We start from the raw sequence: 72089 nt of genomic DNA on the forward strand, positions 1-72089 counted from the left end.
ATGACACTAAGAAATGGATTCATTGCTGTGAGTCTTACAAATTACAATAATTTGGTTGATTTTAGTATATTTTTATTGTTCTTGCTGAATCTCTATGTTGTTGGTTTGTACAGGTTCATCTAGCTCCAGGGAGTCAGTTCAACTTCCAGAAGTATATCAAAAGATCCTTAGAGGATGATTTCAAGCTGGTGGTCGGAGTCAGGTAACGTAACTTCTCTTAGAACACTTAAGCTACGTAGAATATATTATTCTTCTTATGTAGTAGTAACACTGCATGATTTACTCTTCTTGCAGCCCGGTCTTGTGGGCATCTTTTGTCCTTTTCCTTCTCCTAAACGTTGAAGGTTAGAATCCTATGTGTATATTACGTTACTGAGTGAGTGGATTGTGTTTTTAATCTCTTGAATTGGTACCTTCAGGCTTCAAGATATTGTATGTCGGAACTGCATTGCCGGTTATCGTAAGATATATTTTTGTCTTTAAGCTTACATACATACTTCTTCTATTCACAGTGTTTTGATCAACTTGTTCTTGTTTGTGCAGATAATATTAGCTGTGGGGACAAAGCTTCAAGCGATCATGACAAAGATGGCTCTCGGGATCACTGATAAACATGCGGTCGTTCAAGGAATGCCACTTGTAAAAGGTAACGATGAGTACTTCTGGTTCGGTCGTCCACAGTTGATTCTGCATCTCATCCATTTCGCTTTGTTTCAGGTACATACTTATTAGAAAAATGAGTAAAGTAATCACACAACAAGACAACCACATGTTCTGTCCTCACTGATTATATTGAATGTTTTTTTCTTTTGCAGAACGCTTTTCAGATCACATATTTCTTCTGGATATGGGTAAAATTTTTGCTATGTCTTTGCTTTGGAGTTTCATTTGTTACAAGATTGACTAATCCTCTGTTTTTGTCCATTAGTATTCCTTTGGAAACGACTCTTGCTACCATCCTGACTTCAAAATTGCCCTTGTAAAAGTAACCATAGCGTAAGAATCTAACTTCATAGACACAAACATATGATCATACTACGAATCTTGATTTTTTTTTTGTTTTTCTCCCGTAGTTTAGGAGTGTTATGCCTTTGCAGCTACATCACACTCCCTCTTTACTCACTCGTTACTCAGGTAACTTTCCTCTGTTCATAAACCTAGAAAAATTAAGCATTTCTATTCAACCTTTTTAACCAAGCAATCTGCATATACAGATGGGTTCACGGATGAAGAAATCAGTATTCGATGAGCAAACATCAAAGGCGCTAAAGAAATGGAGAATGGCCGTGAAGAAAAAGAAAGGCGGGATAGGTAGTACCACCAAGAGACTAGGTGGAGATGGAAGCGTGAGTCCTACGGCATCAACGGTTAGGTCTTCTCTGTCTCTACGGTCATTGCAGCGTTATAAAACTACAGGGCATTCGATGAAATACGAAGGACTGGAACCCGAAACATCGGATCCCGATACAGAGAACGAAGCTTTCGCTCCTCCCATGCCTCCAAGCATGCCAACGTCTCAAGGCACTGAGCTTGCCACTGAACTAGAGACCAAGACCGGTGGGACTAGCTGTGACAGTGAAAATGGTTCTAAGGAGTTCTCTTTTGTCAAGCCTGCACCGAATAAAGAACCATCGCAAGACCGGTCAGACTAGCCCTGACGGTGAAACTGATTCGGTATATAGATATATTTTGTCATGACTCGCGCGGAGTTGAGAGCCATTTTAGTAAAATATAGTTACTACAGATAGTTAAGTTACTGTTTTGTCTTTTCCATTGAATTATAATTTGGGCTTCTCGTATGACTGGACTATTAAGCAGTAGCAAAGCCGGGCCTGCAAAAATTGGGGCCCATTCAAAATTTTTTTGACAATCAAATAAATACATTTAAACAAAAACAATCATACATATCTTATATAATTTCACACTATATTGATTTATAACTAATTTAATCTTTTAAAAATTATGTGTATATATATAAGTTATGTTTTGATGTGTATTATATCACAAAATTATTTTAGAAAAATTAATATATAGAATTTTTTTAGTGAGGACCCTTAAAGTGTTGGGTCTCATTCAAATGTTTCATAACATGGAAGGATGTTTTAGAAACGTTGAATAGTTCAAAGTGTTCTGTGCATCCAAATCGAGCCTTTATGTAAGAATAAAAAAACAGATTCGGACCACTTAACATTTTTGTGAACTTTGTGTAGTCTCACAATTATTTTAAAGGTCATTTCAAGTTTGATAAAAGGCTTCTTAGTCATTTTCGAGGGATATTTTTCGCACCCTTTTAAGTGGAGATTCAGTTTTTTTTTTTAAACTGACATTTTTCCAATCGCGGTAAGGAAATCCAGAGGACTTAAAACTATAATTCACAACACATAATACATCAGATTCACTGTCACTTAAAGGTCGGGAAATTATCAAATTATTATGGGATGCAACGAGTTAATGATTTTAAAAGGAACTAATTCTTTCATGGACAAAATAGAGAGATGGTTGAAAGAATGAGACATAAATACCAATTATATCAAGTCTCAATTGATAAGATGATAACTTTCCTCTGGTTTGTGGCTCAAAATGCACTACTCCTTGGAGTAAACCTGCAATGAAGAGGGGTGAATTCAGATGTAAGCTGTCCAGATGTAAGGAACCTGAAACAGCAATTCATATTTTTTCTCTGCCTTTTTGCAAACAGAGTTTGAGAGAATATACCTTGCTTAAAAACAGTTTATATAGCTGTTGGTGAGACGCATTTCAAAAACATCATAAGGAGATTCGACAACATGTCTATCTCCAACAGGAACCATAAGCTCTATCTTCCCATGGATCTGTTGGGTGATTTGGAAATCTTGAAACCTCCTAATTTTATAAGAAAAAGACTCGACACCATAAAAACTGCAATCAAAGGAATTGTGAGCGCACGAGAACGGATCCAAGCACAAAATCAAAACATACATAAACCGCAGTCCTTACCGAACGATGGGCTGAACCGACGACAAGCAACATCATCAAGAAAAGGACAAGTTCTCTGTAAAACGGATGTGGCATGGAAAAAGGAACAGCAAAGGGCAAGAGTTGAGTATTTGGGACATTTCATTCAAGCTTCATGTGTTTCTACTGATCCAGCAAAGATTAAAGCAGTAGCAGAGTGGCCAACACCAAGTAATCTGAAGAAGTTGAGAGGATTCTTGGGTTTGGCTGGATACTATAGAAGGTTTGTGAAGGATTTTGGAATCATCGCAAGACCATTAACGGTGTTGACCAAAAAGGATGCTTTTAAATGGTCTCCAGATGCGCAGAGTTCTTTAGAATGGTTGAAGGGAGCTTTGTGCGCTGCACCAGTATTGGCTCTTCCACGGTTTGATAAACCGTTGGTAGTGGAAACGGACGCTTGCAGTAATGGTATCGGTGCAGTGTTGATTCAAGATGGTCATCCATTGGCGTTTATCAGTAGAACTTTGAAAGGTAAACAGCTGAGTCTATCGATATATGAGAAGGAGCTGCTTGCGGTTGTCTTTGCAGTACAAAAATGGAGACATTACTTGTTGACTAACCATTTTGTAATCAAGACGGATCAACACAGTCTCAAGTATCTCTTGGAAAAACGTCTCAACACACCAATACAACAACAATGGTTACCCAAATTGCTTGAGTTTGATTATGAGATCCAGTATAAGCAGGGTAAAGACAACGTTGTAGCAGATACGCTATCAAGAGTTGAGGGATCTGAAATATTGCACATGGCAATGACAGTGATTGAGTGTGATTTACTGAAGCAGATACAGGAAGCTTATGAGAGGGATGCAGTGTTAAAGAATATCATTGAGGAGTTGAAACAAAAGTTGAGGAGTAAGAAGCACTACTCGTGGTATCAAGACATCTTGCGGAGAAAAAATAAAATTGTAGTCCCTGCAGAAACAGAGTTAAGAGAGATGATTATGAGTTGGTTACACGGCTCGAGCCATGCGGGTCATTCGGGATGAGATGTGACAGTACAGAGGTTGAAGAGTCTGTTTTACTGGAAGGGGATGCCCAAGGATATACAAGCTTACATTAGAGCTTGCACTGTCTGTCAGAGATGTAATTATGATACAGCAGCACCTCCTGGATTGTTGCAGCCTTTACCGATACCAGAAGGTATTTGGATGGATGTGTCAATGGACTTTATAGATGGGTTACCGTTGTCTGATGGGAAATCAGTGATTCTTGTGGTAGTAGATCGCTTGAGTAAAGCTGCACATTTCATTGCGTTGAAGCATCTTTACTCTGCAATCAGCGTGGCTCGGGCATTTCTTGATAATATATTCAAGCTCCATGGAATGCCTAGGTCTATTGTGAGTGATCGAGATGTAGTTTTCACGAGTGAAGTATGGCAAGAGTTGTTTAAGTTGCAGGGTTGTACACTGAACTTGTCAACTGCTTATCATCCACAGAGTAACGGCCAAACGGAAATGGTGAATCGATGCTTGGAAACATACCTAAGATGTATGACGAGTGATAAACCAAAACTATGGAGATAGATGGTTAGCTTTGGCTGAGTATTGGTACAATACCAGTTATCACTCAGCTACACAATCGACACCTTATGAGATTGTGTACGGTCAGCCACCACCAATTCACCTACCATACTTACCGGGAGAGGCTAGAGTTCAAGTGGTAGCCAAAAGCTTGCAGGAGAGGGAAGATATGTTGTTGATTCTCAAGTTTCATATACTTCGAGCACAACATCGCATGAAGCAGGTTGCTGGTAGACACAGAAGTGAGAGGTCGTTTGAGATAGGAGACTGGGTGTTCGTGAAGTTACAGCCGTATAGGCAACAGTCGGTGGTTTCTCGCTCATCTCAGAAGATCTCACCGAAGTACTACGGGCCTTATAATATTTTGGATGAAGTGGGAGTAGTTCCTTATAAACTGCAGTTACCAGCATCATCTCAGATTCGGTGGGTACTGCGTCTACTGCTAATCAGTTACCGTCAGTGTTGTATGACGTGACGCTTAAGGAACCTGAGTTTTGTTTGACACGCAAGATGGTTCAACGTCAAGGTCAAGCTGCAACAATGGTACTCGTTTAATGGAATAATCAAACAGCTGAGGAAGCAACGTGGGAGTTTCTGTTTGATATGAAGAAGCGTTTCCCCTGTTTGAGTTTTAAACCTTGTGGTCAAGGTTGTCGAAGGAGGGAAGTTGTGTTACAGGGAATAAGAAGAGTAGTATTTGGACACGTGTTGGATGTAGAGAGGAGGAAGCCGTTAACCGTTAGTCGAAGTAACGAGAAGAAGGAGTCAACTATTGAGTGACACGCGTTCCATTTAGAGTGGTTTAGTCAGTTTGTTCTGTTACGAGTATAAACAGAGTCTTCATCTCTTTCATTTGGATTATTCAGAAATTGAGATTGTATTTTCTTGAACCCTAAAACAATTCTGTAATTCTTTTGAGTTCTAATTGGAAAAGATCGTTCTTATCTCGGGATCTTTTGCAACTTAACTACGATTTGGTGTTTCTCGGAACGGCGAATCGATCTATCATAACGATAATAGAGTTTATCGTTATCATAGAACATAGGAATCATTAGCGATATCCTCCACATCTCATCAGTCTTTGTAGAAATCTCTTTCTCGCACCTCTCTCTTGATCTGAATCGGGAAACCGATCATTTAGCAAAGTCTACCCTACTGGGCTCTATCATTTCTTTGTAATGGACCCAAGTTTTTGGGCCTTAGCCCTTTAATAAAATTTCGTGAAAAAAAAGAACGATAAATGTTTTTATGATTATGATGGATGAAAACGGAATTTAGCAACTCCAGAAATATCAAAAAACTAAATTGTTGATCATTCACGCTACAAATTATCTTTCACTTCTAAGACATCTGTGATGAATTATATTTTATTTATTAGGTATTCTAGTGCTCGGGAGCCGATGCGGGACTTTTCTCATCAATCATCATTGGGAGAAGTGCGTAGACATTTAACATAGGAAGTGTAAAAATTCTTCAAGAATATGACATTTCCATCTGAACAGAACTGTACACATATTTGCCTTAAGAGGTTAACTGTCTCTTATGTATTCTACCTATTGTTTCTTCCTCTACAAACTTATCTCAAAATATTTTTCAAAAGGCAAGAGTTACTCCTACTGATTATGGTGTCACCAATAATATACCATCCCGAGTTGTGATATATGAAAGTTTTAAGATGATTGATTTCACTATCTATGTCACCTAAGTTGACTTACCTTTTTCGTCACACATCCTTTTAAAACTCTAAAATTAAGTGTGCTTGAGTTGGAGTAGTGGAAGGATGGGTGACCTATCGGAAAGTAATTCGCAATACCTTGTGAATGAGGCCAAAGCACGGGGAAAGGTCATGTGGTGATTGCATGTTCAGTAAAAAAGTTTTTTGGGCCTTGGAAAATTAATTTACCTCCCCCCCCCCTCCTCCGTTTAATGGGATCGGGGCCAAGTGAGCGGGCGTGGGTGGCTCATTAGTTGTAGGTGGTCGGGCCGTTACAAGTGGTATCAGAGCTGATTAGCCATCTAGGTTCTGATCCGAGAGGCGTCTTGAGACCTACAGTGGGGCGCAAAAATGACGTTGTGTTCTTTGAGAGATGATGAATTGTAACATCATGAGTAGTGATATATGGAAAGGCTTAAGATGATTGATTTGGCTACCTATGTAACCAAACTTGGCTTACTTTTTCCGTCACACATCCGTTTAGAATTACAGAGTTAAGTGTGTTTGAGCTGGAGCCGTGGAAGGATGGGTGACCTATCAGAAAGTGATTCGCGATAACGTGTGAGTGATGCCAAAACACAGGAAAATGTTATGTGGTGATTCTAAGGTCAGTTCCTCTAAGAAAACACTAAGACAGTTTCTATGAGATGAGCTTTGTGGGATCATGTTAGGATGAGCAATACGGAACATGTCAAATTGGACAGAGTGTTATACAATCCATATTCGCAACATAGACTTGAAATTCAGAACAAATCAAATTTAAAAACACTACAAGAAAACATGTCTGTTGCAAGGGAAGAAATCCTCGCAATTCCGTTGCAAATCGTCATTTGCAAGCGAATTGCGACGGAAACATGTTCCTCGCAAATCCTTACTCGCAAATTAAAAATGCTCGCAGTTCCATTGCAAATTTGCGATGAACCTCATTTCGTTGCAAATTTGCGATAAACCTCATTTCGTTGCAAATTCGCAACAAACCTCGTTTCGTTGCAAATTAGCGAGAAATTCGCAAGAAAATAATTCCATTGCAAATTGTTTTAAAGATATTAAAAGACAAATAAAAATACAAATAAATATATACAATATATATATTGAAACCAGTACATACATATACATACAAATACATATTTAAACACATGAATGAATATATTAAAAATCCTGAAAAATAAAATAATAAACTGGTTTAGTTAATTTAACCGGTTTAACTAAACCTAAAACTAAGCCTAAACAAGCCTAATTGTAAAAAAAACTCTTAACCCTAGAAGATAGTCAGCCGTCTCCACCGCACCACCACCACTGCGACCGCCGCACAACCACGCCCACTGCGACAATGGCTGGCCTTGTCTCCTTAACCATCAAGCTTCTTCTCCATCCTTCACCTCCCTTTACCAAAACGAAAATAAAAATCAGATATAAACACAGAGAGATAGACAAAGAGAGAGAGGTTAAACCGTGGTGGTGTGGTTCCGGCCTCCTCTTGCCTTGCCTCCTCCAACCCTAAAACAAAAAAAAAATCAGTTCACAACAGAGAAACAGAGAGACAGAGAGATAGAAAGAGAGAGGTCGAACCATGGTGGTGGTGGTGATGGTGTAGCGAGCGTGGCCGGGAGATAAATAGATCCGTCAGTGAGAGAGAGAGAGGAGAGCTTGCGGTGAGGGTTCCGGCGCATCGTCAGGAGCTCCGGCGAAAGGAGATATGGAGGCAAGGAGGAGGACAAGGAAGGAGAGAAAAGAAAAAAACATTTGTGTTTTTGTAGTTTAGGACTTAGGTTTGGGTTAGGAATAACACAACTTGATTTAATATAATTTTATAAATTTATTTAATCAGTGTATTATGATATAAGGTTGTTTTTTATGTAAGGTTAATTTGGAGTATTAGGTTTGGGGTTTAGAGTTAAATTTAAGAATATTTTTTTAATAATTTAGATTATTAATTTATGTTAAATTTTGGTGATTAAATTTGAAAATGTTAAATTTGGTGTTTGGATTTTATGATTTGGGGTATAAGGTTTAGGTTATAAGTGTATGGTTTGTAATATAGTGTTTGAGGTATAAATTTAAGTTTTGGAACTAAATTCTAAGAGATTAAATTTTAAAGTTAAGTTTTAGATTTGTTGTTTAAATTTGAAAATATAGTTTTTTGTTTAGATTAGTGATTTGGGGTATAAAGTTTATATGTAGATTTTAGGGTTTTAGATATAGTGTTTGACTTTACAGTAGTGATTTTGTTTTTGATTTAGTGTTTTTGTTTTTGAAATGTATTATAGTTTGAGATATTATATATATATATACAGTATTATGTTATAAAAAGTTAGATTTTATTTAAAGTTGGAGTTGGGAAAATAAATTTGCAAGTAAAATGCAATGGATCCCTCACAATTCTCTCGCAAATTTGCAAGGGAATTGCGAGGAGCCCTTTGCAAAATCATTGCAAATTCATAAATAGTGTATTTTAGGGTTTCATTTAGAATTTTGTTACGTTTTCTGTAAACTATATGTATTTTGTGATTCGGTTCAAAACAAATAATTAATATAAAAATATGTTTTACATTTTCCGGAAATTTAGTTGACGTATATGAGTTATATAAGTTATAAGGGTTTGATGTTAACGTACATATACATTAACTAGAGTATAGAGATACATGAAGCTATAAAAATCTTAGATAAATAATCTTACCACTAAGAGGAAATGTGAGAAACAGCCAATGTTTAATTACACCAAAATCATTGATGAAAACCCAAATCTTTAAAGTGTTTGAAACAATGGATTTGCAAAGAAATTGTAAGCGGTCCTCGCAAATCCCTTGCAAATTTGCGAGGGATTCTGTTTTCCTCGCAAATTTTCAAGGGATTTGTGACGGATCTATTGCAATTCCCTTGCAAATTTGCGACCGTTTTGATTCTCTCGCAAATTTGCAAGAGAATTGCGAGAGATTTCTTGCAAATTCCTTGCAAATTCATAAGTCAATGATTTTAGGGTTTCGTTTGGGGTTTTGTTATATTTATTGTGGACTAATATTATTTTTTTGTTCTTTTTGAAAATAATAGTTAAATTGAAAATTTGTTTCATTTTTTAGAAATTTATTTGATGTGTATTTATTGTATAAATTATAGAGTTTTGATGTTTAGTACTTCGTGATATTAGTTAAACTATCGGAAAATATTAATCCCGTGAATATTAGTTGACTGATATTGTAATTTTCCAAAAATATATTTCGATATACTTGTTAAATACTAAATATTTAAGTTTAATATTTTATTTATTAAATTTATTTGATTTTGTGAGAGAAATGTAATAAAATTTATAAATATCACATATATTCTTGCAAATCCCTCGCAAATTTGCGACAGCTTTGCAACAGAATTGTAAGAGAAAATAAAATCCTCGCAAATCTCTCGCAAATTTTGCAAGGAAAAAATAGCCCTCGCAAATGTGCGAGAGATTTGCAAGGACTCTGTAACTTCTCTCGCAAATCGCTTGCAAATTTACGAGGACTAGTTTTCCCTTGCAAATTTGCGAGAGATTTGCGAAGGTTTTATTTTCTCTTGTAATTCCGTTGCAAATCTGTCGCATATTTGCAAGGAAAACTTTCACTCGCAAATTTTTCTTGCAATAGACCTGTTTTCTTGTAGTGAAAGAGCTCAAACCAAATCTATACAAACTTTGCTTATGCGGTTAAAATAGATAATATCGTAGTAATCTGACAATAAAATAGATCTGAACTTGGAAAAAAATCTAATAAATTATGATATATAGACATGATATCTCATTTAAAATGTAACAATATAGCAATTTTATATTTTTTTATTGTTCTATTACGATTTATCTTCCCAAACTACTTGATGTTTGAGCAATAGAATGGTCTTTTCAATATCAAAAGTTAAATATTTGTTGTCTTTTCCATTTCACAAAATCATAACTAGAGAAAACTAAAATACTCATTTCCGCCAAACCCAAACGAACTGTTTTTCAAAACATAGGGAAAACGACAAGTTGGATGGTTCCCTTGACCTTTGAAGAATGGTGAGCAAGCGGTAGATGCAACGCCTTTCAAAATGTCACACTCACACTCACGAGTCACCAGACCTTTGAAGAATGGTGAGCAAGCGGTAGATGCAACGCCTTTCAAAATGTCACACTCACACTCACGAGTCACCAGACCATGAAACTGCTCCTTTTGATATTTTTCAAACTGTCTTTACGTGAATATAAGACACGTACGCATTTAATCACCACATTGTTATTGGTCCACTCACAGGTCCACAAACTCCGTTTTCTTCCATTCTTTATTATACGAAAGGGAACAACAAATGTAAATACAATAACTTGAAATTAGAAGGCATGCATTAATAGGAAAGAAAGTAAATGCAACGTACATACAAGTTAATCCCTCTTTGGCTCTTTGTATTTAAAAGACAATGAGGTTCTCTTTAATATGGAGAAAATAGCAGGCAATATGGCGTCATGTCCAGATCAAAGCAGAGAGGGGCTTCTCTCTCGGAAAGGATACTCAGGTTTCGGATTTAATGACTCAAGCCGACGCTTCTGCGGGATCGGTAACTTATGGCATTCTGATCGTCGGAAGCTCTTCTTTGCCGTCAAGATGGGAATGGCTCTTGCCATTTGCTCATTCGTCATTTTCCTTAAAGAGCCTCTGCAAGCTGCCAGTAAATTCTATGTCTGGGCCATCCTTACTGTTGTTGTGGTTTTCGAATATTCCGTAGGTATTTTATTCGATCTCGGATATTACTATTCGATTTTGGGGGAGGATGTTAGTAGTTTTTACTATTCGATTTTGAGTGTTCTAGGAAATTCAGTTCATGACAATTTCCCCTGTGCAACAACCTAGTAAAATTTCATGACAGGTGGTTACTTCTATTACTAAATAGGAACTTACTAGTCCCCTGTATTTGGATTCTCACTCTCTATGTTAACTATTCGACCTACAATTCAGCCGCGTAGGCCATGTCTAAGCATTTATTATCTCATAGACATTTGAATTAAACCAATATTTTAAAAATCTGACAGGTAACTAAACCAAAATTGTTTTGGGTTATGGTCAATATGGTTAGACCGTGTTTAATAAGATTCAAACGAATTTAACTTAATTCAATCATATAATAAAATTAGAAATATATGTATTGTTAGTTGTTTTTTTTTTTTGAAAAAAGACTTTTAAAGGTGTTGTTAGTTAGCTTCTGTAATTTTTCCAAACTTAATTAAGTTATTAATCAAAATAGTTATGAAATAAAATTGAAGTACAAACCAAATGGAAATTAAATACTAAATCAATAATTTGATTTCAAATATAAAATATGTATTTTGATTTTGTATCTATCATAATGATTTATGAAAATTCAAAACAGTTTAATATAATAAAACTATTTATCATACTACATGGTTCTTTCATTGCCTGGTCCCTGGTGTTTGTTTAATTATCGCATTCTGTTACAAATTGTCCTTAGTAATCACAAATCAAAAAATAGTATAATAATTTAATTTTGGATTTTTAGCACTAAAACTCCTCAACTAAATTTGTTTTAGGAAAAAACCCTCAAACTAAGTATTTAACGAAATAACCTCCAAACTAACTTTATTTAATGAATTAAACCCTCTCAGTTCATAATTACCAGTAATACTGGTAAATCTTTAGTTTAGGAGTTTTTACATTAAAAAAAAACATAGTTGGGGGTTTTGTCATTAAAAAAAAACCAAAATATAATAACATTATCTAAAAATTAGTAACTTTAATTTTCAAAATTAGTATTTTTAATTTATATAGATATGTGAGTCTGATATTTTTTTAAATCAACACTATATATGTATAAATTAAAAATATAAAAACCCAAAAATAGAAAAAATTACCTAAAGCTTTACCTGTAATAAAAATTATCTAAAAATTAAAAATGTAAAAGACAAGAAAATATACCAAAAATTATATCTTATCTAGTAACTTTAATTTTCAAAATTAGCATTTTAAAAATTTCTATAAATATATGAGTCTGATTTTTTCTTTAAAAATAAACATTATATATATATATATATATATATATAACTTTAATTATACATTTTTATTTATACATATATAATGATGATTTAAAAAAAGTCAGACTCATATATTTATAGAAATTTTTAAAAATGCTAATTTTGAAAATTAAAGTTACTAGATAAGATATAATTTTTTATTATATTTACTTGTCTTTTACATTTTTTAATCTTTAGATAATTTTAATACATGTAAAGCTTTAGAATTTTTTAAATATTTTTTTGGGTTTTACATTTTTAATTTATACATATATAATGTTGATTTTTTTTAAGAAAATCATACTTATATATCTATATTTTTTTTAAATGCTAATTTTTAAAATTAAAGTTGCTAATTTTTAGTAATGTTATTATATTTTGAAATTTTTATTTTATTTTATTTTTAATGGTAAAATCTCCTAACTATGTTTACTTATCGTAAAAACCCATAAACTAAAGATTTACCAGTAGTACGGGTTACTACGACCTGAGAGGGTTTAATTCAATAAATAAAGTTAGGTTAGAGGTTATTTCGTTAAATACTTAGTTTGAGGGTTTTTATCCAAAACAAACTTAGTTGAGGGTTTTTTACATTAAAAATCCTTTAATTTTTACCCCAAAAAGACTTCCGTGTGCCACTCTTCTCATCCACTTAGATTCTTGCATGTTTAATTTGCAGGTGCAACGTTGGTCAAAGGGTTCAACAGAGCTTTAGGCACATTCTCTGCTGGGGGACTTGCTCTTGGCATCGCCAGGCTCTCTGTTTTATCAGGAGATCTCGAGCAATTCATAATCATCATATGCATTTTCCTTGCAGGTTACCGCATTTCTTGTGACTGATACATAAGGTTTTTCTTTATGTAGATAACAACACTTTCTCTATGACCTGATCTATCAGGTTTCAGTGCTAGTTATTTGAAACTCCACCCGGCCATGAAGGCATATGAATATGCATTCAGAGTGTTTTTGTTGACATACTGTATCGTCCTTGTTTCTGGAAACAACACGGGCGAGTTCTTTAGTACCGCTTACTACAGGTCTTTGTTTATTGTGCTTGGTGCAACCATCAGTTTGGTTGTGAATATATTTATATTTCCAATATGGGCCGGGGAAGATCTCCATAAACTAGTGGCTACAAATTTCAAAAGTGTCGCAAACTCACTAGAAGGTAAACAAATTAACATAACCTGCCATTTCATTTTCCTGTGCTTTAACTAAATTTTCAGGTTCCGTACACTTTAGGATGTGTTAATGGTTACTTGCAATGTGTGGAATACGAGAGAATACCTTCGAAGATTCTTACATACCAAGCTTCAGATGATCCATTATACAGCGGGTACAGATCAGCTGTTCAGTCTACAAGTGAAGAAGATTCTCTGGTATGTTTGAAATTGAGACAACTAGCTAAAACGAATTTGGATGATAATAACATTAAGATCTTTTTATTTGTATGTTTGTGTGGCAGCTTGAATTTGCCAGGTGGGAGCCTCCACATGGACCATACAGAACGCTTAACCATCCCTGGATAAACTATGTGAAACTTAGTGGTGCAGTAAGGCATTGTGCTTTCACGGTCATGGCAATGCATGGCTGCATTCTTTCAGAGATACAGGTTCCTTATCATACCATTTAATGTAAACCCAAATAAGATGTTTTAAAGCTTACAAGTTGAATCAGTGTTTTAAAAATATGGCTCACAAGTTAATGCATTTTTCTTTAATGAAAAACCCAAATAACTATTTTTAACTTAATTGAAAATCGTTTAGCAAAAGAAAACTATTTTTAACTCTGTTTTGGGGTCTTGTTCCGATTCTTCTTTACAAGTGTAAACGAATGAAAAATATTTTTTAAAACATTTCTTGAAAAAATAGAAAAATATGTGATTTCGATTTAGTTTTACTCGCTTTGTTGGAATTGTTGGTTTTAACTCGGTTTGTTGGAATTTCCGTTTGCTTTGACTTTTGCTTTAATTTTTATAAGGAAGAAAAGTTTTAATATTATAATTTATAAATATGTAGCATGTGTATATATTTTGATACATAATTGTATTTACACATATAATATATAATATATTATTTTAACGAATTTTATTTTATTTGGTTTGGTTAAAAATGGTTTTGGTTTCGATATTTGGGATTTTAAAATAACAAGATCAAAATTTTAAAACTGTTAACAAATTTTGTTTGATAAGTTTACGAATTAGGGTTACTGATTTTGGTTTGGTTTTTGATTTATTTACCCACCTTTAATGTGGAGGATTAAATTGTTTTTCTTAATTTCTCTGCATGATATGAGAACATTGTGTATTCCTCTAATATGGTAAACTAATGAGCTATGTCATTTGTGTTTTCCCCTTTTTGATTTATTTACCCACCTTTAATGTGGAGGACTAAATTGTTTTTCTTAATTTCTCTGCATGATATGAGAACATTGTGTATTCCTCTAATATGGTAATCTAATGAGCTATGTCATTTGTGTATTCCTCTAATATGGTAATCTAATGAGCTATGTCATTTGGCAGGCAGCACCAGAGAAACGACAGGCTTTCCGTCACGAGCTTCAAAGAGTTGGCAACGAAGGAGCAAAAGTTCTGCGTTTGATTGGACAAAAAGTGGAAAAAATGGAGAAGTTAAGCCCTGGAGAGATTCTTAAGGACGTTCAAGGTGCAGCAGAGGAACTACAGATGAAAATAGACAGTAAATCTTACCTTCTTGTCAACTCAGAAAGCTGGGCGGCTACCAAAGATCAAGCTGAAGCAGAAGAGACTGGAGGAAACAATCACACCGAGACCAAGGTGATCAAATCACTCAGTCAGATTTGGGATACCAACAGCAGCAACAGTCATAATCCAGCCAGTGCTAATGAATCTCAAATATGGGTATCAACAGAGAGTATGATGCTAAGGAATCGCGAGATGTGGCCAAGTGTGTCTTTTATTGGTAGTTCTGTGGTAAATGAGATGGAGGGCAAAATATACGAAAGCGCGAGCTCTTTGTCTTTGGCTACGTTTGCTTCCCTTCTGATCGAGTTTGTTGCAAGGCTGCAGAATATTGTCAATGCCTTTGAGGAGCTTAGCACAAAAGCAGATTTCAAAGATCAGGTTAATCAGACTCCTCCTAACGTAGTAGATCAATTGTAATTGGTTGTGGAAAATAATCAAGAGATATTTTTTTGCAGAAGTTGAGACATTTTGGGTTGTCTGATTTTAGGTTTAAAGAAAAGAACTTTTTTTCCTATTGTTCATTTGTGTTCACCAAAAATTTCAGATCTTTCTAATAGATAAGTAGTGCATATCATTTTAGTATGATTTTAGTTTTATGTATCTGACGTCTCTTCATGTTGCTCTGCTATTTTCCGGTTTTCCCAGGATTACAGATACCACCTTTCCTTAACCGAAATGGCTAAAAATAAATACAAATTGTATCCCCTGTATATTAATAGAAGAACATTTGAAAAGATGTACCTCAAGTTTGTAAATTTTTTTAAAAATGTCTATTCTACGTGTAAGTTAATTAGCATAGCAATTTGGTGATGTGACAGCTCCATATTTCAATTGAAAAAATTGTTGGTCCAAAGACAACTAGGTGGTTTCCCGCAAATTTGCGGGAACAAATAATTTTAAAATTTTGATATAACAAAATATTTTTTGTTTACGATCTACGATAATATATTTTAATATTTTAAAACTGAATGTGAATTTTTGGTAGCTAATTTATTAATAAACATATTTTATTATTAATACTTTTTAAATTCTTAAATAGTATTTAGTTAGATTTTTTACATCTTTTACAAAACAATACTTCATTAAATATTTATAACATTATTGTTAGAATATATATATATATAGTTTAATTGGATTGTAGATCAATTTTCGTCCATAAAAATTATTATAATCCAAAACATCAACTCATGTGACAAATACATACACACTTACAACTAAAGTATAAACACACACAAATTATTTAGAAGAAACAAAACTAAATATATATATATATATGAATTCTATTAATTTAATAAAAAGTTAAGAATATAAAAAATTTCTCATATGGATACCGAGCTTCCGGTTTGGCTAACAGAGTCTACATGAGTCTGTTGTTACTGACCAAAAAAAAAATTCATAAATATACTTTTATACTTTTATTCATAATATTCTTTGGATTGTTTTATAATTTTTTATAGATTTTTATATATTGATTTCTAAACTCTTATTAATAATATAATAATCATTGTTGATGATTTAAAACCTTACAATGATTACCATATTTATATAGCTATATACTATTATATATCTGGTATACACCATTATCAATGAATCAATATAAATGACTTTAATTTTTCTTTAAAAAATATATTAATCATCACAAATGATTTTAAACAAATTTAAATAATTTATAAGCTCGTTATATGATGCATTAATAGTTATTATAATATTTTTATTAAAACTATATGTATATTATGACTTAGATAGGAAAATAAAGCTTTTTACGACTGTTTATAATAGAAAAATAAACATAGTATATTAGTTTGCATAGAAATACCACCAGTATCCTGAAGAACCATGTTGACAACATTCTCCTTGCGAGGTGGCCAATTTTGATTAGGCTTCTCAGGTAGACGTGGTTTCCTATACCCTTGTGGATAACCATGCAGCTTGTAACACCTATTAACAGTATTTCCAGCCAAGCCAAAATGGGAACAGATAGGGCGAGGCATGTTCTTGTTGTAACCACCAGTATAAGCTGCGACAAGAGCGTCATCAGGAGTGTTCTGTGAAACGTTGAAGGCAACAGCACCTGTACTTTTCAACAACCGTTGTCTTTCCTCCTGAGAGACCAGATTGAACATCTTAGATATGTTTGGGCGTGGCTCCATCATTAAGATCTGACCCCTTCTGGCAGTAAATGTGTCATTAAGATCCTTAAGAAACTTCAAGATGTGATCTTGCTCTTCTCGATCCATAATCCATTTGAGACTATCACAGTTAGGACGGCCACAGCAACAAACATAAGGACTCTCATGATTCTTCAACTCCTCCCACAGCTTCTTAAGTTTTGTATAGTAATCACTCACACTTTGAGAGCCTTGTAACTCAGCAAATATCTGTTGTTTTATCTCTGCAGTTCTCGGTCCATCGCTTTGCTTAAATTGATCATGAATATCCAGCCACATCTGTCCCACAGTAGGCAAATACATGATACTCTTCGCGATCGACTTCTCCACAGCGTTAACAATCCAAGTGCAGACGATATTGTTACAACAAGACCAAGAAGCAAAATCTGGATGATTCTAAGCAACTACCTGATAGGTTCCATCAACGGGAAAAAAACTTTATTCCTAGCTCCCAAAGCCATTATCTTTGATCTACGTCAAGTAGTGTTTTGAAACCCGATCCGGACCCGCGGTTGAACCGGTAAACCCGGTAAACCCGGTGAGCCGAGACAAATTCGGTTCGGGTTTTGTGAAAAACCCAAAATTTAAAAACTCGCAAAAACCCACTAAAACCCAAAACCCGGTACCGGTTGAACCACTGGTTGAACTAATAGATAATTTTTACATTTTCCAAAACTTTTAATTATTTTTTAGATTCTCTTTTATATTCTAAATTTCCAATTAAAAATTAGGTTTCCTTCGGTTTTCTTTTTCTTTTTCATCTTCTTCTGCTAGCCCCTACTGACTCTGCATCTTCTGTTTATTCTTCCTTTTTTCTTTTTGATTATTTTGTTTATTATAAATCTGTAGTAAAATATATTCTAAGTTCTAAGTTTTACAACTCTATTCTTTGCCGATTAACAAATAATTTTTTTTGTTTTACATGTATCTAACTTAAATAGTCTAAGCTATTTTTTTGATTGTTTGTATATTAAATGAAAATGAAAATATAAAAAAGTAAAGTTCAGTATTTTCTAAATATTTTTTAAACATAAAATATATACATATCCAAACATTTTAAAATATTAACTTTAGTTTCTATATTTTTGTTTTCATGACTAATATATTATTATATAATAAAAGTAATTTACTTTTTAACCTGCGGTTTACCCGTGGTCGACCCAATGATCCAGTGACCCAGTAAGTAGTCCGGTTCAGTGTCCGGGTCGGTTTTCAAAACATTGACGTCAAGTATTGAAGTTACATAAACCAGCTAGATTCTCAGAGACAAGAGAAATACATCATGATCAGCACTATGAATGTAGAGCGGATTAGAGTTTGGATCCAACAGAGATGGCGTTGATCCGCGAGTTTCGTCAGATGCCGTATTCATGATCTCCAGAAGTCTTCAAGAAACGACGAATAAACCACAATGAGATGATGATCTGAGATTCCGAAATCGATCGATCAAGAAATTGATCGAACTCAATGAAGAGAGGCAAACAACAGCAGAATGCCGACGAAAAAAGAAACAAAGTTCTAGATCGCGAAAACCTCCAGAAACACCGATTTGATGTAGATGAGAATCGAAATCGATAGACTCATAGAATCCAAGAAAAATTATACCAATCTAAACGGAATGATTATGAATCCAAGGTTACCTTATAACTCTTAGATTTGATCAATAAATATCTAAAATGTGATTTAAAATATATATTTTGCTTCTTTGTACATATTGGTTTAACGATCTACTTTTAGCTTCTTATACATATTAACATGCATGTATTAGTTTATGTTAATGTAAATAATATTTGGAATATATAACCATGTAATACTATATATTCTTGCTTTATAAGACTGATGAATCATTTTTCCTTTAAAAGCCAATTTACTTTATCTTTATATTTTTGGGAGTGACCACCATATAATGATGCTAAATAATTGAGATAGGTGATGGATAAGCTATGCGCAGCGGGGAGCACATGGGATACAAAATATCATATCATCTAATCTTTTTTTTTGTAAATATCATCTAATATCTTAAAGATGATAAAATGCTAAAAGGCTTCCTTACAAAATCCTTGTGATTGGTACCTTATAGATAACTTGAAACCAAAAGGCATGGTTCGCTTTAAACCGAACAAAAAGACAGCAAATAAAAGGTCGAACAGACAAGAACATGTGCACAACTCCTTTTTGTTTTTGCCACTATATACAATGAAATACAAAACCGGTGAAAATAGTTGATATTCCCAGAAAAACATAAAGAGGCGGAATTCTATAGAAATAAAACTATATAAAAGAACAACAACATAAGAAAAAAACTTCAATTTCTAACAAAACAGAGATATTAGAATTTTTTTTCTTCTTAGATGTAAGATGTCTATCCTAAAACAGTTGTTGACGTAGTTGTTGAAACATATGTCGTATTGAACGGCAAAGACCATGTAGATGTAAGGTGATGAGATGAAATTGTGTAGATTTGGAGAGAAAACATGTACTTCGAAGAAAAGAGAAAAATGAATAAATTTGGCAAGCAAGTTTATGATTTAGTGTAAGAGAAATAAATGCATTCTAAGAAAAGGAAAATTGCATTTATTATTATGTAAGATGTACATATCTATTTTGTCTTGGAGACTAGGATTTAAGAAACGTGAATAATATCATAAGATAGCTATTAGGTCTTCTGTTGAGAGACAAAGATACATAGGCTGATCTTATAGAGAGAGAAAAGTTCTTGGAAGTATTATGGGGTCGTGCTGAATTAGTGGATAAGTACTTGACGGTAGAGAGATATAAGCGGGTAACTTAGGAATCTTTCAATATCATGTGTTAGGGTGTTAACACTAGACATGTAAAGCTAAATAAACAAAGTCTTGTAAAGATTGTTTAAGGTAGATTCTAATAAAGCATTGATGTTTTCTTATGAAATTTGTCTTTTGGTTTACCTTCTGTTTTACCTTTTTGTGTTTGCATCTGCACTTACAATTGGTATCAGAGCATCTAAATTACCGGTGTAATCCTGAAGGTGATAATGGACACGATTGTATCTATGCAGAAAGAGATCATGTTGAATGTGGACCAGTACGGTCATTGTAAGGCTTGCATGAAGTAGTTGATTCGAGGAATCAATGAAGATGTATGGATAGCTATAGAGATGGGTTGGGAGACATCTACCACAGTCACATGAGATGAGAAGAAGCCTAAGCCAAAAGAGGACTGGACAGAGGCAGAGCGCAATGCACCAAAGTTTAATGCAAAGGCGATGATAGTGATATTTGGAGCTGTTGAAGTGGAACAATTCTAACTGATTCAGGGGAGTACTTCAACTAAAGAGGCGTGCGAGATCCTGCTAAATTCGTTTGAAGAAGATGAGAGGGTCAAGAGGACACGCCTGGACCATCTTGGGTTGCATTTTGAGAATCTCAGATGGTCTGCTGATGATTATGTGGCAAGCTTTTGCCAAACTCAATGCTATGGCGCATAAAGTATGTCTACTTAGAAAGAAGTACAAGGAGAAAAAGCTGGTAAAGAAGTTGATACGTTGTCTTCCAACTAAGTTTGTAACTCATAAGACGGTCTTGAAGATGACTACAAACAAGGATGAGCTCAAGTTTGACAAGCTTGCAGGTATGCTGAAGACAAAAGAAATGGAGACAGATAGTAGTTCAGTCTCTACATCAAGCGGTGCGTCCAGGAGTATAGCGCTTGTAGTTGATAAAAATGTTGATAGACTTCATAAGGTTGAAGATGTCATTGGTACATTGGTCAGAAATTTTGGTAAGACGAATCCCTCGGGTGAGATGAATCAGTATGGTCGCCAGGGAGGTGATCATAGCAATGGCAGAAGAAGAGAAGGTCTCAAGTGCTATGAGTGTGAATGTGTTGGTCATATAAGGGCTGATTGTCCTGTAGCACAACAAAGAGAACTTAAGTGTTCTGACTGCAGAGATGTTGGACACACACGGCGTGAATGTCCAAACTCAAAGAAGGGAAAAGAAGTTTCATTGCAGTCATCTGATTATTCAGAGTCTGAAGATGATGGAAAGGTGATAAAGAATCAGGTTGCATTTGGTGCACACAAGGAGGGATCTAGTGAATGCTCAGATTCAAATGTTGGTACAAATGATGAGGAGTTCCACGTGTTGTATAACAAGTGCTTGAAGGTCAATGATCAGAATTTGAGACTCGAAAAGTTCGCTTTGAAACAAAATGAGCTGCTTGAAGAATTCTTTAAAGAACTTACGGGTTTAAAAGAGAAGAATGAGTCTCTTGAGCAAGAAGTTAGCAAGCTGAGGAAAATTGCTACTGTAGAAGTTCAACAGAAGGGGCTGTCACACTTTGTGCATGGGAGTACATCAAAAAGTGGAGTCAAAGAAGTTCGTCGGGAAGTACGTCGGGACGTATGACAAGGAGTACTGCAGGAAGTTCTATAGCGTGTAGCTGTGAGTAACAAGCCGAAGGTGGTACATCAGTGCACCAACATGAAGGTCAGACTTGAGGTCTAAATCATGGCTGTGCAGCTAGTACAAGGAAGGAGATTGATCGGTGCATCAACAACTGTGCCATGTCAAAAAAGAAGCAACATCAGATGTGATGTTAGTTTTGTGGGAAGGTTGGACACAAGGTGGACCGTTTTCCTCGTGAGAAGAGAATAAACATGGCCAAGAAGGTGAATAAGACATTCATTAAACCCAAGAGGGTTGAAGAGGTGATCTTAGGCAAGAGTTTCTTACTTGATCTAAGCATCTTTTTTACCTTAGTATGCAATCAAGTAGGGGGAGAATGGTGACGTTCTGGACGAAAGAAGGTTAGAGAATGCATATCTCATTCGGGAGAAAAGCATAGTATGGTGCACATCTCGTGGGGGAAGAAAATCACGTTTAGTATGGAAGTTCCAAGATGAGGAATGTGGTTGTTGAACCAGAAGAATGCTTAATCAACATACAAAGCTAAAAGGGGGAGATTGAAGATGTAAGATGTCTGCCCTAATTCCTGACGTAATTATTGAAAAAGACTTCGTGTTGAGTGGTGAAGACCATGTGGATGCAAGGTTCTGAGCTGGAGTCTTGTAGACTTGAGAGCAAACATGTATCTTGGAGAAAAGAGAAAGAGGAATAAACTTGGCGAAAAGTTTATGACTTAAAGGGAAGAGAAATAAATGCATTCCAAGAAAATGAAAGTTACACTTATTGTTATGGAAGATGTCCATATCTATGTTGCCTTAGAAACTAGGATTTGGGAACGTGGAGAATAATGTAAGATAGCTATGGGGTCATATGTAGAGAGACAGGGACACATAGGCTGATCTTAGAGAGAGAGAGAGAGAGAGAGAGAAAGAGAGAGAGAGAGAGAGAGAGAGAGAGAGAGAATAATTAAGTGGTTTAGTGATGATTTATTAATAAGAGAATAAGTAGTTAGTGATTGTTTAATAACATGAGAAGGAAAGGTTTATCAATGATTTATTAATTCTGATAATCAATGGTTTTGGTACAAATTAAAATAAAAAATAAGCGATGGTTTTGTAAGAAAGCTAACCACGTTTCTGGTTCAAATTAAATCAAAACTCTGAGTTTTAATATCAGTGGCATAAGGATGTAATTTTTGTGGAAAACTCAGGGTTAAATACATTTTGTACTTCAGTTTTAATAGATTAGATATAAGAGAGTTGGTTCTTTCGTGCCTGCCTCGGATTCAAATAATTTTTGGTATAAAGTTTTGTTGATTGAAATATCTAAATGCCAACATCTACCCTATGGTATAGTATGAAACTAAGGTTCATAACTTTTATGGAAATATGATTTATCATGGTTTTATGGATTTCAACCATGATTAAGTCATGTTTTAGAGTTATATTATCTATTTTGACTTCTTTATATAATTTTAATAAGTAAATACGTTTTGGATGTATTCGGAGATTTTGGAGTAACCCAAAAATGATTGAAATAGAATCGAAATACTCTTTAAGATTTTGTTATTCTTATATCTTAGTTTAGTGCAAGAATGAGATTTCGATTGTTTTATCTTACAAATGGATTTTTTTGTAACCCAAATGATTGAAATAGAATCGAAATACTCTTTAAGGAAATCAACCTCATCCATGATTCAATCATTATCTAAGTATATATTTTACACCAATTCGAATACCAACCCAAGTTAACCCACATAACACCTATAGTGTTACCTATAAACCACCAGAACGGCAAATTTTTCATTGGAGTTCTCTGCGTCGAAGTCTCATCGAATTAGAAAGAAAAGATAAGCATGTTAAAAAAATATTGAATCTTGCTTATTTTGTCATGTTGTGCAAGATTTGGATAAGGAAAACTTTTCTAAACATCAGCGATTTGGGCACCGTAGTGACTCAAAAACCTTACAAATATAGGGTTTGAATATGTAGGAGGAGAAATATAGAAGGAATTGTGATGCATGACAAACTGCATTTAAAAGACGACACTAAGGTAGCTGTTGGGAACGAGAGAGTTCGCCCTAATAAAAAGCTCTCAGGCCCGCCTCCCTAGGCGCCTCCGTTGATGGATCTTCTCCGTTTCAGCCCCGTCGCACAGCCCTCCTTCTGAAGCAGCTCGTCTCCCCTTCCTGGTTTGGACGATGAGTGGTCCTCCTCCATCGCGGTGTCGACCTCCTCCCGATCCACCACCATGTGGCCGCTTCCATGGATTTTCCCTCCAGCTTCAGCCCAGTTCTCCAGCCTCCAGCTCTATGAAGCAGCTCTCCTCTCCCATGGCTCCAGGGGTGACTGCGTCTCTTCTCCGTCTGCCGTCTCCTCGGTTACGACTCCGTCCTCCTCCAGATCCGCCGCCGTGTTCGTCTATTCCTGTACCGTTTGAATGTCTCATTCCACCGGAACCACCAGACCCTCCTGATACTTCCTTACAACTCGCCATTCATCTCACTCGTGTTGGTGTTGGTTCGCTTACTCTCCCGCTCATTCTGATCTGTGAAAATCTACAGCTCAGGGAATCAAGTTGCTTTCAGTCCGATGAGAAACATGCTGCCAGAAGATACCCGACCAGCCTCTTCTCACCACAAACACCTTTCAGTTATACACCTACTGGTATTTGCTCTCCCATTCCCAGCTTGTTAGATGTTGATGACCTATGGATATATTTGTGTTCCGTAAATACTCTCTGGATACAACACGGTAATGTTGGAATTAGAAGTTTTTACTGGAACTCAACTCTCTGCTACTCATCAAATCTCGTCAAGTCCTTATCTCAGGGTGCTATTAGAGGGGTTGTCTGGTCTTCTTTGCCAAACTTAACACAGCCGTGTTTTCCAATCAGTGCCATATCATCACATCCCATTGATCCATCTGTCTCATGCTCTTTATGGTCAAGAATAATTATGGAATTAGAGATGGAGAGCCCATCAACCGAGTTATGCAATTTGGGATTAGAACTTGGTAGTTATCTCTTTGGTGCAGTCACTGGTGTTGACTGATGTCTTGCATATTTGCATTGTTTTAACCATTCATTCATAGGCATTTGCATCATATAGATTAGGATTTAGGCATGTTTAGGTTGCATTTGGCATACATATGTCTCTATCAGGTATTGGAACACCACATGGAGTTCTTGGAGACATTTGGAAGCAATGTGCTCAAAAAGGGGGTGAAAGATGAGCATGGATGGAGGCCTTCGAGACATCTTCTGTTGCTAAGATTTTGTGGAGACACATGAAATTGAGTTAGCTTTCTAATGGAAGTGGTTTCAAGTCATTTGGAGATGTAACGAAGAAGTTATGACCAATTTACTAGAGACATATCCATCCGGAGCGACCTGACCGGAGCGACCCTGGCTGGCCGCTGTGACTTCACTCCTGGAGCGACCTCGGCGCAGCGACTCACCCAGCCCGCTCGTCTTCTTCGACCAACCCGCAGCGACCACCCGGAGCGACCCCTCCTGGTCGCTCCACCCCTTTATGCTACCCGATTTTATGATTTTTCAAGGACCTTTTTGCAATTTCTTATGCACGTTTTTACTCTGAAAAACCTAATGTTTAAGGATGTTGTAGCCACTTTTTTGGGCAGAGAATCTTTGATCTATTGAAGAACACAAACTCTCTCAAGAAATTAATCTCTTTTTGACTTGGTTTGTTATTGTTCTTGTGATCTCTCATCTATTTCTCTACATGATTAATCTGAAATCCATCATGGGTTTAAGAGGAATCATGGAGATTAGTGAGTAATCACCTTTTGAATTCATGGGTTAGGAGACTAAGGGTGATTAGGTTAGTTCTATGATGTTTTAGTGTAGATCATGTCATCTCCTTGCTAGTAGAGTGATTTCAATACATCATTTGAGTAGGCCACTCAAAGGGTGATCTCTAGGCATTTCTCACCCGACAGGTGTTCGATGAAATGCCCGAGTCAACTCTCCTAGGCTTTTAGTGTACTTTGCCAAAGACATTTGTTGTTAAAGATGCTAAGATAGCTAATAGACATGTTGTGACTGATTGCTTGCATGTTATTCAACCAAGGACACTTGATGTTTGAGATGTGTTAGCAAATGAGCATTCATCTAGACATAGAGCTTGCTTAGAATTGTGTCTAGGCTTAAGGTTGTTTGTTTGATCGTTTATTGTTCATCCTTAGTTCGAATCCTGATCACCCGAGGTCAAGTTCCTATACCCATGAGTTCTCCTTTCCAATAGCTTAAAAGTATCATTTTTATTGCTTTGCATTAGCTTTAATCATTAGTTTAGAAATCATCAAATCACTGGCTGCACTTAGATTAGGCAAATACTTGCATTCTCACTGCTTTGAGTCCCTCAGAACTGGTTCGACATTCATCACTATCCTACAACATTTGTTTTAGGAACTTTGAAATTCCTAGCATCAAATTGGCGCCGTTGCCAAATTCTGAGTTTGATTTGAACATTGAGATTTAGTCATTTGCTTGAGACTAAGTCATTTTTATTTTTTTAAGTTACTGATTCTCTTCTTCACCTCTTTGTGATTTTCAGGTGTATGAACTTGAGGAGCAAGGGTACATCAAACCTTGTTCCAAGAGCCACAGACATCAGAGCTTTGGAGAGAGAGTGTGCTAGAAAAAGAAGAGAAGAAGAGCAACAAGCTCAACTGCAGCCACTGGAAGCTGCAATGGAAGAACAACAAAATCCTCAGAACCCCAATGGACCTCAACAGCGACCAGCTCGCCCCATTGGCACTTATGACCGCCCCAACATCCATGGTCCTAGACTTGGAATTCGAGCACCAGCTGTGGCTGCTAACAACTTTGAGATCAAGTCAGGACTGCTCAACTGCATAGAGAACAACAAGTATCATGGTCTGGCTGTGGAGGACCCATTTGATCACTTGGATAAGTTTGACAGCTACTGTGGTATGTCAAAGACTAATGGTGTGTCAGAGGATGCTTTAAAGCTCAAGCTATTCCCCTTCTCTTTGGGGGATAAGGCACGTCAGTGGGAGAAGTCTCTACCAAGTGACTCCATCACCACTTGGGAAGACTGCAAAAAGGCATTCTTGGAGAAATTCTTCTCCACCTCAAGAACTGCTAAGTTGAGGAACGAGATCTCCAGCTTCCAACAGAAGAACTTGGAAGGATTCAGTGAAGCTTGGGAGAGATTCAATGGTTACCAAGCTCAGTGCCCACACCATGGTTTTTCCAAGGAGAGCTTGCTGAGCACATTCTACAGAGGTGCTCTTCCTAAGTATAGAGCCAGACTGGATACAGCTAGCAATGGGTTCTTTTTGGGGAGAACTGAGGAAGAAGCAGAGGCTCTGGTTGACAACATGGTTAAGAGTGATGCAGTCTACAGTGGAGACCATGACAGAAGCAGTAGAGGTGATGACAAGCACACAAGGAATGAGATCAAAGCTCTTCAGGAGAAGATTGACACACTCATTGCTGATAAGGCCACACAAGCGCAGGTGAACTTTGTTGGTAACCCACAACAGGAGATACCTCCTACTGTCAATGAGGTTGATGGTTTGGAAGGGCAAGAAGAATTGTGTTTCATCAACAGCAATGGTAGCTGGTACAAGAAGGAACCCAACTTTCAGTACAACAACTACCAACAGAAGCCCTATTCCAACAACCAGCAGAGTGGTTATCAGCCAAGAAACAACCAGCAGAGCAACTATCAGCCTCAGCAAAGCCCCTCTCCTAGCTCTTCTGCCCCTCAAGAGAGCAGCACTGATGCATTACTGAAACAGATCTTGGAGTCTCAGACTAGAAGTGAGAAGCATGTGGGCTATGAGCTGAAGAACCTTCACTCCAAGATTGATGGGAGCTACAATGAGCTCAACAACAAATTCTCCCACCTTGCTTCTTCTGTCAAGAATTTGGAGAATCAGTTTGCTTCCATGAGCACCCACCAGAATCGTCAGCCAGGATCTCTACCTGGAAAATCTGATCAAAATCCCAAGGACGCAAAAGCTGTCACACTCAGGAGTGGTAAGCAGTTACCTCCTAGAACCCTCACCAAGGATGCTGAGAAACAAGGTGAGGAGATAGCCATCAATCTAGATGATGAAGTGGTCATTGTTGATGAGAAGACAGATGATGAGATCTTGGAGAAGATTGAGAAAGATAAGGGTAAAGGAAAGGTTGGAGAAGAGAAGAAGACAACAAAAGATGGTGAATCTGCTGCTCCAGCAGGTGAGAGCTCTTCTGTCCCTCCTCCCTATGAACCCAAGCTTCCATTCCCTGGTAGATTCAAGAAGCAGCTGCTACAGAAGTACAAGGCTTTGTTTGAGAAGCAGATGAGTGAAGCTCAGGTTACAATGCCCATCATTGATGCTTTCATGCTGATTCCTCAATACAGCAAGTTCTTGAAAGATGCTGTAACTGCTAAGAAGAAGGAGATGGAGGGCATGATGGTTCTGAGCCATGAGTGCAATGCCATCATTCAGAGGCTTAATGCTCCAGAGAAGCTAGAGGATCCAGGATGCTTCACACTACCTTGTGCTCTTGGACCTATGGTTTTTGAGAAATGTCTCTGCGATTTGGGAGCTAGTGTCAGCTTGATGCCTTTATCTGTGGCAAAGAAGCTTGGCTTCACTCAATACAAGAAGTGTAGACTCTCTCTGGTGTTAGCTGATCGTTCAGTGAAGTACCCTGTGGGCATCCTAGAGAACCTCCCTGTGAAGATTGGAGGGTATGAGATACCTACAGATTTTGTGGTGCTTGAAATGGGTGAGGAGGCTCAAGACCCATTGATTCTTGGAAGGCCATTCTTAGCTACAGCAAGAGCTATTGTGAATGTGAAAGAAGGCAAGATTGACCTCCATTTGGGTAAGGCGAACATCCTCCACTTTGACATCAAGGAGAAAATGAAGAACCCCACTGTGTTTGGACAAGCCTTCATCATTGAAGAAATGGGCCCTCCTGCTGATGATCACCTTGGTGAGCTACCACCTGAGGAAGATGGGGTGTTAACTCCACTTTCTGCACCTACTCCAGCCTGATCCAAAGGAGGCAAAGTCAAGCTAGAGACTTAAAACAAGCTCACTTGGGAGGAAGTCCCATGAGTATCCTTGTATATATTGCATTAGTATTTTTATTTTCATCTTACTGCATAAAGCAATGGGAAAATGAAGTTGTGTGCAGGTAAAAATAGGCAAAAGGAGTGACACAAGGACGAGCAGAGCCCAACGACCAGTCACAGCGGCTCTGCCTGGTCGCTGTGACTCCATCAGCACGGAGCGGTCTTGGCGCAGCGGCTGATCCCCGTCGCTCGCTTCATTCTGGAGCGACCTCCCACAGCGGCTCATGGAGGTCGCTGTGAAGACATCACCAGCAGCGACGCACCCGCAGCGACATGTCCCCATCGCTCGTCTTCTTCGGCAGCGGTTAACTGGAGCGGGTCTCCCTGGTCGCTGAGAAGCCATCACCCGCAGCGACCCTACCTGGTCGCTGTGACCTCACCGAGCCGGAGCGGCCAGCCTCAGCGGGTAGCACAGGTCGCTCGTTGTTCCGAGCAAACCTGGAGCGACCCATCACAGCGGGTCCCCTACCTCGCTCCACTCCAGGTAACCTGCAACCCTTGTTTATCCCAGTTTTTCTTTGCATTTTACCTTTCCATTAGGTGTCTCCCTCACACAGAGACTGTGTGATTTAAGTGTGGGGGAGGTACCAAGTATTTGATCATGTTTGCTTTGATGATTCTGAGTCTCATGCATTACATTTTACATTCTTATTTGCATAGAAAAACCAAAAAAAAAGAAAAATTTAAAAAAAAAAAAAAAAAAATTTGAAAACACACAAAAAGAATCATTTAGTGTATCATTTGCATACTTTAGGATTGAGTCTAGAAGCATATAGGTTGCATTCATTTGCATTGGGAGCTGATTTAAAACGCCTTGTAGGGAGCATTGTCTAGCCTTGTATAGTTCATGCACCTCTCTTGAAAACCTTGTAAGCTTTGTGCCTTGAAAACTCTCTCTGAAACTCAATCTCTTAAGCCAACTACAACTTTGAATCGAACTGAATGAACTTAATTTCTTGCTCATGGTCCCTTGTGTGCTAAGTCATGGATATTCACACTAGAGTTGTCACATCTTTTATGCCGATCTTTTTGACAATCTCTAGTGGCATTCCACTCCCTAAAACCCTCTCCTCCTTTTAAGCCTTAATTGTTTGTTGAGTGAGGCCTTTTTCGGAAAGTCTTACATGCGCATAATCTTGAGAGTATTGGGAACGACAATGCTCAGTCTTCATTCTTGCTAGATTGCTTACGCTATTGTCTAGCCATAGGTGGGGGTGAGTGTTGTAAAGTTTGAACTTGAAAGTTGAATGGGAATGAATGAACTCTTGTGCTTAATTGTCTTATTGGGAATTGTATAAACCTCTAGCTCAAAGTTGTGAAAGTCTTGGCCCCCAAAAAAAAAAAAAAAAAATAAGAAAAAAAAAAGAAAAAAAAAGAAAAAGGGGGCTAGCAAAGTGAGAATGAGCTTAGAGGCTGTGTTTTAAAAGTTTAAATATTTCCCTTGATTGAGAGTTTGTGGATGTGTTCTTGAGATTTTTGGGTGAGAGATGTGAGATGGGTGTAACTTGGGATTTCAATTGTGTCACTTGTATGTTTGAAAAAGGGTAGAACAATGAAGATTGAGCATTGTATGCATTAGTTGATCCCTTTCTTAGATATATTATGTGCAATGTCAAGGCTACTTGTTTTGAGTGTTAAACCTTGAAGATAATGAGTTATGAAACCTTTGATCACTAGAGCGAAAAAGCCTTCCCTTACCCAAATGACTTGGACCAATTGACCATTTGCATAGAGCTCACTTGTTGTATTGCTTAATGAATGTGAGAGTTGGCTGAATTGAATGTGTGAATGCATAATGTTGAGTTGAGACAGGCCTAGAGAAGCTAGAGGATAATAAGAGAGAGTGTGCTAGTACTGAATTCTTATGTTGAAGCAAGTGCTTTTGTGTTTCTCTTGGCTATGAGCTCCCACTTTCAAACCTCTTCCCCTATGAGTCCCAGAAAGTTCACTTGAGGACAAGTAAAGGACTAGTGTGGGGGAGTTGATGTCTTGCATATTTGCATTGTTTTAACCATTCATTCATAGGCATTTGCATCATATAGATTAGGATTTAGGCATGTTTAGGTTGCATTTGGCATACATATGTCTCTATCAGGTATTGGAACACCACATGGAGTTCTTGGAGACATTTGGAAGCAATGTGCTCAAAAAGGGGGTGAAAGATGAGCATGGATGGAGGCCTTCGAGACATCTTCTGTTGCTAAGATTTTGTGGAGACACATGAAATTGAGTTAGCTTTCTAATGGAAGTGGTTTCAAGTCATTTGGAGATGTAACGAAGAAGTTATGACCAATTTACTAGAGACATATCCATCCGGAGCGACCTGACCGGAGCGACCCTGGCTGGCCGCTGTGACTTCACTCCTGGAGCGACCTCGGCGCAGCGACTCACCCAGCCCGCTCGTCTTCTTCGACCAACCCGCAGCGACCACCCGGAGCGACCCCTCCTGGTCGCTCCACCCCTTTATGCTACCCGATTTTATGATTTTTCAAGGACCTTTTTGCAATTTCTTATGCACGTTTTTACTCTGAAAAACCTAATGTTTAAGGATGTTGTAGCCACTTTTTTGGGCAGAGAATCTTTGATCTATTGAAGAACACAAACTCTCTCAAGAAATTAATCTCTTTTTGACTTGGTTTGTTATTGTTCTTGTGATCTCTCATCTATTTCTCTACATGATTAATCTGAAATCCATCATGGGTTTAAGAGGAATCATGGAGATTAGTGAGTAATCACCTTTTGAATTCATGGGTTAGGAGACTAAGGGTGATTAGGTTAGTTCTATGATGTTTTAGTGTAGATCATGTCATCTCCTTGCTAGTAGAGTGATTTCAATACATCATTTGAGTAGGCCACTCAAAGGGTGATCTCTAGGCATTTCTCACCCGACAGGTGTTCGATGAAATGCCCGAGTCAACTCTCCTAGGCTTTTAGTGTACTTTGCCAAAGACATTTGTTGTTAAAGATGCTAAGATAGCTAATAGACCTGTTGTGACTGATTGCTTGCATGTTATTCAACCAAGGACACTTGATGTTTGAGATGTGTTAGCAAATGAGCATTCATCTAGACATAGAGCTTGCTTAGAATTGTGTCTAGGCTTAAGGTTGTTTGTTTGATCGTTTATTGTTCATCCTTAGTTCGAATCCTGATCACCCGAGGTCAAGTTCCTATACCCATGAGTTCTCCTTTCCAATAGCTTAAAAGTATCATTTTTATTGCTTTGCATTAGCTTTAATCATTAGTTTAGAAATCATCAAATCACTGGCTGCACTTAGATTAGGCAAATACTTGCATTCTCACTGCTTTGAGTCCCTCAGAACTGGTTCGACATTCATCACTATCCTACAACATTTGTTTTAGGAACTTTGAAATTCCTAGCATCATTGACCCACAGAGTTCAAGCCAAAATCATCATAAACCACTAGCTCCATCAAGCGCAAAGACCGTTGTAAGATTGCTGTTAAAATGGAGTTTTTCAAAGCGTGAAGATTGCAGTCCTCTAGTCTTTTCTTTACGAAAAAGACTACTCAAATTTCCTCATGCCCATAGCCATGAGAGATCCTTTACACATGTCCTCCTACTGTTAGGAGATAAAACTACCACCAAAAGTCTTCTCTATGGTGCTGTGTACGTTTCTGCAGAGGACCAAGACGTCATTGAGACAGTATATTCGGCTGGTATGTCTGATATCAGCAAAAATTGTTGGCTCCGACACGGAAATGTTGGCAGCCAAAGTCTCTTCTTAACATCAGCTACTGCCTCACCATCAAATACTGTCAAGCTCATCAACCTCTACGCAGTTATGAAGGTGGCTTGTCCTTCCTTGCCGGGTTTAAAACACCCTCCTCTCGCCACCACTATCCACGTCCAGCAGCTGTCAGGATCTTTAACAAGCACACATGTCCATGTTCGTCTCACTCAAAGTTTAGCTCGGAGTCAGTCATTGCTTGAAGCTTGCAGTCCCGCAGCCTTGTTACAAAAGGTGAATCAAACCTCATTATGACGGGGCCATGAGAGATCGTTTTCCCCCGTCCTTCTCTTTGTAGGAGAGAAACCTTCCGCCAAAACTCCTCGCTATACAACGGAACTCATTCCAGTTAGACCCGAGGCCTTGGAGCATTCAACGTCACGACATACGGTGACTATTTTCAAGTCTGAAAAACTCAAAGTACGCAGTAATTTCTTCATGTGGTTACTCGCGAGTGACATCTTTGTAACCTTCTACGACATCCTATCAAACTTGTCTAAGTTTGTGTTTCTATCCTTGCATTGTTTTGTTCTTGATTTTCCTAAAAAGACTGCACATCACTGTTTCGATGTTGCTAGTATCCATGTAAATGTTTAACATATGAATGAAAAACATCAGTTTCACAAAAAAAAAACAAACTGCATTTAATACCTATTTAACAATTAAAATGTAAAATTTAATAAATTAATAAATTATTGTTTATCAGTGTACTGATTTTTGTACTATAGAGAAAAGAAGGAGGGAGAAGTGCATGCGATGGCAGATGCCCAATGAGATCACAATTTTATATTATTCATTTATTTTTAGTTTATTGTCTATAAATAATATAGTATTAAATCTTTTGATTAAAAAAATGTTAGAAAATTATTTAGGGGCTAAAAAGTTATTATACCTGCACTTTTATTTTTGTATCTTATGTTTGATTAGTTTTCTTATATTTTTTAATTGACTCATATAACTATGTCTGAGACATATTATCTGGGATCCGAAAATTCGAGATCTGCTCCGAAAATAAGATATATGAGATGTCCGAATCCAGATAATAAAATTTTAGATTCGTCAAAACAGAATCCAGATTCAAATATTTTGAATTTTGGTCCAGACATCCATATCAGAATCTGTACTTTTAAAATATATTAAATTTATTTTTATTAATAATTTTATTTGGTATATTCACAAAATCAGTTTTCTAATCTTATATTTTAATCTTTTAATATTATCTACATCTATATATTTATAAATCTTGTATAAATATTTTATTTATATTATATTTTTTAGAATTTTAGTATTTTGTTTAAAAAATTATTTTCTTACATTATTTTTACGAATCCAGATCCAGATATCCGGGGTATTACGATATCTAGACAAATATTCAAAAGTCACGAATCCGAATCTGGATACTAAACCCATGGACCCGACGAATCACGATACCCTAAATTTCATGGATATTTGGATCCGTCCTACCCGTACTAATATATCCATATCCATTAAAACTAGTTCAAAAATTAAGATACGCTCTTAATTAGTTTCTTCAGTGAATTAAAAATATTAATATAATGAAAATAAGTTAAAATTTATATTCGATAATATTTAATTAAAACTAACTTACTCTTTACAAATATATTATAACTTTAAATAAGTCAGTTTATATTTTATAATATACAATAAAAAATTATTTTCTTCTAACTTATATATTATAACAAAAATAAAAAAAAGAGTAAAATAAGAATACTCTTTACAATTTTTCTAATTTTTATGAATTTTCATATCTTTTAAATTTCGCTGCATTTATAAAAATGATATTTATTATTATTCTTGTCAACATGATATTTATTACTTATATAGTAAGTTTTATTTTGTCTAAATATTTAATTTTCATTAAAGGAGTTCCAATATTTATTTTAAATACAATAATTTATTAAATTTGCTTGATCTACATTTGTTTTATTTGATCTGCATAATTTTTATTTGTTCTACTTTTCTATTTGATTGATATGCGTTATCTATTAGAAGCTACTTTATATTTTTGGGAGAAAAGGTCTTACATTTACATATTTTACAAAATGATTAATAAAACAAACCAAAGGACACCAAACAAAAAGAAATCACTAAGTATATTTCTAAATTTAACCGACCATTTATTGGGAAACGAGTTCATCTAGAGCTGGAACCTCGTTATTCACACAAGTTTAATACATTTTTATGTTTATAACACTGCGAGTTCATCTAAATGTTTCGTTTAGTTTTAGGGATTTCTTGTGTTATATGTTTGTCAAAACCCTCTTGTTCCAATATAATTTTCTTTTGTTAACCAATACAATCTGGATCTTGTTTGAAAAGAAAACTCTTAACAATTGTTCTTTTTCACATGAGCTGCCAAACAAAATTTTTGTTTCCTTTACGGCCTTACCCTAAGTTACTCCGTGCCAGCCTAGTTAGTACCTCTCACTTTGTTAGATGATGATCTCTCAACCCAAGGTCTCCAAAAAATTCGTTAGGTGATAGTCTCTACTTACTAATAATACCTTTCAGAACTTCGTTAGTGGGAAACATAAATCAATAGTGGAAAAGACAAGCAAAATAAATGCAATGTAGAATGAACTTTACATAACCGATGCAATGTAGAATGAACATCCCTGCTCAGGCTCGTGAGCTAGCAATGTGGCGTTGGACGGCTGGTCGTCTATGGCTGCTTGATGACTTCTTGGTGAGGCTTCGATTTTCGGATTTCCCCTACTTTAGTTCTTCCAAATTTGGCGACGGCTTTTGGAATTTGGCGACGGTTTCTGGTTCGGAGGTTCGGATTCTTAATTTTCTTAGTGCTTCCTCGTTGATACCGGTTAATCTTTTGCGAGTCAGAGTCATCTGTTCGTAGGTTCTCAAGGACGGCAAATGGTGTCGCGACTGTTGTCTGATCGTGTCTCATTTGACCAAGCTCACATCCCAGTACCGGTTGCAGGTCACTTGATTTGCTTTTGGTAGTGTAGCTTTGTTGACGTGCAGGGTGTTAGAATCCATTAAATCAGTGTGTGGCGATGAGTACAGACCCGGCTTTGCATAAAAGGAGGGTGTGCAGTGGGTTCCGACAGCTTTTCTCAGGTATGGCTGTCCTCGTCCCTTCCTCCTTTAGTTGTCCTGCGCTTAAACGACAAAAAAATATAATTCGATAAGATCACCGATTACCAGCTATTTCAGGAGATGTCTTAAAGACTCCGGTATCCGAAACAACGAAGTAAAATCCACCTTCCCGGAGTTAACGTTAATAGAAGAGAACTGTCGTTGGTAGCCTAGTGATATTGAGTTCTATAACGCCGAATAAGTGGTGATGCAAAACTAGTGTTGTAAAAATATTGATCTAGGTCATTTTGTTCGAGTCTTGTTTGTATTTAGACTTTTCTTTTCGGGATTGATTAATATATTAGAAAAAAACATTACATAAAAAAATAAAGATATATATGATAATAATGCAAATGAGCCAATAAGCAAAAGTGGCCGGTGTTATTAACAATACCATTGTCCACAATCTGACTCCCAACTGTCTTTTTCTTTATATTTTACTTCTTAACAAACAAGAGAATCATGTTATCGTAACTATTATAATTTCAGAGACCAAAAATAAAGGGGTCTAATCGAAAGTAGGTTCAGTCGTTTAGGTAAGGAAGAAGCTTACTTACACCTTTTGGTATCGTGTTCGTCAATACTGAACCTACATGAAGCCCACCCACCTACCCATCTTTTCTGTTTTCTTTTTCTATATGCAACATAACTTTTTTTTTTTTGTCAAACTTTTTTTTTTGTCAAACATATGCAACATAACTAACATAACGATTTAAATACATATTATGAACTGATATAAGGCGTGATGATTTAAACATCGAATGACTAGCCTTAATAGATTTTCACAATAAAACTTCAAAATACCCAAAGAAAAACTCCATTTCTGATTCCTAATTTAAAAAAAACTCGATTCTGACCCGCCTTTAAAAAGGCGGGCAGTTTTTTGTTTTCAATATAAAGATTGATAATTCTTTGTTTTAATTATATAAACTGTGACATGATCAAGTCTCAATTATGCGGTTTTGTTAGTACAGTATGACAAAATTTAAAATGCGTCACAACCATTTTATGTTTGTAAATAAATTAAATAATGGTTTTATCCAGTGTTTTAAAATCCGACCCGGACCCGCGGTTGAACCAGAAAACCTGGTGATCGAAAAAAAATTCGGGTTGGGTTTTGTAAAAAACCCAAAATTTAAAAACCCGCAAAAACCCACTCAAACCAACTAAAACCCAAAACTCGGTATCGGTTGAACCAGTAGATAATTTTTTTTAGTTGTATATCAAATGAAAATAAAAATATAAAAAGTTAAGTTAAGTATTCTAAATATTTATTAAACATAAAATATATACATATCCAAATTATTATTTTATGTTTTAAAGATATTTAGAAAGTAGTAACTTTAGTTTTATATATTTTTATTTTTTTTATTTTATTAGCTAATATATTATTATATAATAAAACTAATTTATTTATTAATCTGTGGTTCATCCGCGGTTTACCTGCGGTCGACTCAATGACTCAGTAACCCGGTAAATCGTCCGGTTCAGTGTCCGGGTCGGTTTTCAAAACATTGGTTTTATCCGAAATACTTACTTGGGCTATTATATAATTTTAAAGATTTATAATTTATATAAAATATTGCTAAACATATAAACTGGTCAATAATATTTTTGATTAAGTCTCATCCTCATGTAGAATTTCAATCTCTAATATCAACTAATTAAAATTATTACAGACTTTAATTTGTGGTATTGATATTAAAAATTTTATGGAATTTGAATTTGATTATATAAAAACATAACTCATTTAATTAGTTAACAAGCCCATTTAAATGTTGAAATAAACCCACAAAATCGAAAGACCATAATGCCATTAATGAATTTTTTAGTTTGTTCATATCATTAAAAACGTTTTTGGAAAATTTAAAATATTCATTAAGAGTATAATTCATGAATGATCATGTTTTAATGGTATTGATGGTTTACCATCTATCAAACTAGTTGGTGATAGTTAGATGCATCTTCTTTAAGAGAAAATGTTTCTTTTGAGCCTTTAACAGAATATGAATCCTCACGAAACAACAATACTCTAAATAGGAAGATGCAAATTGCATGTAAACATTAATTCAGCCATTAATTGCATGTAAACATTACTTCTTCAGCCAATAATTTCGAAAAAATTGAATATATTTAGTATCTAATTTATTTCCCTTCTTTTTTTATTGAACAAATTTATTTCCCTTCATATTTCCGCGAGTACTATTATTATATAGTATGCAATTGTTCAGAACTTATATAGAAATATATTTTTTTGTATTAGCTTAACATATATAATGTATACTGTACGCAATTTTTTTTTATATATTTCTGTATCAGCTTAACAGAAAATATTTTATATTGTATGCAATTGTGCAAAACTTATATAAAAATATGATGTATGTATCCATCTTTATGTGTCTCTATTATAACGTGGATCAAGATTCTTTCTTATCTTTATCACTCTCACATTCTTTTGTCTTCAAACGCACACAAATAAAAGAAAAAACCAAGAATGACTCGACCGTCAAGAATTCTCGAGACGGCGGCGACGCCACCGCCACAACCATCCCAGCAGATTCTGGCGGCGGAATCTGACATGGTAGTGATCTTGTCGGCTCTTCTCTGCGCTCTCATATGCGTAGCTGGCCTTGCCGCCATCGTACGTTGCGCTTGTCTCCGGCGATTTACTAGCGGATCGCATAACAAAGGCTTGAAGAAGAAAGCTCTTCAGTCTCTTCCTAGATCCACTTTCACCGCCGCGGAATCAACCTCCGGAGGTGCCGCTGAAGAGGGCGGAGATTCAACGGAGTGCGCGATTTGTCTAACTGAGTTCGCCGACGGCGAAGAAATCAGAGTGCTTCCTCTCTGTCGCCATTCATTCCACGTCGCGTGTATTGACAAATGGCTTGTCTCTAGGTCTTCGTGTCCTTCTTGTCGCCGGATTCTTACGCCGGTGAGATGTGACCGGTGCGGCCATTCTTCAACGGCGGGGAGGCAAAGCAAAGATCATCAGCATCACCAACACTCCTTGCAGCCCGCTTCCTCTGTTCCTACGTTTCTTCCTTAACACAATCTTTTTATTGTCGGAATAATTAATTTTAAGAGTCTTGTAAAGTAGTTTAATTAGAAACTAGAGATCTTAAGGTTTTTTTTCTTTTTTTTTTTTTGAAAAATTAAGGTTTTTTTTCTTCCTGTCATTTTAGATGTAATTCCACTGTGTTTAAATCAAATAGATGGAATTCAAAGTTTATCTAAAGGGGAATTTTCAAAAATACCACTTTGAAGGTACCATTATTCATCTTTACCACCACTAAGTATACATTTTCAAAAATATTTTATTTATTAAAATGTTAAAGATTCTTATATCTTTGTTTTTATATATGCTTTTCAAAATTTTAATCCAAAATTTTAAATCCTAAACCCCCAATTCTAAACCATAAACCCTAAATCTTCAACTCTAAACCCTAAACCCTAAACTATATACCCTAAATTCAATATCCTAAACCCTAAACCCTGAAACCTCAACTATAAACCCTAAAACATCAAATCTAAACCCTAAAACATAAAATCTAAACCCTAAAACATCAAATCTAAACCTTAAAACATAAAATCTAAACCCTAAATCCTAAACGTTCAAATCTAAACCCTTCCTTAAAAGTAGTGGTAAAAATGGTTAGTGTAAACATGAAAAGTGGTATTATGAAAATGGTATTTTTGGCAATTTCTCTTATCTAAATTACAAGATGCGTAACTCATAACTTTCATTAAATTTTATTTTATTTTATTACACAATTGAATTGATTGTTGATTACCTGACTAGACAGGTAATGGAGTCGGCCATGTGAGCTTATCTGAACAAAAATAAACAAAACCATGCTTCCTCGGTCGGATAATAATCTCATACTAGGATAAGACCTAGTATAATAAATATTTAAGAGATATAGTATTTAAACATTAAAATTTTATATTTACAATGAAATTTATATTTTTGGCACATATACGATTATGTTTTTCTCTTTTAGTAAGTATACTAGGACAAGACCAACTTTTTGAGAATATATGAAAATTATGTAAGATATATAGTATGAAAAAATAAAATTTATATTCTTGCTCGAATTAATATTTTTAGCTTTTAAACAACTTTCTAAAATTTTTTTTTGTTAATTACATAATTTGTTTAATGATAAGCTCGTCATCACTTATCGTATAAAAACCTAACGTTTATGCTGAAGAATCTAAAGTCTACTATTTGATTACAATGAAATTATGTCAGTTCGGTTTTATATCATGATTCAGTAATTTAAAATTTAACTATCGTTATAAGAAGTTTACGTTCACGTGGCAATCATATTCATCTTTAATATTTTTCTTTTTTATGTTGTTCTTTTTTTTTCATTTTGGTTATTGATCGATATAAATATCGATTTTGAAATTTATTCTCATTTTTTCTTTTTTTTGGTCTGAGAGATAGAAATGTTTAAAATTTAAAATTGTTAAAGAGATAGGTACTTAGATTAAGATTTGTGTCTTGTACAAAATAGATATTTTATATTTATTATTTATTTTATCTTTTTTCTGTATATTATGAAATAATAAAATAATAATTATATATTAAATAACTAAGAAATCAGTCACTGTTACGTAATAAATTTGTGTGTTCATATAAATTAAACTATCACTTTTGTTTGTTTGCAATCATTTTAAGGAAAATATATCAATATAATCAATTTTATCTATGTATATGATGTACAATTAAATTTAAATGATATTAACATAGGTATATAGTTTATTTTTAATACGGATATTTATTAAATGTGGTTTGTACTCATAACATTTTATGATTATTTGCTGTGTAACAAAATTTTACATCAACAATTTTTTTATTGTGAGGCGTCAAGTGATTTCAATAATTTATAATCATTTTAAAATGAATATTTCAAAATTAAAATATTAACTTTTCAATATATATGTTCAATGGAAATATAAAAATATAAGTATGTATTTTCATATGATATATACTTTAATTTAAACGATATGAGATATATATAAAATAAAATTATTTATTCATATGGTTTTATAATCATTGTATCTTATTACATAAAAAATTTAAACCTTAATCATAAAAGTTTATGTAAGACTTTTAACAATTTTAGTAATTGATACTCGTTTTGAAAAATTCAGAATACAACATATACAAAAAATCTAAATTTTTATAATATGATTAATATAATTGTGAAATTTATTTTAATAATAAAAATGAAAAAAACGATGGAAAGTATAAAGATGGTAAGCAAATTTTTATTATTTAAAATCATTAATTGCTATATATATATTAATCACATTAGGTAATTACATATGTTTTATTTAAGAAAAGAATAGATAATAAATTTCAATTTCATAAATGAATGGTCTATAATAAATATACTATATAATATAACATTTCTTAACAATTTAATTTTGGACAAACAAAATTTTCAATTGATTCTCAAACTGCCACATAAGTAAAATTAACATTTCAATTACATGATAGTTCAAGAGAGAACTTTTTAATTTATACAAACTATATGTTATAACTTTTTAAATATTTCTCTTTAATATATAGGAGATTATTTTTTGTGATGGACATGTTATTTTTTTTTTTTTTGTAACTTGATGGACATGTCATTTTTATAAAACAATTTCGACTAAAACGATCACTAATATATGATGTTACCAAGGTTTTGGACCTAAAATCATATACTTGATGACAAAGTAATATTTGAAAATATACCTCGTGACAAAGTAATATATTATCTTAAATTAAACGTGTCTTATAGCTATTCTTCAAAAATGTGTATCACGTAAAAATATCTGACAAAATCAACAAACGTTGTGAAAACGTATTTCTATTTATTAGGCTGGGATAGAAACACGATGATTATACTTACCATATGAATTTGATTCTTAAATCGTATATCACGAATTTTTTGTTAAAGTTAGAAGATTTTTATTGTCTTTTAACCAGCAGTAAATATATTGATTCTCCTTCGGCTTAATTGAAATAGACAATGAACCGGTCAGAAGTATAAACAAACCAAAATTTGATTCGAAAGATGGATATGTCTAGAAGAGATATCCCGTGCAAGACACATGTCAAAAGGTGGATATGTCAAAATTTGATTAATAGTCAAAATTTGATTAATAATCAAAAGAACATTTGATTCATAGTTGAAAGGTCCAAAAAATGAAAATAGTTTTGGGAATTTATGTCGAGTATGATACCTTAATATTAATGTACATTAGACTAACTTTTATATTGATATAATATATAATCTTCAATGTAACATTAATGTACAAACGCTTACCATTTTAATGTAAAGTTAATATGTTCTAGGGAAATAAATATTAGATATATATATATATATATATATATATAAAGATTAAATGACGAAAATATTTAATGTTTATAGACTTATATATAAGTTATATAATTATAGAGGATAAAATTAGAAGTAAATATAATTTTGATGTTTTGAATAGTAAAATCTTAAATTGAAAGGTTTGAGAGTTCACCGAAAAATTAATATCTTTTGTAGCAAGGTCTGATACTAACACCAGAGATGTTTCTTAGCTGTATTAGAACCTCAGTTCTTTTTAGAAAAATCTATCATTGTTGTTGGTTTTGCGATGATTTCAATAAAATGAATGAGATGAGGCAGTATTATGCGAGCATACTAATCAATCATCATATTGATAAGATATTTATGGTGTTATCATCGGTATACACATCCTCAGTTTAAGGGTACACACATAAAAGTAGAAAATTTTTCAGTCTCGTCAGTGGCAGACATAGACATTTTTTTTTTTGCCGTCCAAAATATTATTAATAACAAAAACAGATTACAAAGCCCAATATCCGGCCCAACCGAAAACTACACGAGCCCATACAAAACGCCCCGCAGCCCAAAAAAACCGAAGACCCAACGCGCAGTCCCCACCGCAGCACCCACGTGTTGAAACGTCAACACTAACGGGTCACGTGTCAGCGGAAGATGCAACGTCATCTCCACAGGCTGTCGGTCGTCGCCGCCGGGGTCGCAACTGATACCACGCCGGAATCGCGATTCACCCACTTCCTCCTCGGTCTGAAGTCGACTCTGGTTTATCGAAGCAGAACACTATCACCGGAACCACCGGGATGAGAACCACGACCACCGCTTTCACCCCCAATGACGAATATTGGGGTAAAAGAAAGCGAGGTCACTCAAACAAGGCCCGCCCTTCCAAGAGCTTCAATCGGAATCGCCGAAAACTCCTCTGAAGTCGGCCACTACCCACCACACGAATCAACCCTAACCACAGCTCGAACCCTTTCCCGAGAATCGAAAGCCGGCAACCACGACGGACGACGAGCCGGCGCGGCCCCAGAAACATACTCCGGCAAAGTACGGCGAAAAAATCACCGGTCCCGAAAAACCGAAGGCGGACCACCACCAAAAGGAGACATGCATGGCCGCAAGCAAGGAAAAGAAACTTTTTTACAAAAAACAGAGGAGAGATCGTGGCCGGACCGGCGGCGGCGAGAGCCGAACCCGCCGGCCGGAAACGACTGTCGCGGTGGTTGTTACTTTAGAGAGAAGTCAGAGGTTTTTTCTCTCTCTTGATCGGATGAGACTTTAGTGGCAGACATAGACATATTTATAGTCGGAGGCACGATATTAAAAAGAAAAATAGATTAAGGGCACTTTGTCATAGTTTTCTCTAAACTAAAAATATTTAACTAAATAAACTTAAACTATTTTAAAAAAATAAAGAAGAGTAGGAATAACAGGACCTCGTATCCATGTCCATGTGTCCACCTCTGGTCTCGTGGACAACATGTTTGTTACATGACAAAAAGTTTGAGGATACTGAATGGATTTACTCTTTTGTTATTGGAACCATAGGAATAGGTGGATGGAGATTTAGATAAACTGAATAGGTTTAAATGTTGTCAAGGAAAATGATTTGTAAGTTTTTTTTAAAAAAATGATATGATAGTAATATTGATTCTAAGGAACATGAATGTTTTTGAACTGTGGAATGATCTTTGAGGTAAGTTATGGTACTACTAATCCACAATCAGGTTGGCATGTGTGCATGACTGAAGTGCATATACTTCTGGTTTTCACACAGACGATAATAAAGATGAAGATCTTTCTGGTTTTCTTGTCAAAGATTTACACTTGCTTTATAGAAATCACAGAAGTGTGTCAACGAAATCAAAATGGTTTAAGATTGAATCGATAAGGTAGCATGAGGCATCTTCATACCAAAATTTAAAACTCAACAGAGCATCCCTGAAAATTTTTAAATGTGGATTTTAAGTTGGAACTGCCAAAAATTAGGAAGTAACTTGACTATCAAATACTTACTGGGAATTTGGTACAAAGACAAACCTGAATTCTTGTACATATCAAAGACTAAGCAATATTTCAGTTTCGTAAAACAATTGCAATTTCATTTTTGGTTTATATGGTTGACCCAAGTAAAACTAGTGGAGACTGGCTTTATATTATAGTAATTTTCAAACCTCAATATCCCATTTGCAAACAATAGAATCATTTGATATTGAGGTAATAACTGAGACAACAAAAATATTCAGTTTTTTCTGTGTATGGTGATTTGGTTACAAAACTTATGAACACTCATCATGAACTCAACATCTTTCATCGCAGGGACGTTGAGTGACGGTGTTCTAGGACTGTCTGCAACAAGCATCCAATCTGCAAACTCATATGTTGAAGCAGTGGGTGTCAGATTCCTCAGCTAAAGCCTCACCCGAACCATGGTCAGAAAGGCTTTCAATATTTTGTTTTTGTTGACAATAAGCGCTTCATCTAAATCTATAGGATCGGCACCAAATCACCATTCACTGGTTTTAGATTTGGACTACAAACCCCCCATACGCCTCGTAAAACCCTTTCCATCTAAAACAACAATGCAATAATCATAATATCAGCCAACTTTGTTGTTTAACAAAAGTATTTGAACTTAATAATTAATGACTGCACATTAACTAAATAACTGATCATATTTAACCGCAATCATTAAAACAGACCCAACAAATTAATTGATACAACTTTACACTGTTAACGTAATTATAATGTTACAACTGTCGTAATTCACCGCTTTTTCTGGAAGTTAAAACGTGGACTTCAATTTGATTTTTTTAATTCCTTGAGTCTCATCTTATCTTCTCTTTATAATTTTAATAGTGCATATTTGAAGTCCAAAATTTACCCGACGTCTGTCACTCCTGGCTTCGTCTTCGTAGACGTGTAATCTCTTGGCCTCTTTCAACTCCACCGTCAAAGCATAACAACAAGTTTTCAATATTCTCTACTATATATAGACGTAATTAAATTGAAAATCTTTCTTAGATATGCCGCCTTAGTCAAAATATTCACAGCCAATCAAACATACACATAATCATAAGCTAATTAGATAAAATACAGACTTCACATAAACCTACATTTTCATTTAGATTATGGTCAATTCGCATTAGCCCAATAGAAAAAATGAGACAAAAGTTTAACATTATTTCATGTCATAGAAAAAATGAGATGAAACGTTTAACATTATTTCATGTCAAATAAATATAAATCTAATTGAGGTCCAATATGAAAAAAAGTATCCTCATCTCAGAGCGTTGGTTGAAACGGCTATGAACATTATTATGTCCCATCATAGCTTCTTTAATATTTCCATGGACCGAACGCATCTAATTTTCTCCATATCCCCATCTTCAAACTATAAATAATCGGAGGCTCTTTCCTTCATCCTCTTCATAACTTTCATATATTTTATTAGTAAGTTAGTAACTCTCTTTATACAATAAACGAGTATCATTATATCCAAACTCTCATCTGTCGATACTTTTGTTCCTCATACATGTATGTTCAAGACTAATCTTTCTCAATTTGTTTTCACATTTCACATTTAGCAGATATCCGAAGAAAAAGATAGAAACGTTTATGGACATCCCAATTAACGTTCTCACTTGAGAAAATATGTGAAAACAAATGTAGGAAATCCTACTTATATGATCTTTATGCAGTGAGCAACCATTAGGATGGTGGCCACTATACTGTCTACACTAAGGTCGGTCGCTTGATCTCTCTCACTATCTATTTTATTTTTATCTTACATATTTAAGTTCAATTGTTATCATCATATGATATACCACATTTTTAATGTGCTTTCAACTAATGCTTATGATAAGTCCAATAAGTATATGTATCACAATTTTTATACAGTTACTTGATGACTAAAAATGGTATCACTACGACTACAACGACGTTATATCCGTTAGTGACTCAAACAAAGAAAAATTTAGCTGCATATGTTCTATGCTACCGAAGGGTTGGAAGGAAAACATACACTATCAGTAAGGTGTAAAATGGCTGATATGGATTAATCAAGCCTCACCTCACATAATGGGCTGCATTGGTCCAAAGATGCATTTGTTAACCTCACTCTATTCTTTAAGCTGATGGTTCGGTTGACGAGTTCTGTTTAATATTTTTAAAATGTTTATTTATTTTCCAGGTTTATTTTGTTTTCATCCTCTTTCTTTGAATATTTTATGAAATCTAATGTAAAATCTTCAAAAATGAATTAACTACAACTCTTCAAACGAGTTTATTAATAGAGGAATACCATTTATATTTTTATGGTCAGTTTCGGGAGCATTAAAGAAAACAGTAAACATACAAAAAAAAAAGAAACAGAGCATGAAGTTAAGAAGGAAAAATATGCAAGAGAGGAAGAAGAATATTAACATCTTATTGTTAGTTGAACAAAGAGGTGTGATACATTATACATATGTGTCATGAATCTCTGTTTTTGCTCTGCTTTTTAAATGTATTTCAGGTGTTGTACAAAGATTTTACACTAAGAGACCAAATTGCTCTTCATGTACCCAAAAAGTGAGTTCTTCTTTTCGTTTGACTCAACTTTGACTTTTTCCTGTTGTATTTTGATGAATTATTTAGGCGATCATCACATTGATCATCGCATCAAAGTGTAAGGATATGAGCACAAGACATTGCAGAAGAAGTTGATGAATTAAATTCAGCATAACTGGTAAAAAAATATGTAAGCTATATTAATAAAAAAAAATCTGCTTTATGTTAGAACCACAAGTTTTTCTTTCAATCCGGCTATGAATCTTTTTTCTTTTTGCATATGGTATACATATGAGGATTGCCTCTTGAAGAACATATGCTTTTGTGCGCCTTTGACTTCACTTACAAACTTATATATGGATAAAATTTAAGATTTGGTGTTTATATCTGACCCTTGAGCTCATTTGTATGATCTATTAGGCACAAAGAATGTTTGGGAATAGATGGACTAAGATAGAAAAGGTGGTTTTAAGCGGGTAGAACCACATAAATTCACTAATGTGATAAAATTTGGGTGTTTGTAAAAGAGATATGCTGTGAAGAGCATGTTTACAATATTTGAAAGAAGAGATTCTTAAGAAGAGAGAAGCTATGGCAAACCAGAACAACTCAACGAACAAAAGATGTTATTCTTAGACCATATTGCCAAGAGAACAAGGCAAGTTTGAAACAGGGGGATAACTAAGGAGGCAAAGCAATTTCAGGGAGGTGTTGGAGGTGGAGAATTTTCCAGAAGTGCTTATGATGACTGATGATTTGAAAGGGGAGTGTAACTCTGTTGTATCAACACTTAAATTTATTAAAAATCTTGACTATGCATGTTGTGATGAGCTGGTTGAGATGAGTCGTGACATCAATCCGCAAGAGGCAGGTATGAGATCCAAGAAGAACGATAAGAACACTCAATTTCCCAACATCATCATCATCATCATCGACTGGACAGTGTTTCAACCAACACCCATGTGTTCACACATATGATGAAAAAACGGTAAAGGGCGGTTAAGTCTTTAAGGTACTACAAAACAAAGCTTCGAGATAACAAGAACACACAATATTGGCGTCTGAACTTAAAAGTGATCGTCACTTTGTTCAATAACTTCCATCTGGCCAATCTTTTGTAACAATGTGGCAGGTCGACACCAATGTAGATAGTTTTGTGCACTTGAAAATAAAACATACAATTAGAAGAGAAATAATTATTCCCAATAAATATTTAGTGTAAGCAAACTGTTTATGTGTTTAAAACCAATATAATATATATAATGCTTTAAATTATACATATAAAACCGATGGTAAAGAAAACCCTCCCTGAGAGCTTTGGTCGTAAAAAGAAACAAACTTTAAAGTATATGTATGACAATGTGGGTAAAAAGGTTTCTGGTTGGAAAAATCAAATTTTCACACCAGAGATTCTTCTCAAAGATGTTGCTCAAGCCATGCTAGTTTTCACCATGAGTGTTTTTGAGCTACCGGTCGCCTTATGCTCTGGAATTGATATTTATTATCTGAATTTTGGTTGTGATCTCATAATTGGAGGTGTAAAATGTCATGGGTATCATGGAATAAAATGAGTGTTTCTAAAGCAAAAGGAGGGTTAAGGTTTAGAGACACGCAATTTTAATCAGGATTTACTTGCAAATCAAGTATGGAAGCCATCTTCTCGCCAGCAGAGCCTTGTATACGGAGTTTTAAAGTGTCATGGGTATCATGGAATAAAATGAGTGTTTCTAAACAAAAAGGAAGGTTAAGGTTTAGAGACACACAATTTTAATAAGGCTTTACTTGCAAATCAAGTATGGAAGATATCTTCTCGCCAGCAGAGCCTTGTATACGGAGTTTTAAAACATAGATATTCAAGAATGTAGATGTTTGGAATGCGAAAAAGGGACATCAATCTTCATATGGTTGGAAATCACTATTATATGGATGTGAATTACTTCTTCAGATGCTTGGTTGCCTACAAACCCACCAAGATGTCCAACTCTGTTACCATATACTAATCCCACGCTACAAGTTAGTAGTCTTATTGATCAGACTACAAAACAATGGGATGAACATATGATATATGATCTTATTGCTCAGGAAGATCATAATCTCCTATATAAGATATATCTCTCTCCCTTACAACCAGATGATCAACGTAGCTAGCCACATACAAGGGATGGAATTTTTATGCCCAAATCAAGATATCATTTTATCACTACCTTAATGAGAATCGACAAGACTTACAGCCTCCTCTTTCACAGCATCCATATTTAGCCACATGTTTTTGAAAGTGGATACAATACCAAAAATCCAGCACTTCTTATGGAGACTTTTTCTAAGGCTTTAGCTATCAAAACTATTCTCAACCAAAGACATATACCAGTAGATCCTTTCTGTGCGCGATGTTGTACGATAGAAGAAACGCCAATACATTTGTTCTTCAATTGTCCTTTCGCTCAAGAAGTTTGGCTTCTTCTTGGTATGCTGATATATACACATCAAGAGTCTCATACTTCCTCAACTACACACCCTTCATGTATTTCCGCTTGCAGGAGCAGGTACAAAGCTTTAGATCAAATTGTCAGAATAAGTAGAGTAAAAATCTGTGTCCTTATGTTAATTGAACTCCATTGATGTTGTATCTCTCCTCTGCAGTCATTTGATCATGATTCTCCGCTTCCTTATGCGACAACTGAAAACTAGCTGTCTTTTGCTCAAACTTGATGTGATCTTTTATATGAAGAAGTTTGGATAGAGGTGTGATAGTAGAAATCTTGAAGCTCAAAGCCTCTATTTTGTATAAATGTGTAATATTCATATTCTCAGAACTAAATTGAAGCTGGCCTTGGTTGGTTAGCGTAATGTTATTGCTTTGATTTCTTGAGTATCTTTTGTGTGCTTCTCAGTTTTTGCTTCACAGTCTTGACATCAGAAGCAGTGTGTGCAAAGACTATTTGTAGAAAATATTTGCTAACTAAACATAAGAGAGAGAGACAAACTTTATGTTAATTGTAAAATCTAGGGAGAACGGCCACATGTCTAATATAACTAAGTATTACCATAACTTAAATATATCAACATGTAGATAATTTTGAACTTCTTAAAAATTCAGACATCATACATTTTGTTAAAAATTTTGTTATGTTTTTAAATATTAAAGTTTTAAATTTTTTGATGTTTCATGATTAAAATGGATTTAAACTTTACAGTTAAAACTGCTACTGAGTGATAAAAAGATTTTGATAAATACTATTTTGAATATTTTGACATGCTGAGAAAATGTTTTGAAAATTCTCTTTTAATTTATTTTTATTATTTTTGACATATATAGTTTTAGCGTTTAATGATATTATTTTTTTGTTTTTGGTTAGTTTTTTTTTCAAAACTGATTTTTATTTTTTATTTTCTTTTGAAATTACAGTTTTTAATAAAAAGTAACATTTAAGAAAACAACTAAGATATCAATCTGACAATGTTATTGGTGATTTTTGTTATTTATTAGTGTAAATGATATGTTATTATTTAGTATAAATTATGGGCTACTTTAATTTCTTTTCTTTTTCTTTCTATGTAGACATTCTTAAAACCTTTAAATCAATTATATTTTATATATTAGGGTTGGCGTGCGCTATGCTGATTGTCGTGTGATGTATGTAATTATATTATTGTAGATTTTCATAAATTGAACTTGGTAACCACACAAGAAAAATAATTATTTATTAAATTTAATTTTTATTTATGTTGGTCAGAGTCTGAGAAAACATGGAAAATAATATCTTAAATGGATTTTCTTTCTTTTTTGTTCTTAAGAATGTTTTGCTATTTTGAAAAAGAAATAATAGTTAACTTCTGTGTTAAAACCTTTTGTTTTTCTTTTTCAAGTTGCAATCGAAGGTATGCCATGAGATTTTTTTTCCTTTTCCCAAATTGTAACAGAATCTATAGTTTGTTTCATTTGAGATTTGATTTATTGTTTGCAATTAATTACTCTTTCTTCTTCAGCAGCTACCAAAGCCTTGGATATCAGCAAAACGGCGAAACCACATATATCTATCATCTTCCGGTAACTGAATAGCTCAAAAAGTTTGAATCTTTTCATTGTGAATCTGAGTCCTTTAGGGTCTGAACAATTTAAATTTCAGGTGAAGATCGAGGTCTTTGATTCTCAGATGGTATAGAAAATAGAGAATGTGATTTTAGTAAATATTTTTTTGATAAAAAAAATGAACTCCTAAAATCACGTTCTCCTTTTTGTTACTTTTCCTTAGTATTTTTGAGCTGATACTCTTTTCTCTTTTTTGCTTTTTTCCTTATCTTTTTGAGCTGAAAGAAAACCAAAAAAAAATAGAGAATGTGATTTTCGTTTCTGTTACTTCAACAATAAATAGCAAAAAATCTTAAGAACAAAAAAAAAACCATTTAAGATATTATTTTTTCATGTTTTCTCAAATTACTGCTAACATAAATAAAAATTAAATTTTATAAATAATTATTTTTATTATGTGGTTACCAAGTTCAATTTTATGAAAATCTACAATAATATAATTACATACATCACACGGCAATTTTATGAAAATCTACAATAATATAATTGTGTATTTTAAAATACATGTATATTTTTTATTATCAGGGTCAAATATATTAATTAAAGAACTAATATTACCTAAATAATTTTATAATTAATTATACATTATCTCAAACAAAATTTTAACAATAATCTACTGTAAAAACTAAATTTAGTAAGAACATGAGATAATCCACCTAAGTATATATAATAAAAATAAAAATATGTGAATTTATTTACAAGTTTATTTCTTTTCTACTAACAAAAATGAAAAAAAGAATTTTACGGGGTTTTTCATGGTCGTCCAACTCCAATACAATTATAAGAAATGATGTAACTCCACATCCAATTTTTAATATATAATTAAAACATAGATACTTAACAAAAGAAAATCATCTTGAACCTTTTAACAAGAAAAATAAAAATCCCATTTTGAAAAATAACAAGTAATATTTATTTTGAAAAATAAAAACCAAAGAAAAACTAAGATAACAGATAACACTGTTTATTTAGTCTTCAAATACAATAACATGTACAAAATTATATTTTTAAATAATAACAATTTTTTTTGTCATCAACAAATATAGACTCATATAGACTCTATAAACCAAACTAGTAACTTTGCATCCATGTGAACGATGAAAGACGATCCGCCTTTAAATTCTCCGTCCGAGGTACATGAATGATCTCTGAATTCAGAAAGCTTCTTCTCAAGATCTTGATATCTTAAGATAACTTGCAAGCGATGGCCATTCTTCTGGTCTGAAACCATCTTCACCAACTGAGAACAATCTGTTGCAAATGTAACCTGAACATGTCTTAAATTTCTCATACACTATATTGTCCATATCAATGCCTCTACTTCCGAATGGAGAGGTGTTAGACTATTCGGAGGGGGTGTCAGACTTGCCCTAACATTCCTTGCCCCCGTCAATCCAACAATTTATATTAAATATTTACTCTAACTACTTAAATTATTTGTTAATTTTCAGCGGACCGGTTCTAGTTTTATATATTTCTTAGTTACAACCCTCACATTTATCTATTTCTTTTACTAAGAAAATAACCAGACTTATTCCTCTGCATTTATCCCCTGCTTAAAAAATATGATGGTCCTTTATGTCACTGCTCGAAGCTTACAGTTATGTTAATATCATGGACTGATGAAAATCTAGGATGAAGATTTTTTAAATGTGATGATGTTCATGGATTCCCCCTCTGGGCATATGAAGAGCAGCCTTTTACATAAATTTTTGAGGGAAGTCAAACATCAATCAGCATTAGTTAATCAATCTCCTTCTACACCCCACCATCAGGAAGACATCATCCTGCCAAAAGATTTATTTCATAAGAAATTGTTTGAGAGAGAAAATTCTCTGTAAATTTATCAACAAATTTAATGTATCCAAATTATTATAATTTTATATATATATATATATAAATAATATCTAAATGATATTCTTTTTCAATATCGAAGGAAGTTATCTAGTAAGAATTATCATTTGTTGTTCTCTCTTCTATAATTTTCTCCATCTTCTCTCTAGGAGTTTCCAAGTGATAGTTGAATTCCGGTGGCCGGAGGCGTTATCGCTGCCGGTCACCAACCCCTTTTTTTGTTTTGATGTATATAAATAATCATCGATCCAGATCAGTTTGGTGTTATATATTTGATCTTTGATCGATCTATCCTTCCGTATGCAGATTTTAGTTTTGCTTTGGCGACTTTCTCTTTGCTTTGGCAATTTTTGTTGTGTAGAAATCCGTTTCCTCTTTCTTTTTCAAATTGATATTCCGATTAGTCTTTGAAGAATCCAATTTTCACGTTAGATATGCTTGATTTCTTTTCAAATAAGGAATCAATCTTCGCTCTATGATATAAGAAGCAGAGTATCCTTCACGGATTCGAAATTAAGATGATTGATAAGCATGGAGGAGTTGAAGCAGGATCAGATTGGCTGGAGTTTTCTTTATTGAAAGCGTTCTGGCGAGGCCCCGCATCTCTCTCTCTCAAGCTATTCATAGGATTTCAAATCTAATGTGTGGATGAAGAATCTTTTGAGATTATCGGGCATGGAAAGGAAAAACGGTCAAGTGGATCAACTAGCCGAAGAAAGAGATTGGAGGTCCAGGTCCGGTAGGTCTTCCGGAGACCAAACTGACGGTGCTCTCTTCGGTTCCAGAAACGTCGACTGCCTCATCAAGATACACGTGGCTGCTATGCAACTAGGTTTATTTTATAAAGAACACGTGTTTTCTTAGACTTTATCTTATAAATTTGAGTTTTGACTGGGCTGACTGTAATAATGGGATTAGTTGATTCTACTTGTAACTTATGGTCTTGGGCCATGCTTTAATAAAAAAGCAAAGTTGACAAAAAAATAAAGAGAGAGAAACAAAACAAAATCAAATCAAATCTTATATATTGGGCTTTTCTTTATGTGAGTCTGTAAAGTGTTGTAATTGGGCCTTTAACTTTACTTCTACTTTATCCTACTTGGGCTTCTTTCAGTGGACAGAAAAAGACAAAAGTTAAATCGAACTGGACCAAACACGGTTTGCTTCCCCTTTTGTTTCCTCCACAGTTTCACCCATATTTGCTTGGTTGCTCTGTCTTCCTCAAAATCAAAACACAAGAGAAACTGTCAAATCTCGCACTGGAACTCTAGGACAAGCAAAGGTCTCGTTTTACTGTCAACGCTATTTCCTTTGTTACTAGGGTTTCAGTTCGATTTTGCTTTTAGGGTTTTTGTAGGCTTCTTCAGTTCCCGTTATACCTCATAAGATCGCTAAATGCTTAAAGACTCGTGCTTTTCTTCTGAAGAAACAACACTCCGTGCGAAAGTTGTGTCTTTTTCTTTCTTTCTTACATAGATAACGAATGTGTTCTGGTTTTTGAAATTTTACATGTTGTATGAAACCTATGGAAAATTCCTTTTTTCTGTTGATTGTTTTAGATAATAAATTCCATGTATATTATTGAAGAACAATAGATTCACTGAAATTTCGTTTTCAGGGGATCAAGAACATCATGCCTGGAATCTTACTGGGCTCCAATCTGCTAAAGGTAGCTTTTTCTTCTTGTATTCATCTTCTTTACTTGGTAAACCATTAACTGAGATATGAAAGAAATTTTTGCAGAAGGGAGTATCATGGAGAGGTCTTAAGGGTTCAGTAATTTTTTCTCTTGGATTCTATGCACGTATGTGGCTGTAATTGGTTATTTATTAACTAGTTTTATGTTTGAAGATTTTTGGGGAAAGAAGCTTGGTCAATGCATTTTATTGGCTTTTCTTTCAGATGGTGTTCTGTTCCCTAATCCAGAAAGGGTACTTGAAGAAGCCAAAGAGGTAAGCAAGAAATGGTGTTTTTGAAAGAATACAGTTACAGTTGTTTTATACCTGTCTCCATCTGACTTTTGGTTCTCATGTTGCAGTCATGTGCAAAAGCCAAGTCTTTATCAGAGGCAAGCAAGAAGTCGTGTTATGCATGTGAAGTTGTTTGATTTTTTTTCTTTTTAAAAAAAAAAGACTGTGTAATGTATTCTCATGTTTCAGGAGTATTACGCTCAACTGGATGAGTTAATTGAAAATAAAAAGGTGTTGGACGATGCATTGCAGGTAAAATCAAGAAATAGTGTTTTGATGCATCTATAGTTTGTTTGATTTTCTGATCTCTAAAGTCTTCTCTTGTTTCAGTTGTATCTGGCTGGAAATGCTCAGTTGAAAGAACTTAAAGAAGCCAATGGACTTTGAAAACGTTTTGTCAATCGCAGGAAGAATCTGAGTGGAGTCTCTTGTGATGAAATTGAACAGAAGAAATGATCTAATTTGGTGCGAAGAATGAAAGCAGTAATATGGAATCTTTAAAACTTTTGGGCTGTTAGTAATTAGTATATATATCAACTTTGGAGTAACATTCTTCAGTTTGTTTTGTTGTTAGTTAATATCATTTCAGGCTTCAATATGTTTTAGCAATATAACAAAAACATCCAAGCAAATATCGATCATAGAACTTAACTATATTTTGATATTCTGAAGTTTAACATACTGACAGTTCTGGACTTGATCCCAAATTGCATTATTATATGCACGGGGTAGCATTTCCTTTCATTCTTTTCTTTTTTTTTTTGAAATAAAATTCTTTTTTTTGTATCGAACCATCCACTGTCAAATACAACAATTTAGGTCACTAACCGATCATGCGTGTTTGGCACATTTAGGATACCAATTGCCGCTCTCAACTGTTAATGTTAGCCACAAGAACCATGGGTTTGACCTTCTTTCTTCGAATGCTAGATTTTCGTGACGTCTATTGCTGTAGTCGCAAGGCCAAACCTCGGTTCCAACGAAGAGAGTTAGACCAGAGACACACTCGGACACTAAAAATCGTCGCCTTTTCCGGAATGAACCAAACATAGAGGCAAGTAGAAGGGACTGAAGGGAGGAGAGCCAACGAGAAGCCATCAAACGCCATAGACGACAACCTGAACGAAGCAGCCTACTGGAGTCTCACGCATCGTCGGAGGAACCACCATCCCATCTCCACCTGTGTGTAGCAGCTCAAAAGCACGTCTCCAAGGTAGAGAGACCTCCGGAGTTAACTTGACTACGGTCAAGAAATTGTTTGCATATTGAATGAGATTGGTTTGCATATTTTATGAATTTGGAAATTCAAGTTAGATTTACTGATGTTCCTTTTAGTATTTTAAAACTATGTTGAAATCATGTATTATTGATTTTATAATTATAAATTCTGATTCAAATCATGTGTTATTTTATTACACAAAAATTTTAAAGTAATTTCTAAATGAGTTAAAATACATGAAACAATAATATTCTCCTTGATTAACCTGATGATTAAAGTCAAATCTTGTCGAGAGTGTTTAGAGGATCTTCATGTTTCTCCGTGTTCTCTAGTTGGTTGACTCGGAGAGGAAGCATAAACTGTCCACCCAGCTCTTCTTCGGTGTAGTTATTTGAGGTTTGTGCTAGTGATATGTTGATTCATGAGAAATTTACTCTTATAGACACTTTATGAATTTCTAATTACTCCATTAGACGTTTTCTGATAGATAGACTTTCTATGTGGTGAATGGCCAATATACCATTGGACCATCTCTCTCTTTACTTTATTTGGTGAACCAAACTGTTTGTAATTTTTTCGTCAAAAAAAACTGTTTGTAATTTCTATTTTATTTTATTTATTTCCATTCTGTTTTCAATTTTGAAAAACTTCTTGATTTCCCAATTTCGATTTGAATACCTCTCTAGTTGCCTGTTTTTTTCTTAGTAGATTTTTAATCTGCGCTACGCGCAAGTTTATTTTAATAATAAGTTTAATTTCATAATACAAAATATGATTTATTGTTTTGAAAAATTGATTAAAATACCACATTCTTAATACTATTTTTCATATTTACTTTAATCACATTTCCTTTTAGTTTTTAAGAAGTAGATAGATACTTATATCTCTAGGTTAACTAATCTACACTTATGGTTTAGATCTGAGTGGTGGAGTTTTGGAATGTATGATTTAAGATTTTTTAAACAATAAATAAATACTTAAAATTCAAAATAATTTTTTAAAAATAGTTTCCAAAAGAATTTTCGAATTTAAAAAATAAAGTTTTTTAAAAAATCGGAAGAGTAGTTTTTAAATATTTTTATAAGAAGGTTAGAATTTAAAAACATATTCCAAAACTATAAAATATTTTTATTATTTATTTTAATAATTATTTATATTTATATATAAAAATAAGGGTAAAATAGTGTTTTGCCTCTTTAATAAAATCTCATACTTTATGTATTTGTGAAATGTCAAACATGAATAGTGGTACCAAAAATGAGGTAAAAGCAGAATTTCTTTTATTTTTCCTACTTAAAATTTTATAAAATTATTTTAAATTTCTTTTAATAAATAATACTCCCTCCGTTTCATTTTATTTATCGTTCTAGGTTTATACACACGGATTAAGAAAACATATGATTTTGTATATTTCCAAAATAAAAATACTATTACCTATATACCTAACCATATTTCAACCAATAGAAAAAAAAATAGAGAATCTTTTTAATAAATTTTGTATTGAAACTCTTACACAACACTTATTTTGAAAACGAAATTTTTTTCCTGCAACGACAGTTAAATCGAAACGGATGGAGTATTTAGGTATCTTTTTCTTGTATATGTAAATGTATATGTGTGTTTGTAAAAGTTCTTATATTAATCATAGTTTAAACACAGATTGTTTAATGCGTATCAACTAATACTATACTGTTGTAAATAATTTTATTATTAGTTTGTATCTATCATTTTTTGATGACATAAAGGATTACTCAATATGCACAATGTCAAATTTTTCTTTGTATTTACCAGATTTTACAATGAAAGTATGATTATTATATACTTATTGTGTGCATATATATTTCAAATAATCATATTTAATTATTTAAAATGCATATCTAATATTATAATACTTAGATTTAGGTTTTGATCATAGTAACAATTTTGATGAGTTTTAAATAATATAAAATATTTTTTGTTTGGTATAAAAAGAGGAAATAAATATAGAATTTTAAACTAACGTTAAGTAATGTTTTATTTATTAAAATATGTAAAATATAAAATATTATATATATATATACACATATCTTCTACTTGATCTAGTTAGAGTATAATTAAACTCATGACTATGATGTTTTATTAGTTGACATGTATTTTTCTAATTTTTAGAAGTTTGACAAAATTTCACTGTTTCTATTTTATTATTTCTTAGATAATATAGTTATCACTCACGAATGTATAATCAATATACTCCATATTTATTATTATTTTTTTCGCTGAGACTATACTCTAATGTAAATATTATTTGTAAATAATATTATTAATTTTAAATAATTTATTTGTTAACCTCTTTAGATTTTTGTATGCTTTCATATTTTTTATTAATTCTTCAAATACTTTTTATAAACTTGTGTGAAATTATTTGTAATTGTATGCTTTGTTGATTACTTTAATAAAGTTTCATACGTATGGATCCTATAACTTTTTACTTATGAATTACATTAAATACTTATGAAAATTTCACTATTTATATTGTTTTATTGTTGATGACCTTATTATAAAATTAATAATATTATATCTTTAGGTTTATTTAAAATTTCTTTTTTGATTAGATTAATTAAGATTTGTATTATAATTTTCTAAAAAATGTTAGTTTCAAAAAATAATATAGTAGTGTTATTAAAGTTTTAATAGTTGATGAGTAAATAAATATATTAATTCATTTGATTGATAAATTTCAGTTTGAAAATATATAGATAAATGAGCTAGTTAGTAATATGTTTCTTACATAAGTAAAATAATTTTATCATCATTTACCTATAATAAAACTTTCTACACCTATTGTAAATCAAAGAATGAATTAGCTCAGTCAAAAAGTACCAAAATCAACCATTATTTGTTTTTTTAAAATACTTGTGTGACTGAGTATAAACTTAGAATATTTTTTTAAAGCCGATATCTATATAACTATGAAAATTTTAAATACTAAATTTCATTTTACATATTTATTTATTTGATTAGGTTAACTATTTTCAATTTAAATATCTATTTTATTTTGATATATATGCTATTTGTATGTCTTGACATAATTTGTGACATAATTTTTATCAATATTTTCTGTTAATTCCTGATAGAATTGGCATATATTTCAAGTTAGTTTTTTAGTTTCTTTTTGATTTTGTCTATCTTAATTGATATTTTACGTTAATATAGTAGATTTGTTTCTACAAATTTCAGATTTCTAAACATACTACATCAAATGTTTATATATCTAGTTTTAGGGGTTGTACCAATATTTTCACATCATATTTTTGTAAAAATATGTTTGATGTTTGTTTATCAAATAATAATATGGCTAATATAGTTAGTAAATCTTAAGTATAAAGTATACAATGTAAAATTAAATTAATATAAAAGTGTAATGTAATAATATAATAAGAAATGAAAAATCTCAAACAAAATATATGAAATTTTGTCATCATATACCAATTAGAACATTTACTTGTTTATTCATATGTAAATTATAACATTTATTATATATCATTTATATAATTTTTAATATGTTTAGTTGCGCGAATTATACTAGTTATACACAATCGAATGAGTGAATGAGATAAAGAAAATTGTACGGTTGTGGGTGATTGAAATTAAAGAAAGAGAAAGAAAGAGAAGGAGAGATAATGAAAAATGTGTAAAATTGTGTGGCCAAGATTAAAACATAGTTGGAATGGTCCAATGGTTCCGGACTTTATTCTATTTTGCCCTACTACCTCCTATGTTTATTCTAATATCTCCCTTCATAATTTAATTTCTTTTTTATTTTCTTTTTCTAACCAAAACAACGTAAACGACAAAGGGATTTAATGAATTTGATAACTTACAGACCCAACCATAGGATAAACGGATTGCCACCCAAACCCAGTTAAAGCGGATCCTATCCTATTAATTTATAAAAAAAAAAACGAAAACCACAATAAAAAAATCTTCTTTTTTTTTTCTCGTCATCTTCTTTCTAACATATATTATATTCTTAAAAATTAATGTGAAATATAAAACGGTGTTTGAAATTGGGCTTTGTATTGTTTTTTTCTTATATATTGAAAACATTTTTATGATGGTTATTTGAAAATATTTTAGTATAAATCAATTTTTGAATATATGTATATTTTTGAATCAATTTTTGATATAAATAAATTTTAAATTATTATTTTGATTTGAAATATGTATATGAAGTTTATTTTTTTATGATTATTTTAGACAAAAGATTTTTTAGGTAATTATATTGGGTCCTATTATGAATTTATGTTGCACACAAATTAAATCAAACATCCGCGCGGGACACAAATCAAATTCTAGTTATAAATAACATTTAAATATTTAAAGTAAGCTATTTTAGATGACACATTTAATATTAGTCTTTCAAAAATTTGTTGAGTTTCTCGGTAGAGATGTATGCACTTTTTCTTTTCAGTCCCCTTTTTCTTTTATTTATGTTTTATATTTATTATATCCCTCTATATATTAAAAGAGAAGTACATTTGCCACATGTCGCTTATACATAGTTTTTCAGAAGAAATCCAGCATTTTTATTGGTTGATTTTTTAGATTTTCTTTTTTGATTTATTTTTATCTTCGACAATCTAATAGAAAAGTAACACTAATTACTAACCTCATAAATTCTTCAAAATTCTTACTTGCGCAAGAATATTAATAAATACATGTATTAATAAGTTTCCTTATTACAAATACGGTAAACCATTCACTCTTGATATCATATTTATTACATTGCTTAATGGCATTTAACGATTTGTATCTAATTAGGAAGCTTATTTTTATTAACTTACCTTACTAATATGATTACTTGCGCAAATTTCGCATCATATCATATGCATATCATTTTATGACAATACAAATTTAATATCTTTCCTTAAACGATTTCATTATTTATTGTATGAATATTATCTTGGCGTCATTAATACTCTTCATGCTCACTTAGAGTTATTCTTGGGTTCACCCCTAGAGTGAACATAGAGGTTCACCCAACCAATAGAAATCACTCATTTCACAATTGATATCTTTTAAATAAGGAAACAAAATATTATCAAGTTATTTTAATGTTCAAAAAAGAAAAAAAAAGTTATTTTATGTTTTAAAATAAATAAAATAAAAACAAATATAAATAATAGTAGTTACAAAAAGTGATTTAAAAAATATATTTTAACATTTTCAAAGAATAAAATAAACCCTAAACCCTAAATCATAAACCCTAAACCCTTGGATATACCCTAAACCCTTGGGTATACCCTAAACCCTTGGATATATGCTAAACCCTTGGATAATCTTAAACTCTAAATCTTAAACTCTAGTATATGCAAAAAAAAATTATATATTTTAACGCCGTCATCGAAATATTAAACCCTAAATCCTAAACCCTAAATCCTAAACCTTTGGGTAAATCCTAAACTTTTTTTTAGGATTAAGGATTTTGTATTTTTAAGATTTAATGTTTAATGTTTTTAATTTAAATTTTAGAGTTTAAGCTTAGTGTTTTGATGACGGATTTAAAATATTTTTAATTTTTTTGCATATATTACTATTTTTATTTATTTTTAACATTTTTATTTTAAAAACATAATGTAACTTGATAATATTTTGTTTCCTTATTTAAAAGATATCAATTATGAAATGAGTGATTCCTATTGGTTGGGTGAACCTCTAGGTTCACTCTAGGGGTGAACCCAAGAATAAGTCGCTCACTTATATATATAGAGGTGAATGTCGAGGTCTTAAAACACAAACTTTATTCTCTTTTTTATCGTGATAGACCATACGACAAAGTTAATGACTCCTATTATCTTCTTTTTTATCGCAGGTTGAACTTCTCCTGCGAGTTCATCACAAGAACCTAACCGCACTTATTGGATACTGCAACGAAACAGAGAAGATGGCGCTTATACGAGTTCATGGCTAATGGAACCTTAGGAGAGTATTTGTCAGGTCAGTGTCTCCTCTACCTACTTTTTGTCACTGGTCTTTTGCTATTATAGGCAGAAGAAACTAACTCTCACCTTTTTGTTACTTTCTTAATCAAGGGAAAAAATCTTATGTCTTGACCTGGGAGGAGTGGCTACAAATATCATTAGATGCTGCACAAGGTTTAAATAATCTCAAGAATTCATACCAGAATAACAAAAGTGAAAATAAAATGAAATGAACTTAGTCTTGTTTTGTTTTCTTTTCTGAAACTCAGGGCTTGAGTATCTTCAGAATGGCTGCAAACCTCCCATTGTACAAAGAGATGTAAAGCCGGCTAATATACTAATCAACGACAAGCTGCAGGCCAAGATTGCTGACTTTGGGTTATCTAGAAGCGTTGTTCCATTGGACGGTAATAACAAAAGTACAACTGCAGTTGCTGGAACTATTGGTTATCTTGATCCTCAGTAAGTATACTTATCTTCTTCTGCTATGTTCTGCTATGGTTTCTGAGACTGTGTTTTTCTTACAAACTGAAGGTACCAATCTACGCAAGAGTTAAGTGAGAAGAGTGATGTTTACAGCTTTCGGGTGGTTCTTTTGTGGATAATGGTAATATATGTCTGATTTTTATTATTTTAATTATTAGATTTTTTCCTTTAAAAGAATATTTTTATTATGTATAAGACGTTAGTTATGTGTTTTCGTCATCTCATGTTAATTTCTAGAATCTTAAGCTTGTACCACAAAGAAAAAAAGAAGAAGAAAAATATGTGAGATTTTCTCCATGTGGTCTAGGTATGATGGAATGTTAAAATAGTATCACAGTGACAAAAGAAAAGTTAAAATAGTATCATAAATAGATTTTATCTTCTGTTTTTTTTAATGAATTTTTAATTATTAGATTATGTATTCTTCATAAATTATTGTCAGTTAATTATTTTTCACCAATCTCAAATTTTATTATGTATTTCATTATATTGTTATTGTTTTATTTGTTATATTTTATCATTTTCAAAAATTTCAAACTAATTACTGAAAAAAATAATTTTGATTATATATTAATCATTTTTTATGATTTTATCATCCCATCTTAATTTTTTTGAGATCGAGCTTAGTGAAATAATAAAAAGAAAACAAATTTCATTAGATCCATTCATTTTAAGTGGTCTAAGTTCAATGAAACATGAGAAAAAATTATTGTAACTGTATTTTATTTTTATTTTATTTTTAATTTTCTTCATTTATTCTTAATATTTTGTATTTTTGCATTATATTATATAAATTTTATTAAAATATTATTTGTTGACTAAAACTCCACCAAAATTAAATTGCATTATCTTTTTCACTAATTTCTATTTTATTTTTAAATAAATTTAAATAATTATTTTTATTATGTATTCATTTTGGGTGTAAATTTCATCATTTTTTTGTATAAGCTTAAATTCGGTGGTCAAAAAGGAGAAAATGAATTCATGAGATTAATTTCTTGTCTTTTTGTAGGCATGAGTATGATAAAATGTGAAAACAATAACATAATGGATTTTTCTTATTTTTGTGAATTTTCTATAATAATTTTTAAATTTATGTTTTTAGGTTCTCAATAAATTATTTTATATTTACAAAAAAAAATTGATGTCAATATTTTGAAGGGTTAAACAAATATTTATTAAAATATATTTGTGGATTATTATATGTTTGTTGATTAGTTTGGGTAAAATGTTAAGAAATAAAAAATCTAGGACAATATTTTACGTTCAAGGACAACAGCAGAGAACATGCACATAACCGACAGGGTCGAGTTGCTTCTGTCCACAGGAGATATAAAAGGCATTGTGGATCAAAAGCTGGGAGAGAGATTTGATGCTGGTTCGGCTTGGAAGATCACTGAGGTAGCAATGGCGTGTGCATCTCTTAGCTCTAAAAATAGACCTACCATGAGTCAGGTGGTTGCTGAACTGAAGGAGAGTGTAAGCAGAGCTAGAGCCGGTGGAGGTTCCGGCGCCAGTAGTGTTACAGAGCCGGAGATGACGCATGCTGACTCGGGAATGTTTCCTCAGGCGAGGTAGATTGATTGTTGAATCCATTTAATTTTTAGCTTCCAGAAACTGGAAAGTTCTGTGTGGTGTGGAGTGAGATTACGAAGAATAATAACAAGGTTGAGTTGTGTTAGTTTGGTCCTTTTGTAAGATACTTGTACAAGAAGTTTCATGTTTAAAGCTCTTTTTCATTTTCTCAGTTTCATCAACCAGAGATCTCTGACTAGAAGAAAAATGGAAACACTTACCTTGATGATCTTTTGTATGCAACAATTTTTTTTTCAGAATCTATAAACTGATATGCTTATAGGGATTTGGACTCTCAAAAGGAATCTAAGTGAGCTCACTTTAGCTGCTACCTCGCTTGTGTATAGAGTACATAACTGCAATGAAAAGGAAGCATCGGTTCACCCTCCTAACCCAGCAGCCATCAAGAAGAACAGTGACTTGCATAAAACCATATAAGTTAACTCCAAATTTTCCAACCTGCTATAGAACTCCTTGACTGAGAGAGGAAGATCATACCCCCCACACGAGCATCTGGGTCTTTTTTTTTTTGGCTCGCAGATTCTCGAGAAAGAGAGAGAGAGAGAGAGAGAGAGAGGAGAGAGAGAGAGAGAGAGAGAGAGAGAGAGAGAGAGAGAGAGAGAGAGAGAGAGAGAGAGAGAGAGAGAGAGAGAGAGATAATTCACGGCTTAGGAGGAAGCGAAGATACAAATAGAACATGACTTGTGGTAATTAACTTGAGGGCGAAAACTCAATACAGTGATTAATTTGAGGGTTCGAATTCTGGTCACTGAAGAATTAATATTTCGGTATGATAGGGGATCGACACGTAGCAACATGTGCTAATCTGGACCCTTCTGTGGGACTAGGATATCTAAACATTCTTCTCTTTTTATCATTTTATGACAATACAAAAATAAATTACACTGGTTGCATAATTTGAATCGCAAGAGTATTTACTTCACGATCTTAAATGTAATTACCATGTTTGTAATTTGTTAATTTTTTATTAATAACTTACCTTATTTTCATTGCGGATTACTTGCGCAACTTAGTATCATATTTATTGCTTTGTTTAAATAATTTACCTTTTGTTAATTCGGTTTTAATAACTTACCTTATATTAAATACATATTACTTGTGCAAGTTAATATCATATTTATTGTAGACCAATTTATGATAATATAATAGATATCTTAATGTTGTAAGATCACTATTATTAGCCCTTATAGCCTATTTTTAAAATATTTTCAATTATTTATTTTTTTTTAATAATAAATTACACTGGTTGCATAATTTGAATCTCAAGAATATTTACTTCACGATTTTAAATGTAATTTACCATGTTTGTAATTTGTTAAATTTTTTATTAATAACTTACATTATTTTCATTGCGGATTACTTGCGCAACTTGGTATCATACTTATTGCTTTGTTTAAATAATAAACTTTTAATTAATTCGGTTTTAATAACTTACCTTATATTGAATAATGATTATTTGGGCAACTTGATATCATATTTACTGCAGACCAATTTATGACAATATAGTAGGTATTTTAATGTTGTAAGATCACAACTATTAGTCCATATAGCCCATCTTTTAAATATTTTCAATTAGTTATTTTTTTATAATAAATTACACTGGTTGCATAATTTGAATCTCAAGAGTATTTAATTTACGATTTTAAATGTAATTTATCAAGTTTGTAATTTGTTAAATTTTTTTATTAATAACTTACCTTATTTTCATTGCGGATTACTTGCGCAACTTGGTATCATATTTATTGCTTTGTTTAAATAAATTTACATTTAGTTAATTCGGTTTTAATAACTTACCTTATATTGAATACATATTACTTGGACAAGTTGATATCATATTTACTGTAGACTAATTTATGATAATATAATTTTAATATCTTTCTTTAAACTGTTTCATTATTTATTATGAAAAATTTCTCTATATATTAAAAGAGAAGTCACTTTGCCAGATTGCACTCATACAAAGCTTCTCAAAAGAATTCTCTTAATTTTATTGGCTCATTTTTTAGATTTTTTTTAACACTAAAAAGGAAATTAATTAATACAAAATACTAACTTTATTATATATTACTTAGCACGATAATATCAAATAATACATGGATTAATAAGTTCCCTTATTACAAATATGGTAAACCATTCACTCTTGATATCATATTAATTAGATTGATTAATGCGATTTAACGATTCATATCTAATTTGGTTTTTTGTTTTTATTAACTTATCTAAGTAATATTGTTTATTTGTGCAAGTCAAATCATATCATATGCATATCATATTATGACAATACAAATATAATATCTTTCCTTAAACGATTTCATTATGCAAATTAAATATATAATTTTAATTATTTTATTAAACAATAATTTATATATAATTAAAATATAATTAAATATAATTACAATATTTAATTATTATTAAATATAATTAAAATAATTATTTTATTAAAATTTAACCTTCGGGTCCCGCGGATTACCCGCAAATCTAGGCGGAGCGGGTGCGGGTATTTGAATCTTTCATTGAGGGTCGAAACTATGAGTCAAAAAAACTAGGTGACCCGCGGGTTGGCGGGGCGGACGGGACGGGTCGAACCGCAGACCCAGCTCTACCCGCACAGGGTACTTCATTGTTATCTACTGTTCTTCTTATTATTTATTAAAAAATAATTAATATATAATTAAAATATAATTAAATATAAGGAACATATAATTAAAATATTATTAAAATATAATTAAAATAATTATTTTATTAAAATTTAACTCGCGGGTCCCGCGGATTACCCGCTAATCTGGGCGGGGCGAGTGCGGGTATTTGAATCTTTCATTGCAGGTCATGTGGGTCGAAATTATGAGTAAAAAAAACTAGGTGACCCGCGTTTTGGCGGGGCGGGTCGACCCGCAGACCGAGCTCTACCCGCACAGGGTACTTAATTGTTATCTACTTTTTTCCTGTGCCTCATGCTTTATCCCAAATACGGCGGTCTTATGATATAAAATCCGTTACTTCTAAAATTTTGTACTATTATTCCATAATTTAAATCTGTACAATGTCCGCTCAGGGTGCGGGCCGGTCACCTAGTTAAAAGTGAAATACAAAACATTACTTACATATTTTAAGTGATTTCTTATATTTTTAATTTTTATCAATTTTTAATTTTCTAAAACTAATTATAATCACTTCATTATTTGATTTTTCCAAATAATTAGATATTAATTATTACATAAGTATTAAACAAAACTTACTGTTTGAAGTGTTTTATATTTTACATTTTTTTAATTATTTCAAAATACTTCACTAGTTATATTATCATAATAATTCGACATTATTTATTTTACGTTTTAACTATAGTAATTTGACATGTTTGAGTGAAATTTTTCCATTAGTGACAAGAATTCAAACCAATTACCAACTTTTTTTTGTTTTGTTTACATAATCAGTTAAACTTGGACATTCATGTACACATTAAGATACATATCGATTTTTCGGGGATAAGGCTTTTTGGAATTTAAAATTAATCTCTGTTACGGGTATTATAAATTTTCAAAAGGGATTCGAGTCGGATTCTTTCGGGTCCGAGTAGATAGGTTTGAAACTTATTATCTGGGATCCAATTTTGATCCGAGATTCGCTCCAGAAATAGGATACCCTGAGCGTCTGAATCCAGATCTGGATAGTAAAATCTCAAATACTTCAAAACGAATCCGGATCCGGATCTGTATTCTTAAAATATATTAGTTTTTTATTTTTATTAATAATAATATTTGATATATTAGTATTTATACATAAAATTAGTTTCATAATATTATATTTTAATTACTTTAATATCTCATATAAATATTTAATTTATGTACTATTTTTAGTAGCCCTGGGCAAAAGAGCCGGAACCGAAAAACCGAACCGAACCCGAATGGTTCATATATGTTTATATCCAAAAAACCGGAACCGAATCAAAACCGAACCGACAATCGAATGGATATACGAATATCCGAAAAATTTAAGTTTAAGCTTTCTGCTATTAGGTAAAATGCCATTAATACCACTCGAACCCGAATTGGATAGGAATGGTGAGAACTTTTTTACCAACAGACCACATTATCTTTCATCTACTCTCTTATATTATAAATATATATGGTATTTCTATATTAAAATAAAGTAAATACTTATAAAATTGACATCTTAGTAACTCAAACTTTGTTTGGATTGACGATTAAACAAGTATGTAACCAGTAGACCACTTAGATTAACATGTTAACTAAAATATTTTATCTATATATATTTGATTCACATATTAAACGGGTATCCAAACCCGACCCAAAACCAAAGCAGAATTGAACCGAAACCGAACCAAAATCTCATAAATACCCACTGGATATAATAATAATATATCTGATATGCCCGAAACTGAATGGTTTCTACCCGTAACCAAACCCAACACCCGGATGACCAAGGCTAATTTTTAGTATTCTAAAAAATATTACTTTTTTAATTATTTTTACAAATCCGTAGGTTATATAATATCTAAACGGATATCCCAAAGCCACAAATACAAATTAGGATACTAAATCCACGTATCTGATAAATTTGGATCGAGATAATGTCAATTTCTCAGATATCAAGGTTCTTTCCATCCCTACGGGTAGGTTCTTAAGAACCTATAAATATCTAATTAATCTATATCTATAATGTTAAAAATATATTTTTGACTAATATATTTAAAATGTTACTAAACAATTTATAGAAAAAAGTAAAAAGCAATATCTCGCGATTGCGTGCAACAAACTCTAAGGCTGCAACTGGAAACTCAATCTAGAAATGTATGGAATAAATAGAATTGGAACAAGTGGAATAAAATGGAATGGAATAGTGATAATTTCAGGATTTTTTTTGTCAACGATAATTTCAGGAATTTCAGGAATGATATATGTATTTTTTTATTTTAATTATATTCAAATTATTTCATTCCATCCATTCCTTTCAGTCCTCTTCTTTTTCTTTTATCATGAATGAACTCTTTTACGTGCTGGAAGCTTATCTATTTAACGTGCTGGAAGGAATGACATATGTATTTGTTTATTTTACTATTTTATGTGCTGTAAGCTTATCTAAATACTTGTTGATAATAATTTTCTTAGACTTAGAGAAAATTCTCTAATTGTTAATTTATTGCTATTTAGAGAACAGATTAGGAAAGAAATAAATAAAAAAACATAAATCTTGCAACTTTCTGACTAGCGAAATATGATTACGTAAAAGAAGTTTAATTGTTCAACTGAACTGACTGTCCAAATATTTTCTTTTTTGGTGTACAACAACAGGCCACCTTGCCTGGACAAAACCAACCTGTATAACCACCATACAATCTGCAAGTTTGCTCACAATTGGGAGTGCACCTTCCGTAACAATCAGCATCATGAAAAGAGAACGAAGTTGCTTGTTCTGCAAAATACAAACAAAAGAACATTTAATATATATACTCCAAAAATTAAACATGTATAATATAAAATTTACATATTATCGAAGTTAAAAATAAGCTTCAACATAGGTAAAATATTAACCAGAAAGTTAAGAATATGGATATATAATATATGTTTACATATTACCGAAGTTAAAAATAAGCTTCTACATAATTAAAATATTAACCAGAAAATTAAGAATATGAATAATTAGAATAGTTGATGAACCTGCAATGACCACCAACAAAATCATTGTGATGATGCTAACAACAAGTAAAGATCTGATCTTGTTCATTTCTTTTATTGCTAAAGTATTTGCAAATATTTTTTATGTTGGAATTTGTTGAGATCTAATAGGTCTTATATAGGTAGCTTGGTGATATAAATTAATAAAGAAAATAGAATGGATACATTGAACTAGTTATTATTCTTAGAATGTTGACTAAAAATACATCAGTAGAATAGGATATACTTAATATAAGGAAATATATCACAGAAAAGAAATGATAATATATAGAAATAAATCATTTGGAAACAGACACATTTTGTGTCTATATGGACATATGGCCATGGTCCCTTGCCTCATCTAATATGGGCAGTCGTGATTTAAAATTAAGTATTTTTATATATATTTTGAAAACATTAAATTATTTTGAAAAAAATTAATCAAACAAAAAAATATTTAATTTAAAAATTTTGTTTATAAATGTGAACTGATTCGGATTTGATGTTTTAATGGTGATCTTTTTTAATTTTATAAGATTACAATAATTAAGTTACAAAATTATAATAATATTTTTCTATTTTATATTTTGTTGTAATACGTAGTTAGTAGAATTTAAAAAATTATGTATTACAATAAGATATTAAATAGAAAACTTAATTTTATGTTTTTATGATAAAAATATTTTAATGTTTCTAGAGTAAAAAAATTAGGTTATTAAAGTATAATAAACTGAAGCTTTCTGTTTTATATTGGATTGTAATACGTAGTTATTATTTAATTTTACTAACTATATATATCACAATAAGCTATAAATATAAAAACTAAATTAAATATTTAAGTCTTAAAATATTAAAACATTTTACCATTAAAATCCAGAGCCAAATCAGTTCAATTAAATATATATTTTTATCAGATAAATTTTGTCAAAATAAATTTTTTCAAAATATAGATAAAAAAACTAATACTAAATCGCTGACCAAAAAAAACTAATACTAGATCATCTCTTCCCACATCAGATGAGGTAAGGGACCATGACCATATGTCCGTCCATATAGACACAAAATGTTTCCGTTACCAAAGAATTTATTTCTATACATTATCATTTGTGTCTGAAATATTTTTTGTGATATGTTTCCTTACATAATAGTAAAACCCAAATCTCCCAGAATTTCTCACTGGCTCAGGGTATAGAATGTTTCCCGATACTTCCTCCTTGTTAATAGCGTTAAACCAAGCATTGCATTCTGATTCAGCATGTCGAACAATTTCCAACAGTTTCTATAATCTCTCTAAATAATTTGTCATTTTTCGTTTTCTAAATGTACCATATGATCCAAGGATATGGATCTCTATCTACCTCAAGATCCTCATTATCATTCTTCCTCAAAAAGAGATAGTCCATGTTTGTGTAAAGACTTGCACTGGTGAACACTAAAGGCGGAGTTGGAGTTGCTGCTTGTGCCCAGGTCGGAATAGCTGGAAGACATTCAAATATGGCATGGTTTATAGTTTCATCTTCTTCACCATATATGGGATAGTGGTTATCACATCGCATATGACGATGATTCAAGGTACTTGCCATTGCTAATTGACACGAGAGAAATTGCCATATATGATGTTTGATCTTTGGTGGAGCTTGTTTTTTTAAGTATAACACAACCTAATCAAAACCATATATGTTGTGAATATGAAAATAACTTATTCAAGCATTAGACGTATCCAGTTGACTATACGACCATCTGTCAACATATCAACAATGAACGATAAAATTTGTTTATAACTCAGTGAAACCATTTTTATTATTCACCCCCAATTAAGGTTGTTCATAGTTTGCTGGAATGCATGTAGTTGACTGAATGACATCTTTCGCAAGATATTATTAAATTTGCATTATTCATCACCAAGAGAGCACGTTAACATCTACAAAAATTAAGAAATTATAATAGAATTGTTACTGATAATTAGGTCGAGAAAACCACACAGTAAATATGCAATAAACATTACAACACAATTATCGACAAAATTTAATACAAATGGTAGTCCAGTGGCAATTTTAGTAAATAGCCTAGTAATGAAAGGATAAAGATCAAATGAAACTGAGAATGATTCTTATTATGACACATATACAAAATGACACTCTTGTAAATAATTTATCTTTTAGAGGTTATTCATTTATTTTGCTCCGTCTTTAATAATAAGGGGATTTTACGTGCTGGAAGCTTATCTAAGCACTTGATGATAATAATTTTCTTAGACTTAGGGAAAATTCTAAAATTATTAATTTATTGCTATTTGGACAATAAATTAGGACAGAAATAAATAAAAAAAACATAAATCTTACAACTTTCTGACTAGCGAAATATGATTACTTAAAACAAGCTTAATTGTTCAACTGAACTGACTGTCCAAATATTTTCTTTTTTGGTGTACAACAACAAGCCACCTTGCCTGGACAAAACCAACCTGTATAACCACCATGCAACTTGCAAGTTTGCTCACAATTGGGAGTGCACCTTCCGTAACAATCAGCATCATGAAAAGAGAACGAAGTTGCTTGTTCTGCAAAATACAAACAAAGGAACATTTTATATATATACTCCAAAAATTAAACATGTATAATATAAAATTTACATATTATCGAAGTTAAAAATAAGCTTCAGCATAATTAAAATATTAACCAGAAAATTAAAAATGAATATATAATATATGTTTACATATTATCAAAGTTAAAAATAATCTTCAACATAATTAAAATATTAACCAGAAAATTAAGAATATGAATAATTAGAATAGTTGATTAACCTG

General features: G+C 33.1%; 6 protein-coding genes and 1 non-coding gene across 9 annotated transcripts in view; 6 read left to right on the plus strand and 1 right to left on the minus strand.

Annotated features, from left to right (window-relative positions):
* Positions 1-1799, plus strand: part of LOC108806303 (MLO-like protein 8) — a 3579-nt gene extending 1780 nt beyond the window's left edge. Inside the window, exons 7-15 of the mRNA XM_018578377.2 lie at positions 1-27; positions 114-202; positions 295-344; positions 420-460; positions 544-717; positions 816-851; positions 929-996; positions 1074-1134; positions 1215-1799. The exon at positions 1-27 is cut by the window's left edge and continues 48 nt beyond it. Of these exons, the coding sequence (XP_018433879.1) occupies positions 1-27; positions 114-202; positions 295-344; positions 420-460; positions 544-717; positions 816-851; positions 929-996; positions 1074-1134; positions 1215-1652 (984 nt within the window). The 3' untranslated portion in view covers positions 1653-1799. The remainder of the gene's footprint in view (positions 28-113; positions 203-294; positions 345-419; positions 461-543; positions 718-815; positions 852-928; positions 997-1073; positions 1135-1214) is intronic.
* An 8706-nt stretch (positions 1800-10505) lies between these two features.
* LOC108811872 (aluminum-activated malate transporter 6) lies at positions 10506-15542 on the plus strand. 2 transcript variants are annotated; one of them, XM_018583982.2, is made up of 6 exons: positions 10506-10902; positions 12939-13076; positions 13158-13427; positions 13502-13638; positions 13725-13871; positions 14781-15542. In XM_018583982.2, the coding sequence occupies exons 1-6, from the start codon at positions 10671-10673 to the stop codon at positions 15396-15398; spliced, it is 1542 nt and encodes a 513-aa protein (XP_018439484.1). In that variant the 5' UTR covers positions 10506-10670; the 3' UTR covers positions 15399-15542. The 2 variants fall into 2 exon arrangements, with proteins under 2 accessions (XP_018439484.1, XP_018439483.1); XM_018583981.2 differs by having other exon boundaries at positions 10507-10959.
* A 9643-nt stretch (positions 15543-25185) lies between these two features.
* On the plus strand, positions 25186-32044 carry LOC130496785 (uncharacterized). The gene is made up of 2 exons (XM_056989241.1): positions 25186-29144; positions 32022-32044. The coding sequence occupies exon 1, from the start codon at positions 26118-26120 to the stop codon at positions 28578-28580; it is 2463 nt and encodes an 820-aa protein (XP_056845221.1). The 5' UTR covers positions 25186-26117; the 3' UTR covers positions 28581-29144; positions 32022-32044.
* LOC130497205 (small nucleolar RNA R71) lies at positions 26667-26773 on the minus strand. The gene has a single exon (XR_008936216.1). It is a non-coding gene; the product is annotated as a small nucleolar RNA R71 (small nucleolar RNA).
* Positions 32045-37992: 5948 nt separating the features above from the next.
* LOC108809459 (probable E3 ubiquitin-protein ligase ATL44) lies at positions 37993-38758 on the plus strand. Its single transcript, XM_018581598.2, has 2 exons — positions 37993-38652; positions 38687-38758. Exon 1 carries the CDS (start codon positions 38021-38023, stop codon positions 38573-38575), a length of 555 nt encoding a protein of 184 aa, XP_018437100.1. The 5' UTR covers positions 37993-38020; the 3' UTR covers positions 38576-38652; positions 38687-38758.
* Positions 38759-53507: 14749 nt separating this feature from the next.
* Positions 53508-54948, plus strand: LOC108833464 (uncharacterized). Of its 2 annotated transcripts, none has more exons than XM_056988253.1 (7): positions 53508-53662; positions 53999-54049; positions 54124-54184; positions 54283-54332; positions 54419-54448; positions 54540-54602; positions 54681-54948. In XM_056988253.1, the coding sequence occupies exons 2-7, from the start codon at positions 54014-54016 to the stop codon at positions 54735-54737; spliced, it is 297 nt and encodes a 98-aa protein (XP_056844233.1). In that variant the 5' UTR covers positions 53508-53662; positions 53999-54013; the 3' UTR covers positions 54738-54948. The 2 variants fall into 2 exon arrangements, with proteins under 2 accessions (XP_056844233.1, XP_056844232.1); XM_056988252.1 differs by lacking the exon at positions 53508-53662 and adding an exon at positions 53677-53826.
* Positions 54949-61361: 6413 nt separating this feature from the next.
* LOC130496227 (putative leucine-rich repeat receptor-like protein kinase At2g19210) lies at positions 61362-63690 on the plus strand. Its single transcript, XM_056988121.1, has 5 exons — positions 61362-61545; positions 61641-61703; positions 61799-61991; positions 62064-62136; positions 63343-63690. Exons 1-5 carry the CDS (start codon positions 61512-61514, stop codon positions 63349-63351), a joined length of 372 nt encoding a protein of 123 aa, XP_056844101.1. The 5' UTR covers positions 61362-61511; the 3' UTR covers positions 63352-63690.
* The last annotated feature ends 8399 nt before the right edge of the window (positions 63691-72089 follow it).

The sequence above is a fragment of the Raphanus sativus genome, chromosome 6, assembly GCF_000801105.2.
Source record: "Raphanus sativus cultivar WK10039 chromosome 6, ASM80110v3, whole genome shotgun sequence".
Taxonomy (NCBI): domain Eukaryota; kingdom Viridiplantae; phylum Streptophyta; class Magnoliopsida; order Brassicales; family Brassicaceae; genus Raphanus; species Raphanus sativus.

Excerpts from the sequence above, each read along its gene's own strand:
- LOC130496785 (XM_056989241.1), top strand. The coding sequence starts at position 26,118 with ATGAACTTGAGGAGCAAGGGTACATCAAACCTTGTTCCAAGAGCCACA.
- LOC108833464 (XM_056988252.1), top strand. The coding sequence starts at position 53,776 with ATGCTTAAAGACTCGTGCTTTTCTTCTGAAGAAACAACACTCCGTGCG. Across the intron at positions 53,827-53,998 it reads AAACAACACTCCGTGCGAAA|GGGATCAAGAACATCATGCC; the intron begins GTTGTGTCTTTT and ends TTTCGTTTTCAG. Across the intron at positions 54,603-54,680 it reads TGTTGGACGATGCATTGCAG|TTGTATCTGGCTGGAAATGC; the intron begins GTAAAATCAAGA and ends CTCTTGTTTCAG.
- LOC108809459 (XM_018581598.2), top strand. The coding sequence starts at position 38,021 with ATGACTCGACCGTCAAGAATTCTCGAGACGGCGGCGACGCCACCGCCA.
- LOC130496227 (XM_056988121.1), top strand. The coding sequence starts at position 61,512 with ATGGCTAATGGAACCTTAGGAGAGTATTTGTCAG. Across the intron at positions 61,546-61,640 it reads CTTAGGAGAGTATTTGTCAG|GGAAAAAATCTTATGTCTTG; the intron begins GTCAGTGTCTCC and ends TTCTTAATCAAG. Across the intron at positions 61,704-61,798 it reads ATCATTAGATGCTGCACAAG|GGCTTGAGTATCTTCAGAAT; the intron begins GTTTAAATAATC and ends TCTGAAACTCAG.
- LOC108811872 (XM_018583981.2), top strand. The coding sequence starts at position 10,671 with ATGGAGAAAATAGCAGGCAATATGGCGTCATGTCCAGATCAAAGCAGA. Across the intron at positions 13,077-13,157 it reads CATATGCATTTTCCTTGCAG|GTTTCAGTGCTAGTTATTTG; the intron begins GTTACCGCATTT and ends CTGATCTATCAG. Across the intron at positions 13,872-14,780 it reads GCATTCTTTCAGAGATACAG|GCAGCACCAGAGAAACGACA; the intron begins GTTCCTTATCAT and ends GTCATTTGGCAG.